This window comes from Euprymna scolopes, chromosome 14, assembly GCF_053919585.1.
Source record: "Euprymna scolopes isolate OS-2025 chromosome 14, ASM5391958v1, whole genome shotgun sequence".
NCBI lineage: Eukaryota > Metazoa > Mollusca > Cephalopoda > Sepiida > Sepiolidae > Euprymna > Euprymna scolopes.
The window spans coordinates 69,376,631-69,448,719 of record NC_136495.1 but is presented as its reverse complement, the minus strand read 5'-3'; the positions used below and the strand labels follow the sequence as shown (position 1 = coordinate 69,448,719).

The 72,089-nt window shown below is 35.1% G+C and overlaps 3 protein-coding genes across 4 annotated transcripts; 1 reads left to right on the top strand and 2 right to left on the bottom strand.

Moving 5' to 3' along the window:
* The first annotated feature begins 16,018 nt into the window (after positions 1–16,018).
* Positions 16,019–18,793, top strand: LOC145292746 (uncharacterized). The gene has a single exon (XM_080138782.1). The coding sequence runs from the start codon at positions 16,019–16,021 to the stop codon at positions 18,791–18,793; it is 2,775 nt and encodes a 924-aa protein (XP_079994908.1).
* Positions 18,794–25,814: 7,021 nt separating this feature from the next.
* LOC145293064 (uncharacterized) lies at positions 25,815–36,301 on the bottom strand. Of its 2 annotated transcripts, none has more exons than XM_080139416.1 (2): positions 36,013–36,132; positions 25,815–27,958 (listed from the first exon to the last, which is right to left on the bottom strand). In XM_080139416.1, exon 2 carries the CDS (start codon positions 27,734–27,736, stop codon positions 26,591–26,593), a length of 1,146 nt encoding a protein of 381 aa, XP_079995542.1. In that variant the 5' UTR covers positions 27,737–27,958; positions 36,013–36,132; the 3' UTR covers positions 25,815–26,590. The 2 variants fall into 2 exon arrangements, with proteins under 2 accessions (XP_079995542.1, XP_079995543.1); XM_080139417.1 differs by having other exon boundaries at positions 26,084–27,952; positions 36,013–36,301.
* A 16,139-nt stretch (positions 36,302–52,440) lies between these two features.
* LOC145293063 (uncharacterized) lies at positions 52,441–70,450 on the bottom strand. Its single transcript, XM_080139415.1, has 2 exons — positions 70,364–70,450; positions 52,441–58,683 (listed from the first exon to the last, which is right to left on the bottom strand). The coding sequence occupies exon 2, from the start codon at positions 57,991–57,993 to the stop codon at positions 56,191–56,193; it is 1,803 nt and encodes a 600-aa protein (XP_079995541.1). The 5' UTR covers positions 57,994–58,683; positions 70,364–70,450; the 3' UTR covers positions 52,441–56,190.
* Between the last annotated feature and the right edge of the window lie 1,639 nt (positions 70,451–72,089).

Genomic DNA, 72,089 nt, shown 5'->3' with positions numbered 1-72,089 from the left:
TGCAACGAGTTGCTTGGACAATGAAGTGAATTATTCGTTTGGAAGGAAAATTTTTGTTTTGTGTTGACTTCATGTGTCAAGTTGACAGTGTCTTTGCAAATGAGTCCGCGGTAGTGTGTGTACATTGTCTGTACGGGCGTTTGTTGTGCATTCGTTCATGTTGAACGAGTTTCCAGTTGCCGGTGTCAACAAAACTTCTAGTTGTGAGTTTATCCGTGTGCGTGGTGCATCTCAACTCATTGTTAATTCAGCTTCTTCCTATGTGTTGATAGGGATTCCTGTAATTGTTTTTTTGTTGTTGTGTCTGCTGGGCGAGAGAGAATTGCATAGGCCTATGTGATTTAGCTCCTCGCGTTTGTTGCAGGGTAATGTCAGGAAACCGTGAAAAATGTTTGTTGAGAGCAAATTTTTTTTTTAAAATTCGGTATGAAGTCGACAGCTCCGTGTTTATTTTTCTGCCGAGTCTGACGAGGGTTTTCGTCATTCAAGTTCGCTGAGGTTCTTGTCGGTAGTAGGTCACTTGTTTTTTTGTTTTTTTTTTGTTGAAAAGTTCGTTTTTTTCTTTATCAAATAAAACGTGTGTCTCGCTCAAAACAATTAATTTCAAAAAGGTAAGGTCACCATGCTTGTTCGTTTCACATCGGTCGGTTGCCGGTTTGTTCCGGATTTGTGGTTATAGAAGGAAAAGGAAATGTGTGTTCATCTCACGTTCAGGTCACTATCGTTTGTTCGTGTGTGGGAAAAGAAATGAGTGATGTAGTGGAACGAGAAATGATAGTCCAGTGTGTAGACAAAGACATGTTAGCAGTCAGCTATGCAAAGGTATTCTCAGGGACAAGTTGTATATATATAGAGAGAGGAAGAGTGAGAATGTCAATCCAGTTCATGGAGAGAGAAAGTGTATAAAGTATACGTACTGTTTGTTAGCTTTTTGCCCCACATGGAAGCGAGTGGTGTGAAGCACGGGCGCGCGCCTCCCTTTCGGAAGGTGGCTGATTCGCTGAATCTCTCAGCTCGAGAGCTGATCCGAAAAAGAAAGATGCTGCTTATTGCTCTTGCTTTTATAGTTGTTTCCGGTGGTCTTTTGCGCATGTGTGGATTTCCTTTGAAAGGGGAAGTGACATTGTCCATGTGTGCATACGTGTGCACGTGTGTGCGTACATGTGTGTATGTTAGCGTATGTGTGTATACACGTGAATGTGAGTGTATATACACAAACGTGAATATATGTACGTGTGTGGATGTGTGCGCGTATGTATATGACAAGTGATATAGCTTGAGACATGAATGCGTGTTTTTGTGTGAGACTAGAAAAGGCTCCCACACTATTCTCTTTTTCTGATTATCGGATTTAACCACGACTACTTGTGCCCTCCAGGCGGGGGTTGAGATTTAGATGATCCCCTCCTTTAAAAAGCACTTAACTTCTCAGTTAATGAACTTGCTATCACGAGCTAAAACGTCTAGACTTGGTGGCAACCGGTTTGCAGTTCTTATTTATATTAATAAAAAGTTCAGGCGGTTCCACCAAAGCCACAGCGAGTCCACAAATCTCAATAGGAGTTGAACTCCCACCATACTTGGAGGTAACGCTTTCATGTTTACTTTGAAAATCCAGTCCGAGAATCACATCACAACAAAAGTTATTTAAAACTGACAGTTTCTGGTTGGGATACATACGTTTGTTAAAAAGTACGTTAGGAAAACAAGCACCTGCCACTTTGAATGAGAGGTCAGACGATGCCATCGAAACTCTCAAATCCGAATCTGTTATTTTTAAATCCAGATCCTCGGCTACTTTGGTATGAATAAAGCTGTCAGAGCTACCACTGTCCATTAGTGCTCTTAATGGCCGACCCAAAATGTTGATTTCTACGGTGGATCTCTGTAGAGATGATGGAACTGCCGAACTCGAAATTATAGAGGCTAAGGTTGGATAATGGACCGAGTCAGAAGTTGATTGAGTAGTATTATTTGATTTGCAGCATTTTGCAAAATGCCCGATCCGTTTACATCGATGACAAACACTCGATTTCGCTGGACATCGTGATTTTGTGTGCTTATAATTTCCACAGTTCCAACATTTAATTTCTGATTTAGCAGCATTTAGGTTTATTTGATTAAAATCCAAGTCTGATGTCTCTTCCTTTCCAAGGGCTACAGCGCTTGGTTCCCGGTATGCTGGTGAATACGATTCCATATTCCTCGTTGCATTGTCCAGCGCTCGTGCCTGATCAAACATAGTGTCCAGGTCGAGCGTTTTATTTTCCAACAAACGCTGGAAAATGGTATGGGGCTGAATTCCGGCAATAAAGGCATCCCGAATCGATTCATTAGCGTATATTGCCGCGCTGACGTCACTAAAATTGCAGTCCTTGCTAAGGACTCGTAATGCCCGAAGATACTCGTCCAGACTTTCTCCCGGTTGCTGACGCCTCGTGGCGAGTAGTGTAGAGGACTAGGATATATATATATCCCAATCCCATTACAAAAGAAAATAATGAAACGAATGGAATGAAGGAAACAAAAACTCAATTGCTGGATAAAATAAACGTGTCGTTTATTTACTGTTGAAAAATGAATGTTTTAGGTATAACACGTGTTTATGTCCGCGTTCGGGTGTAACCATCGTTTGTTGTGGGACTGGTGGTGTAGAAAGAAAAGGAAATGTGTGTTCATTTCACGTTCGGGTCACTATCGTTTGTTCGCGCATGGGAAGAGAAGTGAGTAATGTAGTGGAAATGAGAATGATAGTCCAGCGTGTAGACAAAGACAAAGATAGAGGGTTGACATCAGTAAAGCTGTGCGCCATGTTAGCAGTCAGCTATGCGAAAGTATTCTCAGGCACGAGTTGTATATATAGAGAGAAAGGGTGAGACTGTCAATCTAGTTCATGGAGAGAGAAAGCGTATAAGGTGTATGTACTGTCTGTTAGCTTTTTGTCCCACATACAGTAGAAGGGGACGTGACGTGCGCGGGCACACGCCTCCCGAAAGAGAGGCGGCTGGTTCGTCGAACCTCTCAGCTCGAGAGCTGGTCCAAAAAGGAGGAAGCAGCTTATTACTCTTGCTTTTATAGTTGTTTCCAGTGGTCTTTTGCACATGTGTGGATTTCCTTTGAAAGGGGAAGTGACGTTGTCCATGTGTGCGTATGTGTGCGCGTATGTGTGCGTACATGTGTGTACGTTCACGTGTGTGTATATACATGTGAATGTATGTACGCAAGCGTGAATATATGTACGTGTGTGGACATGGCGCATATGTTTGTGTGCGCGTATGTATATGACAAGTAATATAGCTTGAGATGTGAATGCGTGTTTTTGTGTGAGACTAGAAAAGGCTCGCGTGGTCGGTGCTGTGCGTATATCTCGTTTTTTTGGTTTGATAAAGAGTTCCTCCAGTTTGAGACAGGCTTCTTTATAATTTCCACAATCGCTGAAATATTCGAAAATATCCGGTGAAATAAAATTTATCAGGACCAACAACTTATTGAGATTTTCCTGGGGTAGTGCCGCTAAAAAATATTTTAACGTAGCAAACCAGTGCTTAAACTCTCGCTCGGCATTAGATGAATTAGGGTTTACGTCCAATCGAGAAGGTCTCAGGGCACGATCCATTTTTAAAATCTTTTACTTTTTTTTTTTAACCTTTTGTGCTAATAAAATTGTCGTAAGTAAAACAAATACTGTATACCCTTTAAATAAGGTTTTTATTAGCACAAAAGAACGATACGTCAGGTCCGACGTCAGCACTATAAAGTAACATGGCAGACACTACTGGAGTAGTATACAGAGCTAGCGCTTTCGTCAGGGAGAGTTCTATAGGGAAGTTTCGTATCCATACGAAACACAATACAACACTTTTCTTAGCCTTAGCCCGTATTTGCATTTGGTTATTTGATTCCTTCGAAGATACACGTAATATTAGTGACGTGTACCCACATCCGACGTAGTTGTATATTCAAACTCTGTTTCCACTCTTTTTCTAGGTTGCATTTCAGAAAGAATATTACTATAGTTTTAAACGTTATTCTTCTTTTTCCAGTCAATTAACTTCCATATGAAAGTTTGAATTAATTTTAAATCCACTTAATTTTGAGTTTGAGTCATAGTGACCCTTTTAATTTGTAACTGAGGATTGTATCCTTTGATATTTTCACTGCTCAATGTACTGCATTGGTCTTGTTTTGTTTGTGCTATGAACAAGAAATGTTATGCATATATCTTTATGGCCTTTGTGTGTGCATTTGTTGTGTATAATATTTGAGCGCCTGTTTTTTTTTGTATTTGTTTGGAGTAAGTCCACATTTTTGATAAACAAACGCTACACGATGTTGGTCGGTCGTTCTTCCGGATTCCTTGTAAGGAAACGAAAGTTTTATTTAGAGAAGATTATTGTCGTTTTAGATTTATTGCGGTCGCAGAGGGAATTACTAAAACCTTACTTTATGACATTGAAGGGCGATGTTAATGAATGGTTATCATCTGTAGATAACATAACTGAGTTGTTGGGTGATCTATCCTTGCGTGAGGACGTGGACTGTTCAGTTGTAGAAGCGGATGCTGTTAATGTTGTAGTGTTCTCGTCCCAGGTTCGATTGATTTTCTCGAGATTGGCAGATGGTATCGAGTGTGATTCCTTGTGCAACCCTGTGATATTCGAACCCCCTAAGGAGATGCTTGGCGAGTTACCAACTCCTAAGCCCAAATGTTCAGACTCTGAAGACTGCTTGCAAGTTTAGCTTGGGAAATACTGCATCACAGTCTGAAAACAGTGTTGCAAATGTCACTTCAGAGGATCTGCGTCAAGCGCTGAAGTTTGATTTTTCTGGCGGGCAGTTTGCCAGTGATATTTTAAAGAACAATGTATTGGGAGTGAGATTCCCAGGTATCATGAATGATACCACTCGTGTCCACAACTTGTTAAGCATGGGTATGAATATTGTGAAATTCATGGAGCGATTTCCATGGAATGTTGAGATTGTTTTGCCCTCTAACAATGTGAGTTCGAAAACTCGCATATGTGGTTATTTACAGCAATTTTATCAGAATACTGAGAAACTTAATCATGATGGTGAAATATTACTCAGGTTATATAGTTCTGACAATAGCCAGTAGTTTAAGGCCAGGAGTCAATCCTGTGTGCACTTCTTTAAATGCTAATGTTAGTACTGGGAGAGAGATTTTCCATCAGGGGTATAGGGCAGAAAGTCCTATATCCATCTGTCAACTTGTAAAAACCAAGAGAATGGTTTTGGAAGAGTTACGTGAACTCAAGTTAGACTGGGTCATCCAGATTCATGTTGAGTGTAACTCGATAAAGAATCCCATGATGGATCCTGTCGAATTTGCTGACTACATGGTGTGTAGTTCAGCTTCTCCGAGTTCCTACGAGAGTGTAGGTTATATTGTGCAGAAATCACTTGCAGGACTTTCATTGTATGACGTTGCTCCTTCAAGTAGAACGCTTCCTGTTTTGAAGTCACATGCAGGTGTTACCATGCTTAAATGTTTTCTGAAGATCTGCCTGGATATAGCTTCCTGCAGTATTGCAAGAGCCATCGAAGTCGAGATCGATTTGTCCAGGGATGTTTCTGAGACGCTCAAGACCATCTTATATTTGGTTAGAGGTAGGTTTTCTGATGTTGAGATGTTTGAGTCAATGCTGATCATCAGGAGATTGGATCTCTCCTTGATAGGGGTTTTCCATAAGTATCACATCTCCAGATATCTGGGTGTTTCTGACACCTATACTCAACTTTGCTTGTTTGGCTTTATGTATATAGCTATGCAAACGTATAAAACTGTGATTGCCTTGCATAATTTGTGTAAGATTTGAGTTTTAGTTTTATTTAATTCCACCAAGCTGAAGAACTTATCAAAGCCTAGGGTTGATTGGATTCGTCCATCTTGTAGCACCGGTGTTAATCTTATTGGGTTCTTGTGGTTATGAGGGAGCTAAGATATTTGGATGTTTGCCAGAGATTCTATAAGGATGAGGAGGTTGGATGGTAGGTGAACTTCTCAAGCCTTTATACTCTTTTATATGTAAGTAGTTAATTAGCTGCCGGAATATTCTCCGTCAAACTTCTGTTGTGACCTTGCATCTGATCATTAGTTTTAAATTTGAATCTGGTTAGATACTTCTCCGTTCAAACCTAAAACATGAAGGTTTTCAGGTGAATATTTATAGAATAATCTTATTTGAATTTTCTGCTTTTTTGTTCACATATGTGTTTCTTGGAGTTCTTCTGACCATACATTGTGTGGAATGCTGGAATATTTTTGTACCAATAATTATGCATCCCCCTGTATGCATTTATTATATTTTTATTCTAGTTCTTATATTTGATTTTCTGTATTTCGTATCTTTTATGATGCTTAGTTTTATATATTTTGAGTTCGTATGAAACTCCCTTTAATTTGAATGGGAAGGCGGTGCTAGCGCCCTGATGATGACGTCACGAGTCCCAGCACGAAAATCGGCCTCTTTTGGATTCCGGCGGCCTGGAAAGTGGACGTGAATTCATTGCCTGGCACAGATAAGGAATTTCCAGAGCCCTCCTTCAAAGAAGTATAACCCGGTAACAGAGCACCGGGACGCGACAAGGTGAACTTCTGAAAACTTTATTTACGTGGCTACGATTTGCATGTATTTGGAAGGAGAGAAATTTTAAAGGACTTTGAATTGAGAAAAAAAGGAAAAAGGCACATGCCTGACGGCCATCAATTTATGAGTACGTTACTAAAATGTATTGCATATGAGACAGTGATTAGGAACTACTATTTGAATCATAATATTGTATTCGTTCATTAATACGACATTTTCAATATAAGAAGTAGCATTTTTTTGCATTATATGTTGTTACTTTGGCGTTCTTTGGTTTTGTATTTAATGCCTGCAAAGGGAAAAATTTGCAACCAACTTCATTTTAAATAAAATCTCTTCTTCGTTTTAAAACAAGACCTTTATATTTTATTCTTTACCCCCTTTTTATTTCATCCTTTGAGTTTTTTTGCAGGCTGTTATTTTCGCGTCGAATTTATCTGAAAGAGGATAAATTTCGGACATTGGCTGCAATTCTTTCGGCAGCGCGGTGACACTGCTCCGCTATACCATTACTTTCAGGAAAATATGCACATCAGTAACGCATTCTGATCCGCATTCCTGTGTGAATTTCTGAAATTCTTGACATCGAAATGTAAGGGCATTGTCACGATTTCAAGTGGGGCACCACGTTCAATAAAGACAGCTCTCAAATGTCGTATAATGCTAGATGCATCCTGTCATGTCAACAGGAGCCATATCGTGAAATGTGTCGGGTCACAATCTGTTAAGGTAAAAAAATGCCTGCCATCATATAATACATTACATCCATCCCTACTTGACACCAGTTGTCCTCCACCTCAAGCTTCCCTTTTTGCCATTGGGACAGTGCCGGATCAATTCGCTGACACTCTTTGTACAGCTGCCTTGATTGATGCTCTTGTAGTTGTAGGACACACTCTTCAGACAAAATATGTGGTCTTCCGAATTCCGAGATGTCCACTCTGCTGATGTATTATACGGATCTGATCAGGTCTTAATTGATCTGTTACAGTCACACATATCAGTTGTGGAGGATCAGATCCCTGCCTCATTACATAAATCCAGCTATTTGGTACTCGAATCAAGCTATCAGCCAAATTTTACACTGACAAAACTAAGTAAATGTCCACCTGCAAGTTGTATTCGTCAACTAGACGCTTTATTATCGCCAGTCTCCTTCGTACTAACATCTCACTTGCGGCTTTAGTCTAAACTCAAGCCGTTCCAGTCAGGTGTCGGTCAACCAGTAGTAAACACACAATGAGTCAGTGTGGAGATGTATAACCTTGGCCTGCCATTGCAATGCAAGATTAAGACCTTTTAGCGTGGCATCATTTTGCAGATGGAGCCAACATGCATCTTCCGCAACAGTACCCAATTGTCCCAACACAACACCTGTAACCAGTGAACTTGCGCCAATCCATGCATTCACTTCGTTTCCAGATACATGCCATTCACTCCAGGCAGAGTCGTTCCTATATACTCTAGTTAACGTTTCGGGCATCATTTGCTGAAGAGAATCATCATCCACCATGTTGTTCCATCTTTTGGTTACTGTAGTTACTCGTCTTTTTAATACTCCTGTTGCCGATCAGAGCCATCCACAGACAAGTAGATGTCCTATTAATTTACTGCAAATAGAAAACAATGTGCCTTTTCAATACACTGGGTAACTTTGAAATCGGGCTCTCTCGCTTCCATCGCAAAGTATTGCTCTCCTCCCAGACCTCAAGATCTAACATGGACACACCATCCTTTAGGCTCTTTGGGTATTTGCTTATAAAACCAAAAGATTCCAGTTCATTCGAACCGCATCTGCAGACTTTATGTCCTCATTAACGTAGATGTCGTCAATGTAAGCTGAAGCAGCTTTTGCTGTGATTTCATCCTGCATCAAAACAGTTTAATAATAGCTGTCATTATTAAGGCCAAAACCTAAACGTGTCAAGCAATATCGTTTTTCCTTGATTATCACCGTCTGAAATGGTCATACTGACTCATGAACACGTATCCGCAGGTAGGCTCTCTTCAAATCCAGCAGTGCTACATTACTCCTTTTCTGACGCCACTGTCTTAGTTTAGCAGCGCACACATCAGCGTTTCCGGTGAAAGCATCAACATGTTGATTCAATTCTCGGTAATCCATTACGGGTCGAATTTTATCTTTAGTAGGTTATTCAACAGCCATGAGCGGAATTACTCCTTTAGGTGGTCCCATACATTCCTGTGGGTATGGTATTAACCAACCGTTATCACTCTTCGTCTGAAGTTCTTCTTCATATGCGGCCCTATTCTTGGTAGAAACTGCATACTCTGGAATGATGTTGCACAGCCGATCTGGTGCCTACTGCCTGGCTTATGGTCCACTTCGACTCTGCAGTCCACGCCCTTTCATTATCATCAAACGTAGTATAGAAGTCCGTTTCCTCAATAGACATAGCTTCACAGACTTCTTTCCCTCCACCAAGGGTTACATCTCCAGCCGATGACGCTTCCTCGTGCTTGTATTATATCAATTCCAATCAACATGTAGTAGCCAAGGGAGTTTTCTTCCATCACCAGAACATAAATTTCGGCTGTGTCACCTTTCTCAGTACAAATTGTGACAGTCGCTACACCACAACATGCTCAAGATAAGCCATTGGTGGTCATAATGCTGACTGGTTGTTTCCGTCACATCTGACAGAAATGTGCACTAACTATAGACGAGGAACACTCGTGTCTACAAGTGCTGAACACTGTACATCGTCAATTTTAACGCCAATGACAGGCAATTCTTTGTTTATTGGTTGGCAGGGGGCAAAGGTGACGATAGTACCTTGTCCTCAACTTTGTTTCCCGAACAGTTACGAGATATGTGCCCAAACTTATTGCAGCAATAGCATTGTATTGTACTGTTCTCTGTGCTCGTGGATACACACCGCTCATATCACTTTGATCCGGCACTCTTTAGCAAAATGATTGGCCTCCTCACATTTACAGCACACGGGACTCTCTTACTTATTGCTACCTGATAGGGAATCCACATTGCTTCCATGTGGTTTAAATGCTGCATATCAAATACTAGCTGCTGCTGCAATTGGTTCCTGTTTCTTACAGATGTTTCGAGCTGAGGCCAATAACTCGTCTGTTGTCAATTCATCAATTCGTGACGATGCCCGCAACAGTTTACAGATCTCCTCAGGTAAGCCTAGTAAAAAGGCACAGCTTAATATTTTGTCGTTGACCCCCCCCCTCCAAACGATACAGATAACTTCCATAAATCGGTTAGGTACACGTCAACCATTTCCTTGGGGTGAAGTCGCCAGCTTGTGAACTGTTGCCATGCAACAAACGGACCCGTATCAAACGCTGTATACAGGATCTGCTTAATTTCACCCCCAGTCTAGTTCATCCCCGAGTTGCTGGTAGACTGCATATGCCCCTCCGGTTAACCTCAACGGGATGACTGTGGCCGGTTCTTTAATTTTGCACAGTTTACAGATTTTCTCAGCCTTCTAAACCCATTCAACAAAGACGGCCCAGTAGTAGATCCATCAAACTCGGGTATAAAGCTTCCATATTTTTCTTTTGCCGTTTTTTAGTCACCGCTTATCAAGGGCCGAAATTGCTTATAATTAAATAACTCAAGTGTAATTTATTCTTTACTTCAAATCACCAATTTCTCGGTTAAATTCGATACTGTTGTCACAACTTCCGATTTCCAAACACAACGATCTTTTCAGCTAACTTCCACATGTCAGCGTGACACGCCTTCTCTCAACTCGCCTCATGCTCACTTCACATCTGCTTTTATAGACCAGTCCCGTTAGCATAAACATTCACAGTCGCATGATTATTCACCAGAAAATGTCTCGCCATGTTAGTTTTTTCCTTTCTTTCTCTTCCATTTCATTCCACGACCGACTCTTTGAATCATATACATGTGCTAGTCAAGTAAGTGTATTGGAATTAATTTGTGAACAGCTCCTGCTGATTATTTGCTTTAACCCCTGTCAGCCCGTGGATTAGGGAAGCCATCCCCACTCCTCTGGGAGTCACGTGAGGGGCTTGATAAAACCCCTGCTCGCGCCCTTCGGGGCCTCTTTTTCACCGCTTTTTCATCTCATCCGGATCTGCGGATCACACCCTCGACGGTAGCTCTGCCAGTTTTCCAATTGCTTTTCAATCAGCGTGAGTGGCAGTCAACCCAGGACGGAATCTGCTAGCCCTGTTTGAATTGCAACCGAGATATCGCCAACGAAAAGGAGCCAGAACGAACGAAGCGAGGAAGCGCAGCGCAGAGCATGACAATAATGTTACACGACTCATCTTCAGATAAGTCTAGCGGAATATGTTTTCGCAACAATTAATTACCTTCTCTTCTTCCATCCACTTAATTTTGGTCGTTCTGTAATATTCCATCTTGTATATATGTGCATATTTTCTTTCTCATTAAACTGTTAAATTGTTAATAACTGTGTTGTGTTCCTTCGCACATTGCCTCGTCTTATTTCGGATTAAGGACTTATCGAAATGTGTCCTCATACTCATGTGTGAGAGTCGAACTTTATTTCCAGGGATATTCTAATCCCAACATTTTGCGAAAACATAGGAAATAGCGAGGTGTGTGAAGTGAAAATAAACAAAAAAAGAGAAAGAAAAAAAAAGAATATATGCATTGTTACATTTATATAAAGCGATCCCAAATTTAAATTCCGGGTATCGTGGGTTTTAGTAAAAACAAAAAAGAGAGAAAGTCACCGAAAAAACGTATAAAAAATAAATTAAAAAAAAAAAAAATAGAAAAAAAAACTCTGAATTGTTAACAAACAAGGACACCGTTCATTTTTGCCTCTTAAAAAAGAAAAGAAAAGAACGAACTGTACTTCTAATTCAACAAATTGAACTTTATCACTTGGAACTCTCATTGATAATAACGTTGAAATACGTTTCCATATTTTCTTCTTTTCAGATTGGAAGGAACAATCTTTGTTATGTACTTGTTTTGGGGAATTTATTGTAAATGTTTCAATTGTTTTTTAAATGCGATTGTTTAAAAGATTTTTGTTAGGCACATGGTGACTTCTAAAATTACCCTCTCTTTCAGTCTCTCATATACCCTATTAGTTCAAACGAATTAGTTCAAATAGTTTTCGATGTTTTTTTTAAAAAGAAAATTAATCGGAAATTAAAACACATTTAAGGGTTGAATTTTAAATGAAAAGATAATAAAACTGTTCTCCAAATAATTATATTGAACAAAAAAATATATATTTCCGTATCGAAGTAAAAACACATTTAAAAAAAAAGGGGGGAGTGAGAAAGAAATAACCGAAAGTTATCTGTTGACAACTGCATAAGCACGCGCCGACCAAAAATACAGATATATATATATCCGTGCTGGAAGAAATTATTGAAATAAATAAAATTTACTTCGTTTATTGCAAACACTGAAATAACCTTTAAAACGAAACGGTAGAATACGCCAACTGTGGTGCTGGTGCTCCCTCGTTCTGGGATTTATATAAGAACTTAATTGCCCTCGTGGGGAGACAAGCAATATCAAATCTTTCTGCTCTTCAAGAATCTCGTTCGTCTCAACTGAGAGCGTATAGACAGGGGGAATAACTCCGTATATCGCCATATATTACGTGAAATAATAATACGTGAAATTTAAAATAAATAAATAAATAAAACCACAATCATGGAGTTTTCAAAAGTTAAAGGTGTCAGTAATTTGCTTGTTTCTCGGAGCTACTTTAAGAGAAAAATCAACCTTGACTTGAACGATTTAAAATCCTTAGAGGACCTTACGGAGGTCCGTTTTCAGAGAGACGAAAAGAGTATTGGGGCAAATTTAGCAGAAATTGCAAATTTAAACCAAAAAATCTACGAAGGATGCTATAAGGCAGAATTGAACCTTGAAACGAGCGGTTTTCTAGAAGATGAAACGCAAGAACGAGCATATTACAACGATGTGAATAATCAGCTAGATTCCATGAGAATGCAGATATCTTCATCAAGCACTGCAGTTAATAAAGATGCAGCCGGATCTCTAAACGTTAACAACCAGACGCTCGCGTCGCTGCCTCGGTTAACTTGTGCCAAATTCAGCGGTAACAAACCGGACAAGTTCGAATTTAAAAACTTTCTTTCCCAATTCTACAACTGTGTTAACTCTGTCTCCTCAGAGAAGACGAAGTTGTCTCTATTAAAAAGCTACCTAACGGGATATGCTGGTCAGCTAATTTCGCATCTTACTTTGGAGGACAGTAACTATGGAGTCGCGATAGACTTGCTTACTGAAGAATTTCTGGATGTACCTTATATCGTGGACGAAATTTTTAAGCAACTACTGGACGCATCTCCCAAGTATGACCCAAATTTTACAAATGTGAAGCAGTTTTTATCCGAAATGAGGGCTGACTTGTCGGAACTCTGATCATCGTACAACCTGAATTTTTTCGAAGAAAATACACCAGGATTTAAACTTGTGAGCCACATAATTTTTTCAAAGTTACCAGGCGTTCTTCAGAGGGAGTTAGTCCACAAAGTGGGCACTAATTACCCGACACTTATCGATATATACGATAATTATAATGAAGCCATCATACATTGATAAAGACGGGAATGAAAAAAACTTATAGTCATTTCCCTTCAAATAGGGATAGTTCTAAGCCAGGTTCCTGGCATACAACAAAAAAAGACTCCCACAAGGAAGAAAAAAATACTTCCGCATTAGAAAACTTTGCCACATCGGCAAACAGACTTCACACATTTTGTAAACTGTGTTCTACGGAGGGTCACAACATTAGTCGTTGCAGGGAATATCCAGATGTCCAGACGAAGAAAGATAGATGCAGAGAACTAAACCTGTGTATCACATGTACTGGGTCCAGTCATAAAAGCAAGGATTGCCCAGGAAAACGTAACAAACTACCCTTTAGATGTGCGCTATGCAATTCTAGAGGGCACGTCAGTCCTCTTTGCCAGGAGGCAGGGAGTAAAGAGAAGCCATCTTCATCCACGAACATATGTGCCAGCAGACACTCACTGAATCAACCCTTCATATTGCCCATAATATCTATTTCCGTGTCCAGAGGGAAAAGAAAACATAAATTCAACTGTTTGTTTGATACGGGTAGCCAGAGATCATACATTTCAAAACAAATAGTTGAAAAATTAAAATATTCACAAGATTCTTTGCCACCTGTGGAATATGTAGTCAATACATTCTTGGGCACGAAAAGAAAGAAATTGGATGAAGTTGTTATGTTACGAAGCGTATGGTGACAAGCAAAAAGAATAGACAACACAGGATTAAGATTTGAACGAACTCAACAATTTATTTTCTAATAAATAACACAGAATAATAACGAGCTGTCCTTGGGGTGAAGATGGCAGATTGTTGTTAGTTGTTGTTATTGTGGTTATAAGGCACGACGAAACCTTCGTTTGTAATAGTAGTAGCAGCAGTGCTGGTCTGGTTTGGTTATAATCGTGTGTCAATAGCGATAGTTGTTGTTGTTAGAAGGCGCGACGAAGCCTTCGTTGGTAATGGTAGTAGCAGCAGTGCTGGTTATAATCGTGTGTCAATAGCGATAGTTGTTGTTGATAGAAGGCGCGACGAAGCCTTCGTTGGTAATGGTAGTAGCAGCAGTGCTGGTTATAATCGTGTGTCAATAGCGATAGTTGTTGTTGTTAGAAGGCGCGACGAAGCCTTCGTTGGTAATGGTAGTAGCAGCAGTGCTGGTTATAATCGTGTGTCAATAGCGATAGTTGTTGTTGTTAGAAGGCGCGCCGAAGCCTTCGTTGTAGTAGTAGTAGCATTGGTCGCGACAGCCGTAGCGTTGTGGTGATGGCGAGGCTGGTGGTCCTTCTCTGTCTTTTCCTTGGCTTCGCTAAATATAGCAAGCACGCGGACGTAGTTGTAGACAAACGGTTAGTGATGAAGAAATTGCCTCCATGTCGAGAAAACTGTGTTTCTTTTGGGTTGTTGTTTTCGCTACGGTGTGTAAGGCATCTAAGCGTTTTGCCCGTAATTTTGTGGAGGTAACCATGATCATGTGCCTCGACTTTGGTGCCATGGTAGCGATCGTAGCGTGAATCCCTACGTAGTCAGTTTCTCCCCAAAGCGGTCAGGAATCATGAAACTTGAGTGGTGGTCGTCACGGTGACACGTGGCAGACAGTATGACGGCGTCCCCAAGTCAAAACGAGATCTAAATCATAACATCATAACAAAGTCATGGTGGGAGTCCATCTGGACAAGGATCGCATTCTGCCCTTACCAGTTCTTGTGGACGACGACTTCAACATAAACGTAAAAATCGAGAATTTTAAAAAGGTAAAAGATAACCTGAAAGCCTTAAAATACAAATTAGCCTTCCTGGACGATGGTGACGACAACGTGCGTGTGCAGGGGCTTATAGGAGTGGATATTATCCAGTTCATGAAGGAGGCCCAACTGATTGAATGCATGCGGGGTAGAGCATGGTCCTTTGCTACAGGAATATCACCTTTGGGTAACACCCGACATTTCCTCAACCAAGAACAAATAACCTCAGAGAGAACAAAAAGAAAAGTCGCAGAGAACAATTACTTCTCAGTGGTAACTGCTTATTCGTCATGTCCTGAAGCTCGTGTAGATTTTGTCTTGAACCCCCCCCAAAAGTTACCCCGATCCATTGACATATATGTTTGATGAAAGCTCGGTCGAACGTAACATTGAAAAAATGTTTGATGTGGATTCATTAGGCTCCTTTGTCGAATGAAAATGAATTTGTCAGTGATTATGACAAAAACCAAATTTAAAAATTTAGGAAATCCATAGTCTTCAAAAACGGAGCATATTATGTAAATCTTCCCTGGCATGAGGACAAGATCAAGACTGTTCCTTCAAATTATCAAGTCGCACTTAAGGTGCTTGATAGAACAGTAAAACAATTGCAATCGTCAAATTTAAATGATGATTACAACAATGCCTTTTATCAACAGGAAAAGGAAGGAATAATAGAAAGAATTTCAGTATCACCTGATAAATTCTCAAATTACATATGGATTCCTCACAGGCCAATAATAAAAATGAATGAACAGTCTACGACTAAAATAAGGCCAGTTTTCAACTGTTCCCTGAAAACACAGGGTGGATGTTCTCTCAATGAAGCGGCTTATCCGGGAGTTAATTTGATGAACGATTTAATGCAGCTTTTGTTGCTGTTCAAAACAAATAAATATGTTTTACTAGCAGACATCAGGAAGGCCTTTCTGATGATCAGACTCAATTCTGAAGAAGATAGGAACAGATTCTGTTTTTTTCTGAAGGAGGGAGACAAGCTCCTTTGCTTCAGGTACACTACACTGATCTTCGGCTTTAACGCTAGCCCCTTCATACTCCTATATGTTCTGCGATACCATGCTGAGCAATTTGAAAATGATGCGTGCACACAGATGTTAATGAACAATTTTTACATGGACAATCTATGTAAAACTAGCAACTCCCCGGAAGAACTACGTGATCTTTATAGGGAAGCAGTATGCCGCCTACAAAAAGGAGGATTTGACTTAAGATCATGTAATTCCAACTGCAGACTACTCAAAGCACAGATGGAGAAAGATAACAGAATAGTTCAACATAACAGTGATTTGGAAAAGGTGCTAAGTTACGAATATAACCCCAAACTAGACACTCTGCAGATCTCTAACTCAAAAGTTGACAAGAGTGTAAATAGCAAAAGAGGTATGTTGTCCCAAACAGCTAAAGTTTTTGATCCTTTGTCTCTGTGCATCCCTGTGACGGTCAGAGCAAAGGTCCTCCTGCGGGAGTTATGGTCCTTAAAACTGGGTTGGGATGATGTTGTACCCACTCCTCTACGGGAACGTTGGTCCTCCCTGGCCGAAGATTTGGCAAGCCTGAGTGATTTAAAGTTTCCAAGACGAGCCTTTGACCAGGACAGTCCAATGACGCTGTGCATTTTTTGTGATGCATCACCGAATGCCTATGGATTTGTGGTGTATGGAGTACAAAACATGAAGTCAAATCTGGTGTTTGCCAAGTCTAAGGTGGCACCTATGAAATCAAGAACGCTTCCTAACCTGGAATTATTGGCAGCCTACCTAGCTGTAAAATTACTGCCTAATCTACTAAAAACTTACAATCATGTAAGAATAAGTAACATCTTTATTGCGGTGGATGCCCAAGTGGTCTTATCCTGGCTGCTGTCTGAGAACATTAAAACAAAAAGCCAGTACACCAGAAACAGACTTAAGGATGTGCACCAAATAAGGAGAGAAATCAGTAAAAAATATTCTTTAGACATTAAATTCAAGTACGTACCCTCAGCAGAAAATCCGGCAGATCTTTTGTCCCGGGGTCTCTCCCTTGACAAATTTCGACGAATGATGCAGTACTGGGTTTCAGGGCCGAAATGGATTGCGGAAAACCCGATCAATTGGCCTAGTAGCAGTCTGGACTGTTTGAGTTCCCAAAATAAGGATATAGTTCAATCGGTGGTGCTACACACCACTGTTTCAGATTCAATGGTGAAACCTGTTATACCTTATGAGCGTTTCTCAAAGTTATCAAAGCTAATAAAGGCTACAGCATTTGTCTTTAAATTCAGAGACTTACTGAAACATAATGTTCCAACATCAGATCCAGATCACTGTGCAAGGATACATCTCTTTCATACGATGCAGCAGCAAATCTTCCAGAAGGAATTTGCTTACCTCAACGACCCCAAGGACAACCCTCCAGAGCTTGTTAAGGATCTCAACCTGTTCTTGGATGCAGAAGGAATAATAAGATCGGATGGGAGGATAGCCCAAACATCAGTTTATGAGTATGAATTGATTCATCCGATTTTGTTAGGCAAACATCACCCCTTAACTGAACTAGTGATTAGTGATTGCCATGAGAAATGCAAGCATTTGGGCATAGGGGCGACTTTAACAAAATTAAGGCTGTCTGGATTTTGGGTGCCCCAAGCTAGGCAGGCAGTGAAAAAGGTGCTGTCAAAATGTTTCACATGTAAAAAATTCAACAACCTGGCGTTCAAATACCCTAAACTTACTAATCTGCCAAATCACAGGGTTAATTTCATAAAGCCGTTTCAACAAACGGGCATAGATTACACTGGTCATTTGTGGGTCAAACAAGATGAGAAGTGCAAAAAAATGTACATATTGATCTTCACTTGCCTAAATGTAAGAGCGATTCACATAGAGCTGGTGGAAGACATGTCTACGGCCGCATTCGTTCAAGCTTTGATCAGGTTTACCAACATACATGGCGTACCAGCCTACATCTATAGTGACAATGCCAGATCATTTAATGCTGCACTTGGAGGGGATGTGGTGGAACATCATGTACAATCTTCGGCGTTCGGGAAAGAATTCAGCAGATACAAGATCAAGCACATTAAGATACCACTGTACTCACCCTGGGTAGGAAGCACATGGGAGCGTTTGATACGTGTGGTGAAGGCATGTCTATACAAAACCATTGGTCGAGCCCAAATCAAATACTTTGATCTTCTGACATCCCTATCGGATATACAAAATGCTGTAAACTCAAGACCCCTTACTTACAGATGCTCATCGGACAATGATCTCCAGATAATAACACCCAATTGTTTCCTTCGTCCAAATGTCAGCAATGGACTTGTTGTAAGAGCTAAGGCTCCAGAAATAGTAGGAACTGATCCACCAGCAAGGACTGATCTCCTAAATGCCTTGGAAGAGCGTGAAACAATTTTAGAAAAATTCCGAGAACTATGGTACGAAGAGTACTTACTCGGCCTCCGAGAAAGCTGTAAAGATCTACATGAAATAAATTTCTTAAATAAGATCAAATTAAACAATGTGATCCTTATAAAGAATCCAGCAAAACCGAGACCTTATTGGCAACTTGGAAGGGTAATAGAACTTTTCCCAGGAGATGATAATAAGATTCGATCAGTTCGGGTGAAGAGAGGAGATGGATTGATACAAAATCATTCGATAAAACATCTGTATCCATTGGAATTATCGCTCACTCATGACTACCATCCTGATCTGCCTGAAAAGGAGAAAATAAATATTTCCAGCTCAACTACGGAAGAGTCGGTCATGGACGATAGCCCCAATGCGACAATAAAATGCAAGCAGACGACACTGCGACCAAAAGGAACAACTACACGAAAAAATAGATTAAATAACCCTGATGACCCATACATATACTATTAGTATAAGGTCGGTTTAATTGCAGTTAATTTTTAAATATATTTTCAAAAAAAAAAATAAAAATAGATAAATAAAAAAGGTAACTGGAGATCAGTTGGAAATGTTATCATACATTTTTACCTCCCTTGAATTACATATTTATTATGTACACTACATAAATGTAACACAGGCATCAGACTGTAAACCTTAACATTTTGGACATTACCTTTAAGCTGTCTGTAAATTAATTCACTGATTGTCTGGACATTTTTCGAGTGTTCCGGATTGTATATTGGACATTTTACATGCATGTTTTTTCTTACATGATTGAACATATCAAATCACATATTCCTTTGTAAACATTTTTTTTAAGATGTGCTAAAGTCACTTATCAATTTGTATTGGAACTTTACAGAAATATTGTTGATTTTAATTTTCAGCTTTTCTAATTGTACGTTAATTTCCATTTTCTGTATTCATGATGTTAGCTAAAATTATAAATGTTAATACGATTGTTCTTATTAAATCAAGTGGATCAAATTCAAAACTTAAACAAAAAAACTAAAAGAACTGACATTCAATTATTTGAACTTTCAAGCACCTTAATATAATGCTATGACAATTTCATAGCATTATTCTCCTAAGTCGGGAATGTATTGGAATTAATTTGTGAACAGCTCCTGCTGATTATTTGCTTTAACCCCTGTCAGCCCGTGGATTAGGGAAGCCATCCCCACTCCTCTGGGAGTCACGTGAGGGGCTTGATAAAACCCCTGCTCGCGCCCTTCGGGGCCTCTTTTTCACCGCTTTTTCATCTCATCCGGATCTGCGGATCACACCCTCGACGGTAGCTCTGCCAGTTTTCCAATTGCTTTTCAATCAGCGTGAGTGGCAGTCAACCCAGGACGGAATCTGCTAGCCCTGTTTGAATTGCAACCGAGATATCGCCAACGAAAAGGAGCCAGAACGAACGAAGCGAGGAAGCGCAGAGCATGACAATAATGTTACACGACTCATCTTCAGATAAGTCTAGCGGAATATGTTTTCGCAACAATTAATTATCTTCTCTTCTTCCATCCACTTAATTTTGGTCGTTCTGTAATATTCCATCTTGTATATATGTGCATATTTTCTTTCTCATTAAACTGTTAAATTGTTAATAACTGTGTTGTGTTCCTTCGCACATTGCCTCGTCTTATTTCGGATTAAGGACTTATCGAAATGTGTCCTCATACTCATGTGTGAGAGTCGAACTTTATTTCCAGGGATATTCTAATCCCAACACTGTTGCCATGCAACAAACGGATCCGTATCAAACGCTGTATACAGGATCTGCTTAATTTCACCCCAGTCTAGTTCATCCCCGAGTTGCTGGTAGACTGCATATGCCCCTCCGGTTAACCTCAACGGGATGACTGTGGCCGGTTCTTTAATTTTGCACAGTTTACAGATTTTCTCAGCCTTCTAAACCCATTCAACAAAGACGGCCCAGTAGTAGATCCATCAAACTCGGGTATAAAGCTTCCATATTTTTCTTTTGCCGTTTTTGAGTCACCGCTTATCAAGGGCCGAAATTGCTTATAATTAAATAACTCAAGTGTAATTTATTCTTTACTTCAAATCACCAATTTCTCGGTTAAATTCGATACTGTTGTCACAACTTCCGATTTCCAAACACAACGATCTTTTTAGCTAACTTCCACATGTCAGCGTGACACGCCTTCTCTCAACTCGCCTCATGCTCACTTCACATCTGCTTTTATAGACCAGTCCCGTTAGCATAAACATTCACAGTCGCATGATTATTCACCAGAAAATGTCTCGCCATGTTAGTTTTTTCCTTTCTTTCTCTTCCATTTCATTCCACGACCGACTCTTTGAATCATATACATGTGCTAGTCAAGTAAGTTACGCGCTTCCCTACAAAACAAAACTATTTTCAATTTTATATTGGAAAAAATAACATCTCAAATTTTCTTGTTCATTTCATTTTTTCAGTTTTCCAGATCAGGATTTAATCTTATAAGTAAAAAGAAAATTACCAATAGTTCAGAAAGAGTGAAATATGTAAGAATATTTGTTTCTGTATTAAACAGCAATATTGAAAATATATATGAAAATCCACCGTTCATTCAAGGAATCGCAACTGTAAAATAAAATAAATCAAATAAATATAAATTTTCGATTGATAATTTTTGCAATTTCAATGCTTTTGAGTAACCTAATTTTGTAGATAAACACTCACTGTTATTCCTCTCTCCACCTCTATGATTTTCCAAGTAATTGTTTTAGACGAATACTTGTGAATAAATTTGGCAGAAAGAAAAAATATTTTAGAATTTTAGTATAGGGTTAGTTTCATGTACAAATGTAACGTAAAATGATCTCATTTTCAAACCATTATAACTATTTAAGAAAACTAATAATCTTTTTACCAGTAACCCCAGGTGAGAGTGGCAAAGGCATAAAATGATATGTAATAGCCTAAAATTTTCTGTAAAAAATTGTTTTTTCCTGAAATCTGTACACAGCTTCATGTCTTTACCTTGTAAATTAAGAATAAATGCTTCCTACTTACACACGGACCACTTCCAGTGACTGTATTATCATTGTTCAAAAACAGTTCGCTACTACTCATTGTAAATATGCTCACACATGGCAGCCCACACACTTTAATAAATATGTTTGTAAATTGTACCCACTGTTGTGTACATACATAATTATGTATGTGATTTATATAAGCAAAGTTTATCTATTTGTGAGTGTCGTGCAGATATTATTTAATATCATTATGAGTGAGTAGAGATCAGGATGTCCTTTGGAAGAGATATGAGGAAAGAGATTGACTCGGAGTAGTTTAAAACACCTTTTATTTCCAGAACGCCATCTTACCGGCAGTCCTAGCTACTGGAAGTGTCCTCAACTGTCAACCCACAGTAAATGTCTTTCATATATATATGCATATATATATATATATATACATATATAACACCCACATATTCTTAGTAGTTTTTAATACTTCATGTATTTTTTATATAACTGATTTCAAAACCTAGATGATGCCTTTTTCTCTTCTCTGCAACCTCTTTCCCACAGAAGACTTACTTTTTACTTTACGAGTCTGTCTCTACTATCGCTATGTTTATGGCAAGTGCATGACAGAACTCAAAACTTTCACAAAAAACACTCGACTAGTTACAACCACTATATATGATTTTCCCCACTTTACCTGTGCCTAAATGTAAACGCAGATTCCATGAACAAAGCTTCTTTCCCAGAACTGTCAGCCTCTGGAACACTGTTCCGCTGGTATGCTTCCCGGATGAATACAACACGGTGGCCTTCAAATCTAATGTAAAGCAGTTCCTGTTAAGCCGTCCTCCTAAGTAATCAAATTCCACCCAATTTACATAAGTGATTACTACACCACTACCTTACATTGTGGTCTTCAAACCTTGATAATGGTGACTCCCAAGTAATAAAATAACATCAATAGCTAATAAACCATGCTTTGTTGATTCATACTCAACACTTGCAGAAACATGTGGACGATCCAAGGGCCCACTGTTTCTAAGCTTACACCAAGGTGTAATGAAAACACGATACCATTTTTTGGGGATTACTCTACTTATCCTTGATCCTAATTTCATAACGCTGAGTATTCAGCAGGGGACATTAAGTAATATATTCTATGTCTTTGGTATAATGCTAACTCGACCTATTACTGAACACTTTAACCATTTTATGTGTAAACAGTATGTTTGAATTCTTATATGATACTAAACATTGAAAACATTGTATCATTTGTAGTAAGAAATTCATGAAAACTGATCTAAATCAATCACGTATATAATCAAATGAATATTAACAAACAAAAAGAAATAATCACAATTGACTCTCCAATTGGATTGTGTACATGAACTCATATGCCGTATCAAATTAATAAAGCATTATAGAAAGTGACATAAAACTTTTGAGTACATAAGATTTTTGTCTTAGGATTGATTTTTAATTCAAACAATTATTGAAGTTTAGGTATTCTAAACTATTGATATAGGCTTTTAGTATTGAATAAATACAAAGAAAATGTTATTTTCGATATTGCATTTTAAAAGACAACAAATGAAAAAAATCTGGAATGTTATTTTATTCAGAAACCAATATTTTGTTTGATTTTAAAGGAAGTAAGCAATTTTTGGATAACAAAAGTAAATGAAAATATTTCATCACTGCAATTTGATTACCAAATATAAAACAAGTTTATTTTCAAAGAGATGCATTTTTAATCCACAATGAAAATTAATCATTACTTCACAAATTTGCACGATTTAAAACTGTATTTGAAAAAAAAAACACTATAAAAATGTGTTAAGGACGATAAAATACCATTGTATCATTTAGAAGACAAGCATCTATTAGATTTGGTCAGTTTATTGTAAGAGAAGATGGCCGAATAAATAAACTCATACTATGTTATTTATGCACAAAATAAAAAGTTCATGCATTTATAAAATACTGATGTATGAATTCCATCGGAAAAGACTTCAGAAACTGGCTATTAATTGAAAGAAATATTCAAATTATTTGAATTCTTTGGACTACTATTCTCATCTAGAGGATTATTTTCACAATATTTCGGTCTATGTAAGCTCCAACCTTCTTGCACAATTCAGGAATTTTTCTCAAACTCGGGAATCTGTACTGAATTTTGAACAGAGCCCATTATTTAGTCCACATAGATAGCATGTTCTCATTTAGTCAGAAGACTTGGTAGAAGTCCTAAATAATTTGCAATTATATTTTGGATATCACCCTCACTGAAGATTGAACCATCAACCTGCTGAAAGGTGCAACTTTTACAACTGCAAGGATCTGTGGTGCAGTGGGTACTTGGTAAAATTCAGTTGTAAAAGTTACACTAAGATGAGAACCGTAATCTGAAGAATCGAAATAATATGAATAGTCAATCGTAATCTAAAAACTTCAGAAAGATAATACTGAAAGATGGTTAGATAAAGAGGACCTTATATTAATATGTTATATAGGCACTATATAGAAAGTCTATTATTTAGAAAATACTCATACTTAACAAATATTTTTGCCTATAGTGTTTCCATGTAAACAGGAAAAGGCTGCTAATTGAAAGAAATAATTCAGATAATACCAGTCAAAAAGAAAAAGGTCAGTGCATATAATGGCTAAATATAGAGATAGACAGAAAGTTATATTTCAAAACATAATCCTCACAAATGTGTGAAAAAAATTTATAAGCTCAACATTTTATGTAAGATTCAGATAGTGTAGATATATATATATATATATATATATATATATATATATCCACGTCTTGAACCTTAAGTAATTGTCAATAGTTATCTCATTTTTTTTCATATATTTCTCACTATCGCATATATCATATTTTACCCCTACTTCCATCTTACCAAATTAATGAGATGCTAATTTTTTTGCAATTACACATAAAAAGCTAATAAAAATGGAATTTTAAAAAAATTTAGATTTTAGAGAAAAAGGTCACTTTCCTATAAAAAATATAACGTAAAAGGAGCACCTACTTCTGGGTCAGTTTGCAGTAAAAGGAGATCTGTAACCAACTTAACATTTCAATTTTGAGGAGAAAAAGTAAGAATTTGTGCAAGATGGAAGAAAGTCTGCGTAAACTAAACTTATATATTTATATATGGAAACAATATTAGCGATTGTGTAGTATAGTTAACACAAACAAAAGGGGAAACAGTAACTGTTGCTAATCACAAAATTTACTTTTTGGTCTATCTATATAATTTTTACATCTGTTTATTAATCATGAGATTTATTATCTATACATTTGTTAACATCGCTTTTACTTTGCCAAGCCGTTAGACTTTTCCAGACAAACAACAATTTTGCCAAGACTTGGTCACATATTTCAAACTCAGAGCAGGGGGTAGTGGAATTGCAAGTCTAAAGATGGAACCAGTACATTTTTTATTACTATCTTTTAAACTTGAAAATTGTCACTAAGTCCCCTCAAAATTGTCATCTATCATGAAAAGCAAGAGAGCTTAGCTGAGTAAAAATTATGTAAACAAATGCATAATTACACAAACATTAAACACATGTGAACATTATATAGATCAGTAGAAAGGTGTATATTTGGTAATTATTATAACTGTCAGGCTAGATAATTCAGTATCACCAAAGTTACTTTAAAATAACCACACAATGTAACATCAATAAGTTGTCTGCTATTCAGATGAAAAATGTCCCCTATTTTACAGAAAACAAGTTACTATTCCCCCGGTCATTTTTTGCAGTATGTTTTTTTTTTAATTTCAATTTAATAAACAATAATGTTTTATGTTTCTGAATTTTTAGATAAGGATTAATAATTTGCCTCATTCGAACTATTGTTCATATCTTGACTTATTTTTCACAAGGTTTTGATCGAATAAAGTCTCCAACCTTTTCCAAGTGTATCTTATTTAACTCTGAAATCTTTATGTTATACTTTAATTTCAAATAGAACATTTTCTTTAATCCACAGGATGAGCAACTTAGGATCCATGAGCCATGACTGGGTAGAAGTTTAAAGTAATTTAATCTTTGTATCACACTCAAAATTCATACCAGAATTGTCTATAAAGAACCATGGACATTACAGATAAAATATAAACTAAAATTTAGTTCTAAGTAATACTTTCTTGGAGATAGAAAGCCTTAATATGGATGATACTAAGATTATAATTGTGGCTGACAGAATGAGAGAATGCTACCCTTATGGATTAAATAAAAGGTTCTGCTCAAAATTCCATGCAGATTCCAGAGTTCATCAAAAAGATTCTTGAGTTTAGACATAGACCGAAATTTTGTGCAAATAAGACTCAAGATGATAACAGAGTGATTTTCTGTATGTTTGTAAATTATTTACTCCTGATATTATTTGGATAAACCTCTGTAGACAGAGACCAAAAAGCACTCCAGTGTGGTGTCAACTAGGTATTTAAACTCTCTTTATTTTTTATTATTTCTGTTTATTAGCATAGGCTGGGAGTATTTTTCAAAACAGTCGTCTATAATTTAGAGGTTTCAACCATTTCTTAAGATTCTGACCGTCCCCTTAAGTGCAATTGTTTTAATTTCTTTGTGCTTAGTTCTCCAGGAATAGTTTCCATTTTTTTTTCAAAATTATCTTTCATCAGATTTTTAACTTCTAACATAATTAAAATGATGCCTAGTGTGTTTGCAAGTGTGCCTTTAAAGCAGATTTGTTTGTATATGATGCATCACATACATCACAAGAATAAGGTTTTTCACTTTTTTTGTTTTATTTTACTTCAGTCGAAGTTCTCAGAAATCAAGGAGCCCACGACCTGGGGCTAACACTTGAACTCTATATGAGATACATAGATATTCGAATGTTGCATTAAACTTCTTTATCTCTCAAATACTGAGTTAGTAAAGAAATTTAGAACATAATTTTCCTCTCCACAATTAACCATTTTCATACGTTACAGTATATCTTTCATTTTGGTCTTTTGGTCTTACTGGATTCCAGGACAGGAATTTATCTAGTCTGGTGGAGTATCTAGCTTTGTGCTATTACTTGAGGTAATATAACTTGGAGAAGGTGCACCATTCCTTCAAAAAGCTAATGTGGGTTAGCCATAGTGAGGAGATCTTATTTGGGAAGCGAATACTATGTGATTTTGAATATTTGGTCAGGGTTTACTTCTATGGAAAAAGTATCCTCATGCCAGATTGTTCTGACAAACCCCTGTAAAGAGAGACCTTAGACACTCGAGGATAGTGTCTAATATGCATTCAAGTTCTTCCACCAGTGTGTCTGCGCATGTGTTTGTTTAAAGCAGAGTTTGCTGTAAACTTTGAAAAACAGACTTCACAAGAATAAGGTTTCTCTCCAGTATGTGTTCGCAAGTGCATTTTTAAACCAGAATAAGTTGCAAATGCTGAACCACAGACTTCACAAGAATATGGTTTTTCACCAGTGTGTGTTCGCAAGTGTGCATTTAAACCAGAGTTGGTTGAAAAAGCAGAATCACAGACTGTACAAAGATAAGGTTTCTCACCAGTGTGTATTCGTATGTGTGTATTTAGATCAGAATTTCTTACAAATGCTGAACCACAAACTTCACAAGAATAAGGTTTCTCTGCTTTCATTTCTGTTCCATTCTCTCCAGTATGTGTTTTCATGTGTCTTTTTAAATAATGATTTCTTGCGAATGCTGCTCCACAAACCTCACAAGAATAAGGCTTCTCACCAGTATGCATACGCATGTGTGTTTCGAGAGCCGAATAAAATAAAAATACTGAACCACAGAGTGCACAAGAATGAGGTTTCTCTCCAGTGTGTATCAGCATGTGTTTCTTGAAATAAGAACTGCTTGCAAATGCTGAGCCACACACTTTACAAGAATAGGGTTTTTCTCCAGTGTGCTTTCGCATGTGTTTCTTACGATCAGAACTGGTTGAAAATGCTGAGCCACACACTTCACAAGGATAAGGTTTCTCACCAGTATGTGTTCGCATGTGTGTTGTTAAAGTAGAACCATGTGTAAATGTTGAGCCACATACTTCACAAGAATAAGGTTTCTCACCAGTGTGTGTTCGCAAGTGGGTTTTCAAAGCAGAAGTATATGAGAATGTTGAACCGCAGACTTCACAAGCAAAAGGTTTTATTCCTGTGTGTTTTTGTATGTGTACAGTTAAATCCGAATTAGTTGTAAAGGACAAAGAGCAAATTTGACAAGAATAGGGTTTCTCTCCAGTATGTGTTTGCATGTGCCTTTTTAAATGACAATCTTGTGCAAAACCTGTTCCACAAACTTCACAAATATGAGGTTTGTATCCAATGTGTGTCCGGATGTGTTTCTTTAAGGCAGAATGAATTAAAAATGTTGATCCACATATTTCACAAGAATAATGTTTATTGTCAGTGTGCATCTGCATTTTACTTAAAAGTGTTCATCTATTCTATGTTCTGATTGCCGCTATTTACAAAAACTTGTTTTTTCCCTCAAGTATGTGCTGTTATATATAAAGATTATTCTTCCTGTTTGCATATAAATATGTATTCTTTAATTATAAATTTGTGATCCATTTGTTTCAAAAGAATAAAATATATTTCATGTTATGTTGTCTTGACTTCTACACTGTAGCTGGTATCTGTGTCTGTAAAAAAATATAAAACAAATAATGTTACAAAAATAACTTCAAATTCCATATCAAATATATGTTAACAAATGATGCATTACTGAGGGACATGAGTAGGTAATGGACAAAAAAAATCTGAAATCACAATTTCCCAACCACTGCATCCTACAAACTTTCCAACTACCCCTTCTTCCTGATCATGTGAAATTTAACATAAAATTATTTCCCATTTCCAACAAGGTTTTATTAAAAATCTAACTAATGACTTCTTTTATTAAGCCAATTTCAAGGTTTTGACATCAATCTTTATATGTTTTAGATGAGATGAGTTGAATCACTCCATAAATCTTCCAATACTGGAAAAATGTTTTTTGAATTCCTCATTCTAAAATTAGTCAACAGATTTAAGTTTGTATATTTAATTGGTAACTTTTCAGAAAAGCTTTGTTAAAGTGTAACATTGACCTATTTTTCATCCAGACTGCCAAATTCGGATTTAGACTGTTTTTTTTATTTAAAAAAAAAACTTAGTTAAATCTATATGATGTCATGAATCATAAAAATAAGTTTCAATATGTTAGCTGTTAAAATAAAACTTATATGAACAAAGTTGCTGTTCTACATTATCTTGACACAATTTTTGTGACTGTATGTGATTTTCATCTATGTTTAAGACTATGTATACCTAATAATTATTAATTCCATCTATATTATCTTTCTTTTAATGAATTGGCGCATTTAAAATAATTTTTCATTGATCTGAAGCTTTTATCTTCAATTATACACTCTTTAAATAAGCAATAAGCATTGTATTAAGTATCACACAAAAAGAAACGTCTGACAAATTTTGATTGGCATTAAGTCAGGAACTAATCGAAATACAAAGAAAAATTGGATATTTAAAAAATATTTTGCAGCACTGTATATATATATATATATATATATATATATATATATATATATATATATATATATAAAGCTGAATGTGTGTGTGTCTGGTCAGGAATAGGCTCCTATATGGTTGACTATTTTAAAAAATTGATTATGTATAATGATAGAAGATGTATCGAGACACAGGAATGGGTATGTTTGATCTGGCAGAACAGTGGTTCATTAAAATTGTGGGATCTGTGTTCGCATCTGGTTCACAAAGTATAGAAATAAAAAATTTAAAAATTAAAAAAAACGTTTACAAGTGTTTTTGATATAGATGTATATAAAAATACTTTGATAAGTATGTTTTAACTTAAATAAGGATGGTATAATAAAATTGTGACGTCTGCATTCGTGCCTGGCCTCCATAGAATGGAAATAGGCACAAACTTTAATAAAGACTTTTCATATCTATCTGCGTAAGTATACTTTTATAATTATGTTTCAGTTTGAAGAAATATGGTATAATAATAAAATTATAGGGTGTTCGTTCACACCTGACCTCCATAGAATGGAAATATGTCACAAAGTTTAACAAGGTTTTTTAATATAGATCCACAGAATATTGTGATAAGTGTTTCAGTGTAAACAGGTATGGTATAATAAATTATGGGGTTTATCTATTTATTTTTACTTTCATCATATTTTGCTTTGGTTTTGATACCCCCAAATTCAACCCAAATTTACAACCCTTCCTTTTGATAACCTATCATACTTTCATAAATCAGAATCTATTTTCTGTAGGCTGTTTTTGAACCCAGTCAACGACGGGTACTTTTGCTAGTATATATATATATATATATATATATATATATATATATATATATATATATATATATATATAAAATAAGAATTACAATTCAGTTTACCAAGATAATCCAAGATGACAAATGTTAGATATATTATGAATATTAAAGACTTAATATTTATAAAGTAATCTCAACTAGATGTAAAAGCTGGATAAAATCAAATAGGAAATAGAGCTTATAATAAGAACAAGTAGTTAATAAAACATGTTAAAAAACACTCTGAAAAAGACTTAGAAACATATTTAATTTTAAAAAGGAAGCACAAAATAAGTGGATAATCTGTAATCCGCGGAGGTTCAAAGAACTACTTTCCTTCTCATCAGAGGGTAGGGATTAGCAAATGCGGGATCGGATTTTGTTTCCAAAAGTATTTGATGAAACTATAAGTAAGTCATTGATCTTACTTGGTAAAAAATAGTAAAGCAGAAGGAATAGGGGGAAGAAAAGGGTGATTTCACGTCAATGGATGGTCTGGTGAAGAGTAAAATATCCAATAACGGTAAAATCAAGAAAAGTTGATTAAATTATCATTTCCACAAGTAAAACCCAAAGAAATAGCATTCAGCATAGAATGTTTAAAGAAATAAAGTTATAAAGTTCTGTAATCTATATTTTAATATTATTTGATGGAAATACGAGCTTTCAAAACAAAACTACTTTCCTGGGTTATCACAAAGTATCCACTTTCCATTTACAAATTCAAATTTGTTCATTGACAGAAAATGTGTTTTTATGATGTATATACTGTAACTTTCAACCAGTGACAAAAAGCTGAAATAATATTAATAAAAACCAATTTTTATATGAAAATTATTTTTTTACAATTCTTTGTGAATAGAATTAGTCACAAAATGAACTTAAAAAAACAAACATGTGGGAACATACTGCTATTTTACAGGGTTGAACCAAAAGATGTTATACATTTTAACAAAATAATTTGATGTTGTTATTGAAAATGTATTTTTAATTTTTTTTATCCCAAAGTTTTACATTAAATGTGTAGTAGCTCATGAGTACAATCAACCTTGTTCATGTAATTTAACACAATATGGGATCCATTAATTATAAATAATTAGTAAAAATAAATAATATATTTATATATGTGTATATATATAAAACTGTAGTAATAAAAAATGACATGTAGTGATAAGTAGTAAAAATGTATACCTAAAAATAAAAATAGATTTAAGGTTTCTAAAATTCAGAGAATTGTCTGCAAGGAACCATGGCATAGTGGATAAAGTACTTGATTAAATTTAGTTGTAAATTACACTCTTCTGAAGATAGAACATTCAATCCTTATTGGGCGACACTAAAATACAATAACTTAGGACTTCTACCCAGTGATAGCTAATGGAACAAGAGTATGCTGCTTCCATGGATTAAAATAAAGATTCTGTTCGAAATTCTGTGCAGATAGGAATTATGATCTTAATCGATTGAAGCCCAACTTTGTGACATTCATAGTAAAATTTCATTAGTAAAAATAGATAATATATATATATATGTATATATCTCTCTCTATATATAAAATGAACTCATTTTTTCCAAGTGATTTTGACCTTAATAGGATTCAAAATCAAGACATTTCATGCAATTTATAAAACAAACGGCAGCACAATATCTGAGGTGTGTTATAGGCCTATTACCTCTCCACTTCCTTGATAATCTTAAATCCCTATATTTTTTCTGCTGAAAGTTCACGGCCAAAATCGGTTAAAATCAATGGAAGTGGTAAAATCTTTTCTCTCTAATATATTCCTCCTTCCCCCGCGACCACTGAACACCATTGCACGATCGTTCACAAGGAACAGTTACGAAGGACCACAGGTTTGAGTTTTCTTTACTTAGTAGTTGCTTAAAAAAACTGGAATTAACTGAATCAAAGCATTACTTTGTAGTTGCTTAAAAACCTGGAATTAAACGAATCGAAGGGTTACTTCATAGTTGCTTAAAAAACTGGAATTAAACGAATCGAAGGGTTACTTATGCCATTTCTTTTTTCGTTATTCGCTGTGTTTTTTGGTTTCATTCTTCCATGATTTTGCTTTTTGTTTTTCTGATTTTTTTTTTAAAGAAGTTTTACATTAGTTCGCTGTTTTCTTTTTGTTTTGGTTTTGCCGATTTTTTTTAAAGAAGTTTAACATCGTTTTTCTTTTTTATATATATTTATACAGGGCTATTACTTCGCTTAAACACACAACTCCAAACAACAAGGCAACGCTGGGTACCCCCGCTAGTATATATATATATATATAAATCTGTGGTAAGAAAGAATGACACGATGACAAGCAGTAAGTGGCTGTCATTTGAGGGTAAAGATAGATACATTTAAAATACTCAACATATTTATTTTTTAAAAACTGTTCAACCATACATTCATTTAGTGTATTCTTATAATCATATTTTTTCTTTACAATAGCTTTCTAATAATATTTCAGTGTTTGAATCATTACTTGTAAAAAGTATTCATTTTTTAATTTTAATATTACCGTCTAACAAGTTTGAATAAAGTCAACAACTATCATCTAATAAAATGCATATGTTTTCAATGTCCAAAATTGTCTCTTCAATACATAATTATTTGACTTTGTCTAACAGTAATCTCCATTGCATTTAACATCCTGTCAACATAAGCACCAAACTCTGACAGTCATTAGCCAAAACAAAAATATTTCCTTTGAATCAATTTCGGTTATGTTATTCAATTAGTAAATTTTAACTGATGGATTATGAAAAAAAATGCGTATTTTTCACAACAGCCAACAAGAAAAACGGGATGAAAAAATGAATATACAATAAATAATAAATGTTACCAAAAACGAGATAAGTTACTCTTCTACCTACCTGGAGACTTGTTTTGTATTTTAATTTATTTTAAAGCTTTGATTTACTTTAAAAGAAAAATAGTATCAGTCTGTTGAGTTAGAACAAAAAACTGCAGTTTTATTACCTCCATATCAACCCTCTATAAGCTCTCAAAAATTGAAAATTAAAAAATACAGACGAAAATTCATCCGCTAACTGTTACAAGTCTTGCGAAAATGTGATGTTCTACAAGTATTTTGTTTATTTTTTTATTTTTGAACAATTACCGATGCTAATATGGATGTATGAGACCGATATTATTTTGTTCTTAATAGACTTACATTATTTTTTTCAAAGTAAATAAACACATTAAAATAAGTGGATATATTGTACAATAGTTAACAGAATGAAAACGTACTCAAAATCAAATATACAAATATATAACAAATAAAAGTTATCGAAGGCAAGTTACTCTTCTACCTACGTCGATAAGTTTTTGTGCATTAACTTATTTTAAAGTGTTTATTAAGATTCAAACGCTAGTAACACTTAGCATTAAAGTTGGAAAAAAAAACAATGACGACATGAGGTTGCCACATTTGGAGCCCTGAAAATCGCTCAAAACTCGAAAATAAAAAGTAATAATAATAGAAATCCACTTGTATCACAGTGATATTTATTTGATGGATTACTACTGGAGAGTTAAAAAAAAATATTTTCGAGTTCTGAGCGATTTCGGGGACTCAAAGATCCACCCAGCAGAGTCTGGTAAAAACAAGTATTGACAAGAAGTAACGAATATGTTTACTGGAATAAAGATCCTATGGTCTGGTTGCTAAAATAACAAAAAACATGTGAGAAAAATAAGTTACTCACTTGACTTGAGGAGGTTGGGAGATTGGAGGAGGGTCGAGCTCATTTTGGACTGAGTAAACCTGGTGACATTTGATTCTTGCTTATATCTACTGCTGCTGCAGCTGCTTCTGATGAAAGTGATTGCATATGTATGACTGTTACTGGCTATTTAAAGGATTGCTTTCATTAGGGCAGCATGTTCAGACGACGGATACTAAATGAACATCATTTACAAAATACACACCAAAACTTATTCAGGTAAGCAGAAGAGTAACTTTATCTTGCATTTGTTAGCATTTATTTGTCATATCTTTTTTGTTTTGTTGACTATTGTAAAATGTGCTTAAAAAAACTTATTGAACAAGAATTATTTTATAATAAGAAAATTAAAGTGAAGCATGCCTGGTCCCCCGTGAGTGCACAGTGAATGAGGCATAAAAAAATAACTATGTTCAGCATTCCCCACCCCCATTTAACCCCAAAAGTCCCCAGAGGAGTCAAATCCTGGTGAAAATGAACAAACGATGCAGTTTTAGGTCTTAACATATGTAAATTTGAGTTGTGCACCATGTAAAAAGAGAAATGATTAAGTCCACCATTCCCCCCCTCCATTTATCCCCAAAAGTCTTCAAAGACTTAACATATTTGAGTTAAGCACCATGCAAAATTGCTAAATAGACATAAACAGAAAATTTTGGAAAAATTTGGTAAAATAATCCCCAAAATGGAGTGTTTTTATTAGCCCTAAAAGAGCCACTGGATCACACCCAAGAGTTATCGCGAAATACAGACAAACAAAATTATATAGAAATTAGTTAGTTACAACTTTTCAGAAAGTTTTATAAAAATCCAAGGCATCAATTTTTTTAATTAGCATAAAAGTATCAATTTTAGCCATTTTAACGTGAAAAGCACCCCTTGGGGATCACGCAAATGGAGTTTTCCCGGAAAAATTGTTCTGTTACTTTTAGGTACGGGCAAAAATTAGGCAGATAAAGATAGAGAGACCTAGTTTTGAAAGCCGGTTTATCATAATGTTTTGTAGGCTTCCGATTGCTTTTTGATTGTATTTGAAAGCTTAGAGACTAAAGTTAATTTCCTAAAGGAAAAAAATATTTGTACCCGTGAAACAAAAAGTTATGCAAAATGTTTTTATGACGAGCTGACCAATTTAGCTAAATTTTGAAGTTAAATAAATTCATTGTAAAAATCCTTTAAAAGATAAATATTAGTTTTCTGGGTCTTTTTCAAAGGTAATTAGTAAAGTCCTAAGATATTGAATTAAATTAAAAAAAAAACATCTTGTTTGTACAAAAAATAGCTTAATTAACCCTCAAAGAGCAAGTAATTCTGTTGTTCACCAAAACGAAACCAATAAAAGTTTGTAAACACGATTATACGGAAACTCAAAACATTGTTTCAAAATAAAGTCATAATAGTAAAAGGAGGTAGGGGTGTCAGATTTCTCCCCCCCCCCTCCCCGAGGTTCATCCGTACATTCCTATTCTGAACGTTTGTATCAACTTTTATCATTTTTTAATCTAATTATTTTATGTTCTTGTTTTTAAATTAATTTTCTTTTTAATTATTGTTCGAGATTATATAAAAATTATGTTACGCCAAAAATTTCACATTCATGCAAGCAATGAAATTATTAAAATCTTGCATATAAAAACTATGCGAAATCTGTAATTTATAAAAAAAATGTAAAAATATTTTTGCAATGATAATTTTTTTGTGTGAAAATATTAAATAAACAATGCTTAATTCAATGATAATATTGGTAGTTCGAGAAATTCATTTTTCTTCGAGTTATATCGAATTCATTAATACGGACTTTAGGGGGTTTTTTTTTGTAATGTTCCTGTAAAAATTAAATAATTTTTTAAAAATTGTTATAATTCACGATGCTTTATTTTCATAACAAAAAGTACAAATAAATTCTTTCACTTATTTTTACTACGGAAAACCATAACTTTAGTAAAGGTATTTTTTGTTTAAACAAAATAATACATTTCCTAGTGGAAATGTATTATTATTTAAATAAAAATCATGGATTCATTATATTCTGCGATCATTATTTTATAAATACAGAAAATTTCATTAAAATTAGTTAATTTCCTGATTTTTGGTGAATTTTTAAGTAAAAGAAAGGTCAAAATGTTTATACATTTTGAGCATCTAGTACCTAGTTACTTTCACTCATATCATGTTTAATGTTTGAGCAAAATTAAAAAAAAATCCAAGACGTAATTATTGAGAAAAGTGCGAACGAACGAACAGACAAGGGTGAATTTACACGTCCACCCTCCTTTTGACGGGGAGTCAAAAAAGAAACCTTTTTCTTTTCTTTGTACGGAACCATTTCAACTTTTTGTATTCACTTGTTTGAAATTAAAAACACGGAAACACCGTAATACTGTTATCTACAAAATTCACCTAAAATTAAACCTTTAGATAGATTAAATTCCTTTTTACTTGCAGTTAAAAATGTGTTGTTTTTTTTTAATCTAAACATTATACAAATGGATCCCTAAAATAATTTACCGGCATTTTCCCCTAAGAATTGTTTTTATCTAGATATTATTATTATTATTTTTTTTTTTTTTTGAAAGTTGATAAAAATGCATTCAGAAAAAACATAAAATCATTTCACATAATACTTACTTTTATCCAATCTTCTTTCGTTTGGCTTGCTTTGTGTTTTTTTTCTTTGTTTGGTTTTAAGAACACGCGTGAAGGATTTGCGAACTTCGTGTTAATTCAAAACTCTGGCCATGAAAAGCAGGTTCGCAGAAAATGTAAGAAGTGAGAGAGAGAGAGAAAAAAAAAACATTTCCCAACGTATTGACGATTTCTTTGAGACTAAAAAGGCCAAAGTATTTTTATTTTACTTATTTTAACATTTTATGTTAATTTTACAATTCCTTTACGCTATATGGCAACCGAATATGACGTCACCATTTTGACACCGGTGCGGTGCGGCGGTGCGCCGATGAAAGCTCAAGCGGTGCTTGTGCAAAGACAGGCGACAGATCGACTTTTTAAATATTTTCTTTTACGCAAAAACAATATTAGTTACTTAATTGACATGTCAAAAATAGTCATATATCTCCAAATTACGAAAATTCATAGAGTAGAAAGTTATTCAGGGTAAAATTTTACTTTAAGGCCCGTCTCAAGTTTATATAGAAAAAAAAAATTTTTTTTTTTTTTGTAGATTTCGGCGTGCTTGAAAAGAATATGATAAGCGTTTCTGTCGCAAATTTACTGTTTGCATGGTATTGAACCCTGGGACTATTTTCGCCATTTCACTGCCTTCGTTTACGGTAGGAACAAGTGGTTTCTTACAGAAATGTAGGTTCCCGAGTGCGCATGCGCGTAGTCACGTGACATTTCACAAGGTTACATGGCAGACATTTTAACTCACAAGAAGCACTTTTCATAAAATAAAATAATATATAGTTTCCACCTCATTTAATAGTAAGAATAATAATGTCAGTCACGAGCGATTTACAAAAACATTCTTTTATATTTTTGGTTTTTCTTCGGGGATGGGGGAGTATAGCTTAACAGTTACTTCTGCAGTTTAATTAACCGTTTTTCCATAAGTAACACGCCGAAATTTATCGAGCATAAGTACCGTTTAATATTTCACAAAATTTCTGTGTTTACATTGGAAGTGATTGGAGGCGACGGCGGTTTTGTTGTGTCGCCCCTGCTCCCAACCGGCCCCCAATTAAGTGCCGTTTATCGTTTTCTAAAAAATTATTGTTTGTTAAAAGTTTCTTAGTTAAATTCTAAATTTGTAATATATTTCGAACGCATTTATAAAATACACTTATTTTATTTTCATAATAATGAAAATGTTATTTTTGTAATAATTTCAAAAGATCCTATATGTTCTATTTTATAATATGTTCCAATTTTGAATTCACAAAGAATACAATTAAAGTTAAATTCTAAGAATAATTAAATGAATAAAATAATGCATTCGTGTAAGGCCCCGTAATATTGTGGTCGCATAAGGTTGGTTGAGGTTAAGCTAATTATCGGCCGTCATTTTTGCACTTCCTTTTCTTTTCTTTTCCTTAGATATACACGTGCTGATGTCTTAGGTATGGAGGATGGTGAACAAGGTATGTTTGTCAGAAGTATCCGTATACCAACCAATGGCCAATCTCGTAGCCAAAAACAACATCAAATAGCCCAAGCATTGGAGGCTACTGTTGATGCAGAAATACAACGCATGGCTGCCGGATGCATCATTGAACCATGTGACGACCCAAAAGACTTCAACAGCCCAGTATTTGCCGTGCGAAAGAAGAATGGGGCAGTGCGAGTGGTTGCCAACTTCAAGAGAACGCGCAATAAGGTGTTAGTTGACCTCGACCCATACCCAATATTAAAAATAGACCAAATCTTCCACAAAATTCGGGAAGGAAATAACTACTTTGCTACACTGGACTTGCGCAGCGGATATTGGCAAATTGCCATCGACACACGCGACCGCCACAAAAAGCCTTCACTTGGAGAGGTCAATGTTATCAGTATACATGCCTTGCATTCGGTCTCACATCAGAAGGTCAAATATTTACCCGCTGCATTGCAGAGGCTCTAGCAACTGTCTCATCTCGTGAAAATATATCATATATATATTGATGAAAATATATCATATATATATTGATGATAATCTCGTGAAAATATATCATATATATATTGATGATAACTTGGTCCACGCTAAAACTTATAAAGGATATATAGACTCACTGCAACAGCTATTTGCTGCTCTCAGGAAATTCGGCCTAAAATTAAATCCTGAGAAGTGCTCCTTTCTTGCAACCAAAGCAAGGTTCCTGGGTTGACTGAAGGATTCAGGGCAGACCCTGAATATGTGCGTGCAGTATTAGATATGAAGCTTCCAACATCCAAAAAGGAACTCCAGAGTTTCATTGGTCGTCTGGTATGGATATGTAAGTTTTTAGAAACGCGACTATTTGAACCCATCAGGCCACACTCCTTCGCCAACATAATGGCACCCATCCACGAACTTAATAGGGACAACAAACTTAATAGGGAGAACAAACTTAATAGGGACAACAAACCCTTTAATTGGACCAACCAAGCCAACAAAGCTTTTGAGAAAATCAAAAAACGGTTATCATCACCACGGATTATATCATTTCCTGATTTTAAGCGACTATTCACGCTCATAACAGACGCTAACAACGTAGCATGTGGAGCAATCTTAATGTAAGAAGCTGGAAACGGACGAAGAAAGATAATTGCAGTTGCTTCCCATACATTCAGCCCGACTGAACAAAATTGGTCAACCACAGAGCGCGAGGCATATGCTATAAAGTGGGCAATACAAAAATTTGACTATTTCTTGAACAATCGATCCTTTGTCATTTTTACAGACCATAAGGCACTGACATACCTAGATCAACGCATTTTTAACAATGCAAAAATCCGATGATGGCAGGACGAAATAGCTTGCTATAAGTTTGTCCTTGAATATATTGAAGGCGAATCCAATGTCTGGGCTAATATGCTGAGCAGAAGCCAGGGCCAACGAGAAAATAAACCAACAGCTGCTGCAAGACCTGCGGGAAAAGTGCTAGGATTCTCAGACTCAGATCTCCGAATATACATCCCATCTTGGTGCGCTGATGAAATAGACAACCTTCAACTACTCCCCAAAGACCTGGACTAAACAAGAAAATGATAGATGCATTTCTTGCACATCACTCCACATCGTCTATTCCAGTCGAAAAATTTAGTGATCACGTAAATATAGCCGCCGAACAGACAACCGACAAACTACTAGAAAGAATCATTAAAGCTCTCCAAACAGATACACTTGACAAGGAATTCGGCCTAGATCCCATGGACCACTGTACCCCTACCTTCACAAAAGTACTGCCCCAATTCTACCTGGAACCAGGCACATCAGTTCTCATGATAAAAGACAAAAATCAGTTACCCCAGTTGGTGGTACCCTATACGCTTGGACCAAAATACCTACATCAAGCACACACCTGCATGCAACAGCACTTATCAAGTTATTGGTGGGAGTGTAAGACCAATGACATAAAGTCAAATGTAAACTCATGCATAACATGTGCAAGGAGAAAAGGGAATTATGGAAAGCACCAAAACTAGCAAAATGGCCACTGTAAACGAGGAGATAGGCCATTTGACATCGTTTACATTGATTTTGTCACAATGCCAATATCAAAAGGAAAGCGGTATATTCTATTCATTCTAGACAGCTTCAGCAGGCATCTCTCGGCAATACCATGCGCAAGAGACCGTGCCATTGATGCAGCCCGAGGTCTATACAGTTTTTTTCTGCAGCACGGGGAGATACCACGCATTGTATCCTCAGACCACAGCACGCATTTCACTGGTGAGGTGTACACAGAGTTCTGTGAAATGACATCGATTAAATGGAAACTACATTGCCCCTGGAGGCCACAGAGCTCTGGAAATATCGAGAGGCAGCACCGTACCTTAAAAAATGCCTCCTACATGATTTGTGAGGACAAGAACTGCACATGGACGGACGTTCTAGAATCCGTGGTTTCATCAATGAATGCGACGATTAACGGTGCAACAGGATCATCTCCACATTATGTCATCACTGGACGACACTGAAACATAGGTTTACTAAGAATTCTAAGTCAGAATATCGTGAACCCCAGATCTACAGCATATGGAATGCAAATCAACGCATTGCTCAGATACGTACATCAATGAGTCACCCTCACAAATAACGAAGCAGACCACAAGGCAGACAAAAAACTGAACAAAATCATTTATAAAGATGAAATCAAAATAGGGGATCAGGTATTACTACACCGCCTTCAATCAAGTATTGCCCACGCCTGTCACCTACCTTGGATTGATAACTTTGAGGTCCTCAAGACCAATGACATGGTGGTCCTAGTAAGAAATGAAAATGGCAAAACTGACTGGATTCATCGTGCACATATACGTCGCTTCATACCGAGACCAAAACACATCGTAAATGACACAGCAATTCCTGACATAACTGAAGTATCCCATCTTCTAGCAAACACATCTCTCTCACATATAAAGTTGCCTCCACAAGTCCAAAAAGTGCTTCCAAGAAGATCTACCCGAGGACAGATCCCTTCGCGCTTCAAGGACTTCACACTAAATTATGCCTCCATACATTCGTAAAATATCCAAATAGGATCTGAGTGGGCTGTAATAATTTCAAAAGATCCTATATGTTCTATTTTATAATATTTTCCAATTTTGAATTCACAAAGAATACAATTAAAGTTAAATTCTAAGAATAATTAAATGAATAAAATAATGCATTCGTGTAAGGCCCCGTAATATTGTGGTCGCATAAGGTTGATTGAGGTTAAGCTAATTATCGGCCGTCATTTTTGCACTTTCTATTCTTTTCTTTTCCTCACATATACACGTGCGTTTCACTCCGGAGATGGCCTTCGGGACAAGATCAAAGTGTAGTATCTGTTCTTCAGTTGCTGCACTTCCATTTCTTGTTCTCTTTCAGTGGAGGAGAAATCCTTCACGACTGAGACAATTTTTATTTTTGTACCTTTTCTCCACGTTAAAAAACGACCCTGGTGTCTAACTCTGTCCCGTGGGGAGGCATAGTAAATAGGTACACGTGCGTTTCAAGGCTGCGGAAGGACTTAAAACCAGCCACAACAGAGCAGAATGCCGCGGTAATTCCTCACGTCATTACTTGAATAAATCCACCCTAAACAATTCTCCGTGTTTCCTCCAATTCTTGCTACCAGACGCATAATATAACATTTTTTTATTGCAAAAATTAGTTTTTACTAAGTTACCCCCCCCCCCCAAAAAAAAAACGACCAAACTAATCAAGGGTACATTTTTGGGTGATCACTAGCATCAACGCGTTGACGTCACATTTAGTCGCTGTATACCTGAACAAAACTTAGAAATCGTCCATGTTTTAAAATTTTAATTGAGTTTTTCTGGTTATAAAATATAAAGGTATCAATTTACATATTAAGGAAATGGCTGCATTAAGAAAGACAAATCGGAGAAGACAGTGAGTCGAGGTTTTGGTAGCTGAAAGAATACATTGAAGTTAAGAGTTGGTGCGAATTACTGTGTCAGTGAAAAGGAGTACTGTCAGTTTTTATTTAGATTATAAGCTACAACGTCGTACAACATCGGAGCTGATTATTAAAAATAATAAACAATGCTTACATAAAAATTCAGAATAGTTAATATTCGAGAAACTGTTAAAAGAAAACCAAATAATTACAAACAAAATACCAAATGCAGCAGAATAAATTATCTATACAACTGTATGCGTTTTTAAAGTGTGCAAAGATTTTTTTTTAATCTCAATTTTTATTTACATTAAGCTGATCTCTCGACAGGATTAACTTCATGCTAAAAAGATAGTAAAAAAAAAAAAAAAGAAAAGGTGCTTATCTATAATTGGGCCGAAAAAAATATTTTTACAAGAAAAATTTGACAAAAATCTTTATAATGTACGTATTTGTCACTGCATGAAGATGTCATATTCCAAAAACCAAGTAAATCGATCAAGTTTTTTTTATTTAAGAAAATTAAATATTATCATTCACGCCAAATATTATCATTCACGCCATCTTTTTTTAGATTGATACGCTATTAATGACACCTATCGGAAATATAGGATCAACAATTATAGACAAGCACAAAAAATTACTTACTCTATCACTAACCTTAAGTCTGAGTGACAAGCTCTCCCTCTCCAAACAAAAACCTTCGTAAAACCACACTTAATCACTTAAGTTGAGACATCACTTTGATAATTTTGATCGCCATTTTTTTGTTTGTTGATAAGTCAGCTGGATCAAATCAAGATGAAAATTAAAAAGAAAAGAAAATCTTAGTCCCACATTTAAAACATATGTGGATCAGTTAGGAATTTAATTTTAGGACTTTTTCTGTAAATTTGTTTTTATTTTTTGTTTACAAGTTCTCAACTATTAACTATTCTGGGTGTTCTCCTACATATTTTTTTCTTTTCGTCTTTTTTCAATTTTTTCATATTATTATCGATTAAACACAAATAAAGCAGGAGACACGCATAATAAATACTTTGCCAAGTCATTTAGGCTTAAAATTAACATCTGAAGGAGACGAAGGGTAGAGGCACCTAAATGCCTCATATACATAGAGAGTTGAGTTCCATCCTTCTTTCTTGCTCGACTGCATGTCCAGAATTGAAAAAAAGAAGCATTCAACTTCAAGCACATTGCTCGGCGGTTAAACAGCGACCAATTTGAATTGATTTAAAGAAAGACAGTGGCTGGCCAAAACAGCCAATGAAGAGCTTGCTTATAATTGTAGAATTTCTCACACCCTGTTCACACATTCTTTTAAAAAAAAAATACAAAGTATATTTCTTTTTCCACAAATTTTTCATACATTTCTTACAAGTTCTGATGATGCAGAAAAATAAATGAATCAAAGTCTGCAGCAAGCAATGTCAGATAAAAAAAATCACATACTTAATTGTTGTTTGCATAAAATAAATTGCTATTGTTTCATCGTTTTAACATTGTTTTTAGCGGTATTAAATGGGCAGAGTGCACTGGAGAGCCAACTAAAGACTTGCCTTTTAAAATTTTGATTTTTACGGCTATTTGGGACTGTTTTGAACGAATTTAGAATCGTTGCAGAAAAATGGTTTTATAAGACATTATCCAATGTATTCTCTGTTGTTTTCACTGGTCGCCATGTTTGAAATGTCTTAATATCATAAAAACTATTTGTCAGCGACAATTTTTAAATGTGATATTTGTTCCAAACTGACCTGAATACCTTAAAAATCAACACATTATAATGAACTTAGAGAACTGGTTTTTCTTTTTTACATCACTAGAACTTATAAGAGGGACGGGGTCGTCAGAGCTAAGTTAAACAATTCTTATCCATAACTGTTAATCTAAGGAGTAACGAGGAGATCGACCTTAATATCCGACTTGACTTTGTCCAATTTTTTACTAAAAAGTAACACAGATAAAGCTAGCAACGAAAGCCGACCCTATGCTCTATGAACTTAAGGAAACCATCCTGCACGGCTGGCCCAATACATCCAGGGAAATAAGCAAAAACTTGCAGCCATATTGGTCGTATCTGGATGAGATGGCCATCGAAAATGGAATTTTGATGAAGAGTAATCGGATAATTATACCCAAAGTGATGCAGCAGGAAATCCTACAAAAAATCCATTATGGTCATCAGGGTATGGGAAAATGCAAACTGTGGGCAAAAAGTTGTGTCTTTTGGCGCAACATTAATAAAGATATAGACAGCATCACACAACAATGTACCATATGTCAACAGCACCAAAAAGCCCAGAGTGCAGAACCTCTGATGCCACATGAGATTCCTGTAAGGCCCTGGCAAGTAGTGGCCACTGGCCTATTCCACAGTGAAGGGCACAATTACCTGCTGATGGTGGAATATTACTCAAAGTTTCCCTTTGTGAGGAAATTAAAGGAATTTTCCAGTTAGGAAGTAGTCAAACTAATAAAGCAGATATTAGGTGAACAAGGGATTCCAGAAAGAGTCATCAGCGACAATGGTCCTCACTATAGCTCCAGTCTTTTCAAACAATTTGCAAGCAAATGGGGATTTGAACACGTCACATCATCCCCTAGATACCCCCAATCAAACGGTCTGGCCGAGCACTGTATACAAGCCATAAAATCAGCGATGCAAAAGGCTGCCTCAAGTAGTCGTGATGTAGACATGATATTGCTGTGTTTACGGTCAACCCCAATCGACCATGCAATTCCGTCACCGGGTGAATTGCTATGGAACCGAAAGCTGGTGGGAAACTTACCAGTGAAGTGCCCCAACAATTCGACCAAAAAAGAAAAAACAGCAACTCGCCTCTATCAAAGGCAATTCTACCAAAAGTCTCACTATGACCAACACACCCGAGAGTTACCATAGATACAGGAAGGACAACACGTCCGCGTATATGATCCAGACTCCAGCAAATGGTCTCCAGCAGTTGTCACACAGAGATGTGTCGAACCAAGATCATATGCGGTGCAGACTCCATCGGGGAAGTCACTTTGCAGGAACCGCAGACATCTGAGAACAGATAAGTCGGCAACAAGGCTGAACTCCAAAACGTATGCAGCCACACCCATGATGACACCAGAATCAAACGATTCGTCAACGGATTGTATACCCATGGAGCATACCAGCCCCAACACAACCAATGACAGTCCCGGTACAAATACACCCCACAAAATCCTGGAACTCAGAAAGTATCCAGATCCGGTCGTATAATAAGACCACTAAAAAAATTTTCTTATGATGAGAACACCCCTTAGTTGGACACTCACACTACTGTACTAGTGTCAAGATTCCTTCCTTATGTAATTTTTATTGTTTTTGTGTTTTCTTTGGAAAAGAGGGATGTCATATGAGTTATGTCCCCTTCGGTCAACTCTTTAATATACAACAATACAAGAGTTGCGTCCCTTGTGGTCAGAAAAAATTAATACATGGACTTGCTCCATGGCTTATCACGCTTAAATGTATCTTGTCTCCTGGTGTCTTTTTTAATAAGGTTCATCCCGTATCATATAATGAAACAAACATAATCGGACAAAAACTAGACGCTTGTAGTGGAATACGCCTACATGTGTGGCAAATATCGTTATATACCTGCTTGGTTCTCCAAGTTCTACTTGGTGATGTGTATTGGATAGGTCTAGCTTGCTGAACACTGTAGAACCGTTTAGATCTGCTATTAGATCATCCACGGTCGGCACTGAATGATTTATTCTTTGGATGGCTTTATTTATCTTCCTCGTGTTAATGCAAATGCGTACACCACCATTTGGGGGGGGGACTATCACAACTGGAGTAATAAGGAATGAAGACGAAGCCTGACTGATGGTCCCGCATGTATAAGTGCGCTCGCAGCATATGATGTTTCATATTACAACATCCCCCCTGTTTAGTTATGTATTTGTGTGTGTAAGACTCAGTTCTAAGTTAATTAAAGTTCTACTGAGAGGGTGTGAAGTGGTTAGTCTGTTATGTTGGCCAGTTATGTGTGTGTTTAGTGTGCAAGTTGTTTATATTTAGTCCTTGAATCTTGTTGGGGTTTTTATGCCTCGTCCAGATCGAGTACGAGTTGGGCTTTCGTGGACTTGGTCGTCTTCTAGTGTGTTTTTTGCATTGTTGTGGGCTGGGGTAGTTTGTTTTTGGCCGTTATGTAGATAGGGTTGTTCCACGTTCTGTGCTGTTGTTGATGCTGGGTTGGCAAAGTGGACTTTCCTCTTTGTGGTCGGTATTGGTACAGCATGGAGGTGGGCTCTGTTGCGGCGGAGTCTTGCCCCATTTGGAGTTTGTACAATGTAGCTCCTTGGGTTGTCATCATCCTTCTGGACTATGATCCCAGAGTAAGTACCACACCCTGTTGGCTTTGTTTTTATGGTCGCATGTTGTCCTGGATATAGTGGTGGTAGGTCTACATATTGCATACTACTGTCATTGTTTCTCTTCATTTCTTTTGACCTTTCCTCTAATTGTTGTCGGTGTTTTTCTTTTCTTGGCTCTACTCGGCTGGGTAGTGTCGTGAATATGGCTCGGCCGAATAGTAGTTCAGCGGGTGATGGTAACTTGCTGTCTATCAGGGTTGCTCTGATCTGCACTAGTGCTAACTGTATGTCACCTTTGCCTTTAAGGCATTTTTTAATTATCGATTTGACATGTCGTACATGTCTCTCAATAAATCCCTTGCTTCAAGCAAAGTGTGGTGAGCTGATGGTATGTTTAATACCCAATAATGTGGTAAAGTTTTGGAAAGCTTGTCCGGTGAATTGTGGGCCGTGTCTGTCATGATCTGGTCTGGTCGCCCGAATAGGGATGAGTAGCTTTTGATTTTGTCAGCTACCGTTCTGCTCGTTACAGGCGTAGGAATTTCATCAATCACTGGGTATTTCGAGTATCTGCCGGCAGTAAGGAAGTACTACCGTCCAGTTATTTCGAACAGGTCTGATGCAATGTGTTGCCACGGTTGTGATGAAATGTGTGGGTCGAGTAATTCACGTTTGTTTGCATCCTGGTGTTCCTGGCAGAGCAAACACGATTGGCACATTTTTTCGATATCTTTGTTGATGTTTGGCCAATAGATACTATCTCTTGCAATGCGGCGGGTTTTCTCAATGCCTTGATGGGCTTCATGGAGTTGACGGAGAATGTCATCTCATATAGTTTCTGGAATCAGAACTTGTCGTCTTTTGAAAAGTATTCCTGCCTCGACAACCAGTTCGTCGCGGAATGATCAGTATACTCGGATGTCGGTTGGTAGATCTCGAACAGTTTCTGGTCGTCTTTTAAATACAATTTCTTTCAGAAGATTCAGTGTTCTGTCTCTTGTTGCTTCTTTGCATAGCAAAGTTATTTTCTCCATTGAGAAATTGATGGTTGCGATGGTAATGTAATCTAATGTAATGTAATGTCAAGCAATCTACGAAAGATAAATGCAAGCAACAGTAAACGTAGTCACTAGTTTTGTCTTCTCTGCACCAGCCTCTCGAACCAAAGGTTCTCAGGTCCTTCGCCACCCTCACTCAATATGATGTCGATTATCAACTTGTGTCTATGCCATCGATTCTTTTATCCAATTCAACGACATTGTTGTTTTCTGGGTTGTGCAATCGGCTAAGTGTGTCTGCAAGGATCATATCTTTGCCCGGGCGGTAGACTACCCGGAAGTTGTAGCCTTGTATCTTTAAAAGCATACGTTGCAAACGTGGTGGTGCCGAGTGTAGTGGCTTTGCACATATAGTGACGAGCGGTTTGTGGTCGGTCACTACTGTGAATATGCTTGCGTATAGGTACATATGGCAACGCTGGATACCGTGCACTATTGCTAGCATTTCGCGCTCAATGTTACTGTATCTAGATTGGCATTTGGTAAGCGTTTCGGAACCAAACGCAATTGGTTTGCCTTCCTGTGTCAGGGCTACCTCCCCCCCCCAACCCTTCTGCAATGTATCTACTTCCAGTGATAATGGTTTTGTGTTGTCGTAGTATGATAAGAGGGCGTCGGCAGTGATCATTTTTTTAGGTCGTTATAGCATCGTTGGTAGTCTAGATCCCATATAGAAGGTATTTGTGATCTTAGGAGGCTGCGCAATGGGTGAGCTTTTTCAGCAAAGTTTGGTATGTATTGGGAAAGATAGTTTAACATCCTTAAGAAGCGCTGTAATTCGTCTTTGTTTTGCGGTTGTGGCATCTGTTGAATGCCACATACTTTGGCAAGGTCTGGCTTGATGCCGGTAAGTGTGTATATATTGCTGAAAATGTAATACTACGTTTTCTGATGGAACATTTTTTACTGTTAAAAACAAGACCAGTTTTAACTGCTCGGTTCATTAAGTTTTACAAGTTTCTGTCGTGTTCTTCTTCATCCTCTCCGTATACTGCCACATCGTCATCTATGCTAGCAACACCATCTAGACCTTCAAGGATCCGATCCATTTTTGCCTGGAATATCTCTTGCGAGACAAGCTGAATGGCAATCGTTTCCAGCAAACCCTTCCAAAGGGTGTTCTACAGGTTGTCAGTATCTGGGATTGTTTATCCAGGTGAATTGACCAATATCCCGCTTTCGCCTCAAGCTTACTGAATACTTTTACCTTTGCAAACTTCGGGTTCAATTCTTCTATTGTGGGTATTTTGTAGGGACATCTCTTCAAACTGGAGTTTAGTTTCTGAGAGATCCATCTAAACTGGAGTTTAGTTTCTTGAGAGATCCATCCCTTTTTGTGCTGAAAGCCAAACTGGAGCACCAGTCTGTGTCCTCTTCTACCTTCCTTAGCACATCCTCTTGTATTAATCTTTATGACTTATTTTGGCGTTGACATGCGCTGTGGCATTCATTCCCAGTGAGGGGGAGGGAAGATCATTTTGATTGTCCACCAAGAAACAGACGTATTGTTTAAAACAACATCAAACTATCATCATCATCATTAGAGTCCAGTTGTGCGAATTCTCCTGAATTCGTGTCAATGGGCCACCTAGAATACAAGCTGTTCTTTAATCAACTAGCAAGGTCTCCCGGTCCCCATCGGGTTACACACTGTGCATTAGACGAAATAAAAAGTTATGCTTGGTTTGACACACAAATTTTTCTCTTTGTTTTACTCACAAGAAGCGTTCAGTCGGGAAGGACAATATGGCTGACGTTGTCGTAGTTTTTCTGTGTCGGTTTGTTCTTGTTTCTTTTCCATACGGAGGATAGTCCAGGCTTTGGAATGTGTAAGGAGTCCTCCTTTGTTTGTGTTTCTGTTTTAGCGCTTGCCACCATGAAGTAATATCTGTAATAAGGAATGAAGACGAAGCCTGATTCAGGAAGGGCCGGAGCAGCGTGTTTATTTTCTCAGGGACAGAAACCGGAACTTCTGGTAGTCCCGCACGTATAAGTGTGCCCGCAGCATATGATGTTTTATATTACAACAACAGGGCTAACCCAAGGGGTAGGTCCTGTAACTTCTTCAATCATGTCAATTTCTCAGATATGCTTTAATTTTGTCTCCAAATCTTTCTGCACATGGAAAGGTATTCTGCGGTGTCGCTGTTCTACTGGGGAAATCGAGGAGTCAATGAGGAGATTGATCGTGACTCCAGAAATGTTTCCAATTTTTCCATCAAACAGCTTAGGAAATTCGTCTAGAATAGGGATCGTCATGTTAAACATACAATTAAATGTTATCATGCTAGTGCTTCAGCAGAGTGGGCACAAATTAAATTCTGCAGTCTAAGTAAGGGATTTTCACTGTCGACCATGAATATCTTGGCTCTGTGGGACTTGTCTCCAAATATTATATCGGCATTGATAAATCGTCGGATAAGAATTGCATGTTTCGACCTGTATGCAAATATCCGAGTTGTAGTCTTGTATACAGATAATTTGTGTTTAAGACCATTGTATACACATCCGGCGATTATATTGACACTAGTACCAGTGTTTAAAATGTAAATTACTGGGGAATTATTCACAAAGGCGGTAACTTTCGGTGTCTTAGGTGACTTTGTAAATTTAATTGAGTATACAAACCTATCACGAGATATAGAAGGGGATGCGGAAGGATCAGTGAAACGAATTTCTCTTACCGTTTTAGCGTTGCATATTCTTGCAAAGTGATTCTCTTTTTGTGGAAGTTTTTACACTTTTTCTTCAGGCTGGACAAGTCAAGTGCGTTGGAGAGTACCCGCAATAGTAGCAGGTCTGTTGTCCGCCACATGGTGGGTTATTCGAGTGTAAAGGCGACTATTTTGCTGCCAAGATCTAAAACGAGTGTCTTTTCCACTGTTGGTGTTATTGTTGTTACTGTTCCTGTGCGTACGATGCGTGTCATTCTCACTGCTATGAAGCGCGTGTAGGTCACTGTTCCATGTCTGTAGCACGTGTATGAACCACTTCAATCGCTCTAGCTTTGTCCAGAACTACTTGTCTCTTAAAGCCCTTTTTTCTAACTTTAGACGATATACATCCCTGTAGAATTGGAGCTATGATCTCCCAGTCGGTATTTTCAAATTCACATGTGGAACCCTAGGTCCGTAGTCATGAATGGTAGGAGTCTGGATTTGACATAGCCCATCAAAACTTGAAAATTTCGTACGAAGTATTTTTGAGACAGACGACTTTTTGTAGCTTCATACTCGTTTGATACTAACGAACCATCATATGAGATGGTGGTTGCACCTTCGCTGATCTGTGAAATAATGAAATATATCGAAAACTTCATTTCCTGCATAATGAAGGTTATTTGCCTTTTTTATCATTGTCAATGTCCAAAGCAATGCAGATTCTCCAGCTTGTCTATCAGTTTTTCCAATGAACGGCAGTTGTGGTCTGACCTGCATTGACACTGAAACTTGGGAAAACTGATAAACCGCCGCTGGCCTTTATTAATATTTCTGAAAATTTGTGGTGTGAATTCATGACTAAAGATTTTGATTTTACCTCTTCGCTCAATATGATATTCTGGATGTCCCGGTTCGGAAGAGTCAAGTTGAGAAAAAAAGATAAGACACAGACGTGTTGACTACAGCTTGGTCGCCATTAATCTGACTAGCAAGCCTTATTCATTTCCTGCACATGACTATAAGTCTTTAATCACAGACAAAAGTTCTAGCATTATGACTTGGTAATGTAATATTATAGGGAAACATAATTCCATGCTCAGTTAACGAAGCAAGTAGCTTATTAGGTTCTGGGCAAGGAGTTAGAATTGAACATTTAGAAAGGAACGCATTTAAATTCTTGTAAATTATAATTCAATAACTTGAGCGTTATTTCTTCCGCCCGTCACACCAATAATTTCCTGGATAAGGTTAACACTTTTGTCCAAACTTCCAACTTCCATATATGTAATGCACCTTCTCTGAACTCCCAACGAACTTCTGCTTATTTCTTCGAAATCTAACTTCAAAATGAACGTCCCTCTAAAAAATCAACCCTCTTTTATCTCCAACCAGGAGCATATCATTTGCATAGCAGGTGGTCACATTGCAGGCATATAAAGAGATGGCAGCCATTTTTGTTTCTTTCTTCTTCATTCATTTCATTCCCCGACCGACCCGTTGAATTATGCACACGTGCTAATTAGGTAAGTCGCACGTTTCCCTACATAAATTGTATTCAAGCTATTCAAAGATCGACCCTCGTCTGCGAATACTAAATACCTCTAGTTTTTATTTTATGGTTACTAAAGTTAAAAATCACTACGCCTAATTCTTAGCAAGCACTATGCTGAGTGACTTATAAATAATCGTTTTTTCTAATCGTAGGTTTTTAAATTGTGTCTAGTGTTTTCATTTTTTTCGGTACTTTCTTACTTGGATTCTTATAAATCTAATAGCGAACACAGAAATAGTTATGTTTAAAGTCATCTTTAATTTTAAAAAAGTCACGTAAGACAGGACGTTAACAGAATATTATTCATTGATCCTAAAACTAGAGATCTTTATTTAAAAAAAAGATGCAGTGGTTACATTGCCACTATAGTAGTAAGATAAGTGTCCACTAAGCATTTAAGATACTTACAATCCTATGGAGGATATATATTATGAAGAATTTGTCTATAAATAGTCTGAGAGTTGCTGACAGAATTCAGATAATGGATCAAATTTCCCAGATGTGGAATGTAATTTAGCCATGTTATAGTCCTGTTGAAAATGTACAAAGAAAAACAATGCCAAACTAAAGTAACAACACGTATTGCAAAGCATACAATAGGTGAGTTGTTAACTGATGAACAACCTAGGTGGGTCCACTGGATATTGACTGAATCCTTACGACTTAGTCTTCTGATATTTATTGAGATTGAAATAGTCTGTTAGTAGGTAACATAGGTTAGTTCCGCCAAACCGGTTTATGAACAAATGTAGTCTAGAAAATAGCAGAAAGTAGAAGTAATTAGTAAGTAAACAGTGTGTTGAATGGCTGCCAAAGATAAATAAAAGTTAACCCTAGTCCAACATGATAGTACTGGAATGTGATAAAAATGAAAATGCATTGTCTTGTAATATGTTGATATATGATTAAGTCGGGGGAACAGATAATGTCTCTGGCTCTTTGAATCAGGTGTCAACCATAATTATCATGCAAAACAGGGCTGAACAGTTAAGAAAAAATATGGGCTGTAATTATCTCGAGTAATCTCGTCCAAAGTGGTTGGACAGTTAAGAGACAAAAAGGGTTGTAGATTAACACAAAAGATTAAATTAACTAGTGTTGTCTTTAATAACGCTATATGGAGCTGAGCGATTTAGAAACATAAGTCAGAGGACTAGGCAAGTGTTTAGTCCAAAAATTTTGTAGAGGAAGGTTTTAAATAAAACACTATTTGAGCAGTTGGCGTGGGAATCTATCGAACATAAATAGAGAAATATTAATATGACGAACATGATAAGAAGATAAATTGTGAATATTGTCTGAGAAAATGAGAAAAGAATGCATAAGAAAAAAATCGTACTACTAAAAAGTAACAAACAAATATATAATAAACAAATCTGTCATGAAGACTGTCTCTGAGCAATAAAGTGACTTTATTGCTAAAATAAAAAGATTGTGTGTCAGCTTGGTGAATTTACAGACAGTACAAAACAAAAATTCAAACTCTATCCAATGGCACTTGGATTTATTCCTGTCCGAAGTTAATTGGTTTATAATATATTGTTAACATTTAAAACTTTAATTTTGGACAACAAAGCTGAAATATTTTGACACTTCCAGGCAATTTCTGAAAAAAAAACTACATTCTCACTTTTGAAGCATTTAACTGAGTTACCCCCTTTCACTGTATTAAAATACTGTCTTTAAATACTTAGAGAAATATGTTGGAATTCCCCGTTTTAGAAAATAAATAAAGGAAGGGATTTCTAACAGGGAAAAGAAAAAAATGATAAAATGAAACGATTGAACTAACTCAACACTGACATTTTATTTGAATTTATGCGGTCATGTTTTTGTGTACTTGTTACTAATTTGCTTTGGAGCAGGTTTTAATGTATGGCAGCTGTATGCAAAGTGACAACTTGGTAAGGAAGAAAGACTATAAAAAAAAAATGCATGCACAGACCGACGTGGACATTAAAGAAGACGATCATGTTAGAGACATGGGTGACGTCACAGCCAAAATGAGAAGTCACGCATAGCAGAAGAATGAGAAATAAAGTCTTTTCTAAAAACCTGAAATAGGAATTAAAGTTCTTTCCTATTCTTTGTCTCCTTTGCGATTGAGTCTAAAACATGTTGGGCCCTGAGTGTCTATATCTTAAAACAAACGTGTTATTATATTAACATGTGTGATGTTACACATAGATTAAATGGATAAAAAAACATTTAAAGAAATAAAGCTATGATATAACCCAGTACATAGCCATACTCTGAAGAATATTTGTTCATGGTTGACTTTCCCAGAGAAGGTTCTTGGATGTCAAATTCATATACAGAGATTTTTAGGGAAGACTAAAACTGCTGCTATGGTTTCAAATGATCTGAAATAACAGCAAGGGGAGACTTGATTCCAAATATTTCGCATATATTATATCTCCCCTCTTTTGGAAATAGGGTAATGTTGTGGAGACGCCCACTAATTAACATAGGCGGGTGAGAGAGATATATAAAGATATCAATCACCAATACCAGGGGAGTTCAGCAACCGACGGCCAAGTAGGCAAGACGCCTATATTGCCTCCAGTAAGATATGCAACACGCCACCTGCCGGAATATCTCCAACTGAAGTATATCTGAAGACATGTAAATATGTATATAACTTTTCTTCCTAATATATTATTGTATACCTTTACTTTCCATGTTCTTGTTAATTATTTGTGCAGACACAACAATATCTCCAGTATCAAATAATCTTTATACACTGTGAAATTTACTTCATGTATGAAAACCAAAGAGGAATGATATAGCAAATAAGAAATATATGGAATGAAGTCTCTGCTTGCTGTTAATTCAGATCATTTGAAATCAGAGCCGCAAGTTTTAGTCTCCCCTCCATCAAAACCATAGGTTTTGGGGAAATGTCAGATATTGTGTAATTCATATGCAACACAAAGAAAACAAATGACTATGAGCTAAACATTGGTAAAGGTGCAGTATCTTTTCACCCTCAAAAATCATTTAAAATTACCACTATTATAGGTTTTCAAGAGTGCTGAAACGAAAATAACATTTAACATTCCAAGAAATGAGTAGTTTCCAAGATAAGAAGAAATTATAGTTTTAAAAAAATGAGTGTCACCTTTATTTCTATATTAATTTAACGTAAAATGAACGCCCACTTTATAGCCACCTTTTTGGTGGGTGGGGCTGTTATTTTTTTAGGGGTGGTGTTTATTTGGTAGTTGTGGCCTGGTAGACCAACACAAAACCTACCTTTAAACGCTGTTCTTTATAGGCATTAGGGTATGCTGAAAACGAATATTGCATTTAGATTTTATGCAAATAAGTATTTTTCCGAGTATAAAGTAATGTAATTTTTTATATGTGGTTGCCATTGTTGTATGCGCATATTTTTTCCTTGATACTTGGAAAAATACTAATTTGCAGAAATTTTAAATGCAATATTTATTTTCAGGACACCAGAAAACCTATCGAAATATATAGTTATATAGTGTTTTAAGGTTTTGTGTTGATCTACCAAGCCATAATAAACACCACCCTTCAAAAAAAAAAATAACAGACCCCACAAAAGGTGGCCATAAAGTGGGATCTCACAAAAGATGGCCATAAAGCGGGCTTGTTAAATTAATATACAAAAGTGATCCTTCACTTTTTTTAACTATAATTTCTTCATATCTTAGAAACTATTCGTTTTCTAAAATTTTAAATGTTATTTTCGTTTTCAGCACCCTCGGAAACCTGTAATTCTAAAGGATTTCTGGAGTTGGAAGAGAGTGTGACTTTATAGAAATATTTTATGGCTGTAAAAAGAGCCAAAAATGGCTCGGATGATGGATGACCTCCTTAATGTGCGACCTTAAAGGCAAATATCATATAGCCCACAACACAATTCAGGTAAATTCCTTTTCAACGAACCTTCATTTGTTAAATTCTGATCAATAGTTCCTGAAATTTGGAACTTATAAAACTGCCAAAAAGGTGAAATATGTATATATAGAGAAATATATCTATACTCGTAGCCAAATTGAATATTGAAATGCTTATATCTTTGGTTCTATCTGACGAAACTACAAGAAAATTTGCAGGCTTTTTAAAGATTATAATACTAATCTATGCTTACAATTTATGGCAATTGGTAAAAAAGAACCTATATTTTCAAAGAAATAAAATATGCCCAAATTTGCCTACATTTGTATATACAGTGTCCTAGCAAGCAAGCTTCAGTTTTGCTGCTTTGGGATGAATTTTGCATAGGGTTTTTTTGCTGGGTTATCTCCTCTGTGGTCTTACCAGGCTACTAATATACTTGTCATTTAATCTTGTGTTTAATAGGCTTGTCAGTTTTTACTTTGTGCATCAAATAACTTTTGAAAAGTGATCTTATAGAAAAAAAATGACTTACATAATCTCTGCATAATTATAATAAATTATATTTCCGTTTTAAACGTAAACTTTAACAACAGACAAAAAGATTGAGGCTGGTCTTAAGTGTGGGTTCTTTAAAGTTTTATAAAGAAAGAACTATCTGAAAATGCTAAGTAATACACTTTGCAAGAAAATTGTTTTATATAAAATTTGTTTGCATGTCCTTTAAATATGATTAAAAATACTGGCATTAATCAATTGTATATTTTTCAAGTATTTCGGAATTTTAAAAATTAAAGTTCTCTGAAAACGATAACCTTCAAAGAATAAGATTTCCCTATTTTCTATTTTAAATCAGTTTTAAGCAAAGAAGAGGCTCATTTGGAGGGTAATACTTTATTTCCTCATGAGTTTGGTTTTTTTGTTAGAAGTCTCTTTTAAATTATTTTTAGCTTAGTTGCTTTAGTGGAGTATCCACCTTTTTATCATTTGTCATACTATCGCAAGAAACGCTTAATTATTTTCAGCCATACAGAAAAGACTTTTTACTCTAAGAAACTTTCTCCTAGTTTTTATCATTTAAATATTTGGTCAGGGTTTTCTATTGAGAAATATCTTCACATTAGCATTGCTGAAAATATTTTAGGGGCATGACTGTTTCAATATATTGTAGTTCATTTACAATTAAAAGATCAAAGGGCCTCGTAGAACTATATTCCTTTACACATTACAAAAATATCCGAGTGATCTCATGAGAATCATCACTAAACCTTGAGTAAGGTAAGAAATGAAGAATAATATTCTCCAGTGTGTGATCGTATGTGTCTTTTTAATTGAGAATTGGTTGAATAAGCTAAGCCACAGACTTCACAGGAATAAGGTTTCTCTCCGGTGTGTGTTCGCAAATGTTTTTTTAAGTCAGAATTTTGTGCAAATGCTGCAGAGCAGATATCACAAGAATGGGGTTTCTCACCAGTGTGTGTTCGCATATGTCGTTTTAACAGAGAACTGGTCGCAAATGGTGAACTGCAGATTTCACAAGAATAAGGTTTCTCTCCAGTATGTGCTGGCATGTGTTTTTTCAATTCTAAATCAGTTGAAAATGCTGAACTGCAGACATGACATGAATAAGCTTTCTCTTCAGTATGTGATCTGCTGTGGTTTTTTAATTCCCAGTTGTTTAAAAATGTTGAGCCACACACTTCACAAGTGTGTTTGCGCAAATGTCTTTTCAAGTCAGAATTGTTTGAGAATGCATAACCACAAACTTTACAAGAGAAAGGTTTCTCTCCAGTGTGTGTGCGTGCATGTCTTTTTAATTCAGAATTTGTTGAAAATGCGGAACCACATACTTCACAAGCAAAGGGCTTTTCCCCTGTGTGTGTGCGTATATGAATTTTTAACTTAGTATTTGTTGAAAATGTCGACTTGCAGACTTCACACAAATATGGTTTCTCTCCATGGCTTTTCTGTAAATGGCATTTCAATTCAGAATTTGTTGCATGTTCTGAACCGCAGATTTCACAAGAATATTTCTGACTAGCGTGAGTTTGCATGTGTGTTTTTAATTTTGTATTTGTTGCAAATACTGAACTGCAAACTGCACAAGAATAAGATTTTTCTCCAGAGTGTAACATCATGTGTTTTTTTAATCCCCAATTGGTTGAAAACTTCGAGCTGCAAATTTCACATGTATATGGTTTTTCACCAGTGTGTGAAAGTGTGTGTTTTTTTAATTCCCAATTGGTTGAAAAAGCTGAACTGCAGATTTCACATTGATAGGGTTTCTCGCCTGTGTGCCTCCGCATGTGTCGTTTCAAGTCAGAGTTGGTTGTAAATGATGAACCACACACTTCACAAGAATAAGGTTTCTCACCAGTGTGTGTTCTCATGTGAACATTTAAGTTACTATTCGTTGAAAATTCTGAGCCACACACCTCGCAAGTACATGGTTTTTCTCCACTGTGTGTCTGCATGTGTGTTTTAAAATCAGATTGAATAGAAAATGCTGAACCACACACTTCACAGGAATAAGGTTTCTCTCCTGTATGTGTTCGCAAGTAATGAATTTTTAAATGAGAATTCGTTGAAAATGCAGAACCACACACGTCACAAAAATAAGGTTTCTCTCCAGTATGTGTTCTAAAGTGTGTTTTTAAATGAGAACTAGTTGTAAAACATGATCCACACACTAAACAAGAATATGGTTTCTCACCAGTGTGTGTAAGCATATGTCTTTTGAAGTTGGAATTTAATGAAAACGTTGAATTGCAGACTTTACAGGAATAAGGTTTCTCACCAGTGTGTGTTCGAATATGTCTTTTTAACTGATAACTTGTTGAAAATGCTGATTCACAAACTTCACAAGAATATGGTTTCTCTCCAGTGTGTATTCGTGTGTGTATTTTTAAATCAGAATTTTTAGAAAATGCTGTCCCACACACTTCACATGAATAAGGTTTTTCTCCAGTGTGTGTTTGAATATGCCTTTTTAACTGGTAACTTGTTGAAAAAGCTGACCCACAGATTTCACAAAAGTAAGGTTTCTCTGCAGTTTGTTCTTGCATGTTTGTTATTGAATTAGAACTCTTTGTGGATTTTTATTGACAGTTTTTTACAATAAATTTTATATTAATTAGATGCCTACTTATTAACATGCTTATTTACATATATCACATACTTTTGCATATATATTATTCAATGAAAATTTTTAACTTGCTAATCCATGCCTCAAAATAGTAAAAACATTTCATATTTTCCCTTGATTCGATTATTCTTGACTGTACTGGTTCTGTACCGGTTTCGCTGCAATTTGTTCTTGCATGTTTCTTATGGAATTTATTTTGAAACTACTAATCCATGCTTCAGAAAAGTAAAAGCATCTCATTTTTTTTCACCCTTGCACCCGAATGTTGACTGAGAGGACACAAACTGAAGCTATTTCATCAGAGATTCTGGTTAAGCTGACAAAAAGCCACATCTGCCATCTGCATATTGGTTCCCTGGAATAAACTGCTGCTTGAGGTTGTCACCAGACCAACAACGGATCAGTTCAAAATGAAGTTAGACAGGTGCTGGTCAACTGTATTTTGAACTGTCTTAATTCACAACGCCCCCTCCTTTCTTCTTTGTTTGCATTCCTTCTTTTGCTTTTCTTCCCCGCACTTTTCTTAATGGTAATGAAACATGTAATGTATAAACCTATGTTGATTAAATTAAATTGAATTGATTCCATTAGTTTTCACTGTACCAGTAATCTGTAAATGAAGAGAAATTTATATTAAACAAATATTACAGTAAAATAAACGAGTACAATTTTTTTCATATTGAGTACAAATAAAAATAACATATATAAAACTCGACATTTTATTTTGTAGACATACATTATAGAAGTCCACTGAGGCTGAATCAGAAGTGGGAAATTATTATGGCAGATGATGAGTATAAATATCATATATGGAGAGATTACAGAGAAAGAAATAGATCTAAATATTTGTAATTATTTTTAATTTTTAATATCATGTGGTTCATAAATGCATTAAAAATAAAATCTGATCCATGCTAGTTTACTTTTAACTTGTATTTAACTCAAAGTACTGAGGGTCAGAAAGAAAAAATTGATAAATTTAATATTCTTTCATATAAAAAGAGGTAACTTGTTATGAAAAAAAACTTTCTAAACTAATTAAATAATTTGGTTTTGTAGAAACTATGATATTTGTTTAAATAGCAATCAAGAAAAAAATATTATTATATTATACATACAGCCGAGGGTTTTTAGGTGGAATAAGTTTATTGCTGGCTGCCTAAGGCACCCTACTAAAGGAGTCCTGATGGGGATGTTCGGGAAGTTTTTAATATGTCAGTGTGCTCCTCCTTTAAGGTGCTAGCTTGACTCCTCACCTTCAATCTTGCATCACACCTTCCTGTAGTGTAATGGAATTTCTGAATTTTTTTAGATGAGGGCTGATTATTTATATTACTTGTCTTGATCAGACATTTGTACTCATCTTGAGTGTAATTTGTGCAACGTTTCAACCAAATCGATCAATACATTGCACAAATAACACTCAAGATGAGACAAATAGCCTAATCAATCAGTGGCGTAGCAAGGGCGGGGCAGGGGAGGCAGTCCGCCTGGGTAGCATTTTGAGAGGATAAAAAAAAATGAAATCTTACAAAACATCTGAAATTTTATGCCGAAAAGATTATAAATAAAAGCTAACAAAAAATCGGAGTTTTTTATGGAAAAGGTTGTACAAAATCGGAACTTTTGGATGTATCAGAAGAATGTGTCCCTATTTTGCGAGTGCCCCATGTCAGGGGGCGGTATTTTAAGGGGTTAAAAAATAGAAAATAGAAAAAATAAAGATAAATAAAAGCTAATAAAAAATTTGAAATTTTTTACCGAAAAGGTTGTAAAAATTAGGAACTTTTGGAGGTATCAGAATCAGAAAAATGTGTCCCTATTTTACGAGTGGCCCATATCAGGGTGGTGGCATTTTGAGGAGGTTAAAATAGAAATAGAAAAAATAAATAAAAGCTAACAAAGTACCTTAAATTTTATACGCAAACGTTTTAAAAAATTGGAACTTTTGGAGACATTGGAATCAGAAAAATGTGTCCCTATTGTACAAGCGGCACATGTCAGGGGGGTATTTTCAGAGGTTAAAAATAGAAAATAGAAAAAATAAATAAATAAAAGCTAAAAACATTTGAAATTTTATATCAAAATGCTTTTAAAAAATCAGAACTTTTGGAGGTAACGGAATCAGAAAAATGTATTCATATTTTACAAGCCACATCAGGGGCGGCATTTTGGGAGGTAAAATAAATAAAAGCTAACAAAATATCTTACATTTTATACCGAAAAGTTTTGAAAAAATCCGAAATTTTGAAGGTATTGGAATCGGAAAAATGTGTTCCTATTTTATGAACAGCATATACCAGGGGGCGGCATTTTGTGAAGATAAAAATAGAAAATAAAAAAATAATAAAAACAAATAAAAGGTACCAAAAATTAGGAATTTTATACCGAAAAGATTGTAAAAAATCAGAACTTTTAGAGGTATCGGAATCGTAAAAACGTGTCCCTAATTTATAATTCCAAAACCGACTGTTCTAAATTTTTAATTTAATTTTTCATTAGTGGTACTAATGATAAATATTTATTGTTTTGAAATTATCACTAAAACTAAAATGATAATAACATCAAAATACAATGTAAAATTTATTTTATTTGTAAAACAGTTTTAAAAAAGTTGCATAAATTCTCTAGGTTTTTCAAAGAAAGTAGTTGATTTACATGTTCCAAAAAATGTTGAAAAATTAAACAACATTTTTGTCAAGAAAAATACTTACAAACATCACTAATAATTAAATGATACAACGGAAAATAAGCAAAAGAAAATTACATAATTTTGGAATTGTAGAAACATTAATCAAGTATGGAATAAAAATTAACTGTAACCAGATTTTATGATCGTCATATCAGGGGATATAATTTTAAATGGGAACTAAGCGCTACACCTCAAATACTATTTAAATGGCTTTCTATTTGGTAGTTTAAATACTGCTGAATTTCTGTCAAGTTTCGAATAATCACAGAGTAATTGATAGTTTTCAAACTATTAACAAAATTTTATAATCACAGACATATTTATGATTAAACCGAAATTTATTATGATGAATAATATTCTGGTAATAGGATTTTAATTTTTACTTTTTTTTATTAATATAATAATTGTAAAAGATAATACAAAAAAATCTCCTTAGAACGCATACCTAACTTAGAAAAATCGACTTACTTGCTTTCAAACAAGAGTAAGTATTTAAAAATATGTATATTTCTTTGAGAGGCACTTGAATCCTATTTAAAACTATACTGTCTTCAAGAATGGTTTTAAACTCTATCTTAAATTGACATTTTTTTTTATTACATTTTCACCCCAAACAAGGCACATTGCCACTTTGGTGTAGGGGGATACTATCAGGGGCAGCAACAATGGGGCACTATGTTGGGATTTGGGCAGCAAGATGCCAGTTCATGTTACACATGAACTTCTGCATGTCAATACAGTTAGGGAAGCAGGAACCTGGAATGGAATTCCAGAGTCTAGCGGTTCTGAGGAAGAAACTACTGGAGTAGAAAGATCTTTTACATCTAGGGATCTGTGTGGGGGTGGGATTTAGCTACCTGTCGGGTTTGTCGAGGATGTCTACGTCGTGGGGGCACAAGTGTCTGCAGTTCGTCAGAGCATTCACCATTAAAATACTTGTAGAACAAGCAGAGAGATGCAACGTTTCGTCGATGGGACAGAGGCTGAAGCTTAGATGCCAGTTCAGGGCCTATCAGATTGGCTACTCTCTTTTGAACCTTGTCTAGGAGCGAGAGACTAGTAGCAAATGCACCAGCCCAAATGTGACAGCAATACACCATACATGGGCGAATGGTGGCCTTATAGAGGTACAGGATACTTTCAGGTGTCAGTAGTTTTCTAGCACAGTAGAGAGAGCCTACCTTTTTCGCAGCAGCCCTGGCAATGTTTTCAATATAATTGTTCCAACTCATGTTTCCTGTGAACGTTAGGCCAAGCAGTTTGAAAGATGTACTCTCAGACAAGGAGTCACTGGCCATTGCTATTGGTGGCAGAGAAGGTTTCTTGTAATTATTGAAGGAAACCAGTTTAGTCTTGGCAGCATTGAATGTGACTATCCATTTATGTCCCCATTTCACTACAGATTAGAGGTCATCCTCTTCCGTAGATGCTTAATTTTCATACCTTGCCAAAATTAGTTCCCCGGTGTCTAATTGTCCTAAATTTAATTAAATTAAAATACAAATAAGAGTAAATGGTAGTTTGCTTGAAGCATTGCTGGTAAAAGATTATATAGAAGTTTTAAAAAGCCAAAAGCAATGCGGAAAGAGCCGGAATCATGAGAATAAAGAAAAGAAAAACAAACAAAGAAATAGACGGCTATGTTTGAGTAGAGAAATGTCTAGCTGTTTATTCATCTATCATTCCTCACCTCGTTGTATAATTATTTTGCAACCAAGTTGTTGTTATATCCGATGTAAAAAATGATTTTTAATGTTTTTGATTTATTTGGGATTTTATCGGTTTTTGCTTTAATTAGCTGGTGGGCTTTGTCTGGTGTCCTTTTGTCCAATCCCCTAGGTGTATATATATATATATATATATATATATATATATATATATGTGTGTGTGTGTGTGTGTGTGTATATATATATATGTGTATATACTAGTGATGGGATGATTTCAAATGTTTTCCTGATTCCGATTCAATTGCCGATTCTGTCTTAAATTCCTGATCTGATACGGTTTCCGATTTCGATTCTTTTTAAATTTCTAAATATTTAATTAGTGATTTGTTTTTATCTTTTGGAAGGATCTAGAGATCTGACTTGCTGAAGGAAACATAGTTGACAAAGTAGAGCAACATCTTATTGAGAAGGAAACTAAGAAATGGCGAGAAATTCTAGCTAGATTGCTGGACATCATCAGGTTTCTTGCCAAGGAGAATCTAACACTATGGGGTCACCGGGAAGACATCCATAATGACGAAAGAGATCAATAAAACAAAGGGATTTTTTAGAATTGATAAATTTATTGGCCAAGTATGCTCCATGAACATTTGGTGAATGTTAACCTGGGAAAGAAAATCGCTACTTCTTATCTGTCACCAGAAATTCAAAATTAATTTGTGAGCATTTTGGTGAAGCGGGTGAGAAAGAAAATCATAAATTAGATCAAAGAAAGCAAATATTTATATACTTTGCCAAAAAAAAGCGCAAAAAGTATGTTTGTAAATTTTCAACTGACTTGATGCCTTGCGATAGTTCTCTCACAAAAAATAAATTTATCCTTATTTTCAATTCATAAATACATTCATTTTTAAAAAAATTAAAACTATTTTTATAAAGGATTGAAACATTATTAACAACAACAAATTTCCCATATTTCGTGCTGTTGTGAGTTTAGAGCGCTAGTGCGCATGCGCACCAGATGTTTACAAATAGAACGAAATTGGTGCCTTTTCCCAACTTAGTCGTTCGTTACCGACCATGTTGTTGTACCTGCTGAATTTTATGTTGAATAAAACCTTTCTAATATCTTAAAAGGTCTTTATTTTTCATTACACGTGCTTAAACTGAATGAATATACACATGGATTTCAAAATCACGGATACAAGACATTTTTTTCTCTTCGGGAGGCTTGACCTCTTAATAAAAACATTCTGAAGAAAAAGAAAAGAAAACTACATCAGACTGTCCTCTACTTGATACAGCCATGTTTTTTGTGAAAATTCGGTAATAACAACAATAAAAAAGTAAATAAAAATTATTTTATCATTTCTTAACCTTTTCATGCCTTCAAATGTTCTCATTTCAATTTATAAATTCAAATTTCAAATATTCTCGTTTAAATTTATAAAAAAAATGTTTTCTAAAATATGTGACTTTCCATTTCTTGAATTTTGCGCTTAAACCAAGCGATTACACACAAAGATTTCAAAAAGCGCTGATACAAGGCGATTTTATTTTCTGTTCGAGAGGCTGACCTCTTAATAATAACACTATGAAGAAAAAGAAAAGAAAACTACATCGGACTATCCTCTCTTTGATACAGCCATGTTTTTTAGTGAAAATTCGGACTTTAACAACAACAAAAAAGTAAATAAAAACGATTTTATCATTTCATAACATTTTCAGGTGCCCAAATATTCTCATTTTAATTTATTATATTTGTTTGTGTAGCCAATTAATTTAATTGAACATATTTTTTATAATTTGAATTATACGTTAATATATATTATATATTAATATATATATTAATGTTTACGTTTTTATTCAAATTATTGAAAAGAAATTGTTAAATTAAGATAAAATTAAAAAAGGGGGAATTGTGTAAACATTAGTTCAATGAAAATAAATATTTTGAGGGCTTTTGGGAATTTTAAAGGTTTTAACAGGTTGTCATATGCCAACAGTAGGCGGGGGTGGCAAAACAGGTAATAATATGCCAGCAGAGAGGGACATGTAATTATATGCCAGCAGGAAAGGGCAGGTAATTTTACGCCAGCAGAGAAGGTAAGGGCGGCAAATTTTCCAACCGCCCCGGGCAGCAAAAGCTGCAATCAATACAATATAAATAATACATATAGTAAATTTCAAGCCATTGGAAACGTTTGAATTTTCTAGTTTTATTATTATTTATATTATTTTCCAATTGAAATTAGTCTAAATAATTTTCATCCAAAATATTTAAAATATATTTAATAATGTAGTAAAATAATATTTAAGAATCATGATTGCAGGCATCTTGAGCTAAACTGAAGAAATACTTTACTATGAACTTATTTTAGAAAACCATGAAGCACAAGTTTCAATAATTATAAATTACATTTATTTTATAAATATTTGGGGGCATAATTCTTGCACACATAATAAAGAGGCATAAACTTGGTTCATTTCCTGAAAAAAAATGAACAGAATAAAATAAATGTAAGCACAAAAATTTATATTTATTGATATGTTTATTTTATAATGTTCCTAGCAGTAACATAAAATAAAATATGCTTTTAAGGTTTAATTTCGTATTTTTGACAGAAAAATACATTTAATGCGTTTGTTTTGCTACCAGAAAATAAAGTTGATAAAGGAATAATAAAAATAGAATAATGCAGATATTGTTAATAATAATAAAATAGAGATCAAATCCCAAATTATTGTATATGATCTATGCTAAACAGCTTATAGAATATGTTTCCAGCACATAACAAGATATCTTTTTTAAAAACTATGATCAATATATTTAAATACTCAAGAGCCATCGCTGCCATTGTCATGCAACTAGCTTTATGGTGCTAAGAAAACCTTAAATCAAATTCTGTGCTAGTCTGATGTAGACTTTGTAACCATTCTGCCACAGATTCTTATTTTTGACTGTGATTTAACTTTAGTAGTTATTTCTTTGTATTTCTTATGTGTTGGAATGATTTAATTTTAGAAGTTATTTCTTTGTATTTCTTATGTGTTGGAATAATTTAATTTTAGTAGTTATTTCTTTGTATTTCTTATGTGTGTGAATGATTTAATTTTAGAAGTTATTTCTTTGTATTTCTTATGTGTTATAATGATTTAATTTTAGTGGTTATTTCTTTTTATTTATTATTTGTTTGCATGATTTAATTTTAGTAGTTATTTCTTTGTATTTCTTATGTGTTGGAATAGTTTAACTTTAGTAGTTATTTCTTTGTATTTCTTATGTGTTGGAATAATCTAATTTTAGAAGTTATTTCTTTGTATTTCTTATGTGTTGGAATGATTTGATTTTAGTAGTTATTTCTTTGTATGTCTTATGTGTTGGAATAATTTAATTTTAGAAGTTATTTCTTTGTATTTCTTATGTGTTGGGAAAATTTAATTTTAGAAGTTATTTCTTTGTATTTCTTATGTGTTGGAATAATTTAATTTTAGAAGTTATTTCTTTGTATTTCTTATGTGTTGGAATGATTTAATTTTAGTAGTTATTTCTTTGTATTTCTTATGTGTGTGAATGATTTAATTTTAGAAGTTATTTCTTTGTATTTCTTATGTGTTATAATGATTTAATTTTAGTGGTTATTTCTTTTTATTTATTATTTGTTTGCATGATTTAATTTTAGTAGGTATTTCTTTGTATTTCTTATGTGTTGGAATAGTTTACCTTTAGTAGTTATTTCTTTGTATTTCTTATGTGTTGGAATAATCTAATTTTAGAAGTTATTTCTTTGTATTTCTTATGTGTTGGAATGATTTAATTTTAGTAGTTATTTCTTTGTATGTCTTATGTGTTGGAATAATTTAATTTTAGAAGTTATTTCTTTGTATTTCTTATGTGTTGGGATGATTTAATTTTAGAAGTTATTTCTTTGTATTTCTTGTGTGTTATAATGATTTAATTTTAGTGGTTATTTCTTTGTATTTATTATGTGTTGGAATGATTTAATTTTAGTAGTTATTGCTTTGTATTTCTTATGTGTTGAAATGATTTAATTTTAAAGTTTTTTCTTTGTATTTCTTATGTGTTGGAATGATTTAATTTTAGTAGTTATTTCTTTGTATTTCTTCTGTGGTTGAATAATTTAATTTTAGAAGTTATTTCTTTGTATTTCTTATGTGTTGGAATAATCTAATTTTAGAAGTTATTTCTTTGTATTTCTTATGTGTTGGGATAATTTAATTTTAGAAGTTATTTCTTTGTATTTCTTATGTGTTGGAATGATTTAATTTTAGTAGTTATTTCTTTGTATTTCTTATGTGTTGGAATAATCTAATTTTAGAAGTTATTTCTTTGTATTTCTTATGTGTTGGGATAATTTAATTTTAGTAGTTATTTCTTTGTATTTCTTATGTGTTGGAATAATCTAATTTTAGAAGTTATTTCTTTGTATTTCTTATGTGTTGGAATAATTTAATTTTAGTAGTTATTTCTTTGTATTTCATATGTGTGTGAATGATTTAATTTTAGTGGTTATTTCTTTGTATTTATTATTTGTTTGCATGATTTAATTTTAGTAGTTATTGCTTTGTATTTCTTATGTGTTGAAATGATTTAATTTTACAAATTTTTTCTTTGTATTTCTTATGTGTGTGAATGATTTAATTTTAGTAGTTATATCTTTGTATGTATTATGTGTTGGAATGATTTAATTTTAGTAGGTATTTCTTTGTATTTCTTATGTGTTGGAATAATCTAATTTTAGAAGTTATTTCTTTGTATTTCTTATGTGTTGGAATAATTTAATTTTAGAAGTTATTTCTTTGTATTTCTTATGTGTTGGAATGATTTAATTTTAGTAGTTATTTCTTTGTATTTCTTATGTGTTGGAATAATCTAATTTTAGAAGTTATTTCTTTGTATTTCTTATGTGTTGGGATAATTTAATTTTAGTAGTTATTTCTTTGTATTTCTTATGTGTTGGAATAATCTAATTTTAGAAGTTATTTCTTTGTATTTCTTATGTGTTGGAATAATTTAATTTTAGTAGTTATTTCTTTGTATTTCATATGTGTGTGAATGATTTAATTTTAGTGGTTATTTCTTTGTATTTATTATTTGTTTGCATGATTTAATTTTAGTAGTTATTGCTTTGTATTTCTTATGTGTTGAAATGATTTAATTTTACAAATTTTTTCTTTGTATTTCTTATGTGTGTGAATGATTTAATTTTAGTAGTTATATCTTTGTATGTATTATGTGTTGGAATGATTTAATTTTAGTAGGTATTTCTTTGTATTTCTTATGTGTTGGAATGATTTAATTTTAGAAGTTTTTTCTTTGTATTTATTATGTGTTAGAATGATTTAATTTTAGTAGTTATATCTTTGTATGTATTATGTGTTGGAATGATTTAATTTTAGTAGGTATTTCTTTGTATTTCTTATGTGTGGGAATGATTTAATTTTAGTAGTTATTTCTTTGTATTTCTTATGTGTTGGAATAGTTTAACTTTAGTAGTTATTTCTTTGTATTTCTTATGTGTTGGAATGATTTAATTTTAGTAGTTGGAATGATTTAATTTTAGTAGTTGGAACACATAGTAAAGTATCGACTAAATTGTAAGTTAATCTTTTTGTCTCTATATTTAAATTGAAAAGAAAAACTGCGCTAAACGCATTTTTGTAAGGTTTAAAAATTAAGTTGGTTGCTTATTAAAAGAAAAAAGAGAGAAAAAAAAGAAAAATGTTGACCCAAATTTCACCACGAGAACAACTCTATTGTAACTGTCTATGGTTTATTCTTATGCAAATTTGAACATTTTTCAAACGAAGTGAAAATTTTTTTGGCTTTATTTTTTTTTGCTGTGAATGTTATGCAATATTTAATGAGAGAGAAATGTTTCTTTTTTCCCTTTTCGTTTTACTTGGACTAAAATTAAGGCTTTTTTTCATTGAGTGGAATTTTATGAAATATTCTATTTTTAACTGTCAGCCTAAAGTGAAAAACTTTTTTTCTGCCGCGTGGGGACAACTCCCCCCCCCCATACACACACATAAAAAAGCCATTTTGGTTAATTTCCAGACAATTCCACAATTATTTTTATTCTTTTGCAAATGTGGTTTATCGCAGTACATTTTTTTTGTTTTTGTTTCGCAAGTAAAATTTTTTTTTGTCCACCCTCATATTGGGTTATCTCTAAGGATTTTACCAAAAAGCAAGGGATACATTGCTCCCTCCTCATTATGCACACACTCAAAGAAAGAACATTTTATTTCTTTTTATTATTTTATCTCTCTTCTCCAGTCAAAAACGGAAATAATTTTTTTTTGTGCATTTGGAAAAGCCATTAAAAGATGGAAGACGTTGAGGCAGTATTAATACAGCTAATCAAAGCTCAGATGAACCAGCAGCAGAAAGCAGAGGAAAATGTAAAAGAACGTGATTAACAGCTCCAGTTACAATTTCAAGAGAGGCAACAAGCGTTGGAGGAGAGAATGCTACTTCAACAAAAGAGACAAGAAGAGCTATTGTTAAAAATATTTGATAGAATGGAACACAGGGACAAGTTTTGCTTTTTCCCAGTATGGAACACTATAGAAACGTTCAACTACCAACCGCAGTTGGAAGGGACATTTGACGCTTTCTATCAGATATATGAGGACCTATTCACTCAGGAATACTTATCTTCAAAACAAAGTTGCCATGCAGATAGCGTATCTAGGCTAATACCATTGAAAAGGAATCTGTTTGAAGATTTTATCATTGCCACTCTATGGACAAACAGAGATTGATGGGCAACACAATCAGAGTACTCCTGGTGTCTCTACCGGAGATTAAAAGGGAAGCAGACAAGGATGACTTCATTGGTAACATAAAAACTAAGATTGCTACAAAGGGCAATGTTCCAGAAGTATTTTCGCTTTGCGATGAGGTTTTACTATATGGCGAAAGAGTAGTGATTCCCAAATGTCTCCAAAAACGAATTCTATGGGATTTTCACACAGGACATCCTGGAAAAAATCGTATGAAGAGTTTGATGAGAAGCTATGTCTACTGGCCTAATATGGATAAGGACATCAATGAGAGGATAGAAGCACTTCAACAATTTCTACACGTGTATTGGATTACACCCAACCCGAAAACACCAACGATGTTTGCATGGAAAGTGAGATCCGTTTTTGACAAGCTCTTACCCAAACAGTCAAGGTCACTAGTGACCACTTATGTACCCAGTAAACGTTTCATACCAGGTGAAAGAGTGTTTTTCAAAAGTTATAAAAACAACACATCATTCTGGGAGTGGGTACAATTACTAAGAGTCAATTTATTCAGCTCGAAAAACATACAGTGTTTACCGATGTATTCGAAAATTCAAGATGGCGTCTCACACCCTCTTTAACACCGTAAGTATGGAAAAAGGTGTTATAAATAAAAAAAACTATACAAAATACTATTAAAAACCCGCCGAATATATGTCAACCTATGTCACAGTAACATATATTGAGCGAGTTTTTAACAGTATTTTATCCGGTTTTTTATTTATAACATCTTTTCCCACACTTACCGTGTTAAAGAGAGAATAAGACGCCATCTTGAATGTTCCAATACATCGGTAAACATTGTATGTTTTTTGAGCTGAATAAACATGTTACATTGAATAAAAACACGAAAATTATATCCAGTTTGGTAGAAAAGTAATTTATCTTGCGTTTGATAACATTTATTTGTTATATATTTGTTTTTTTACAACTTTTTCGAATCTATGTGTACAGTAATACAAACCCGCGGTTCTTTATTCACATGCAAAATTGGAACGTTGTCTCATTTTTCGATATTCATATCTAACGAAAATTAAATATAATAGTTTGTACACACCCCTGTGGTAAAATAAAAAGAATCTCTAAAGCAACTAACTTCAAATAATACTTACGTTTTTATTTGACAATCTTCTTCGAATACCTTATATGCTTTCAAGATATATACAAGGTTACAAAACGGTTGAAAATGTAAGATGGCGATCTGCAGAGTAGGTTCGCAGAAACATAAAGAGGACATTTAAATTACCTATTACTAAACAGCATCGATCTCTTTGATAAGTATTATAAGTAAAATTATTATTTTATTTATTGTTATGTTTTAACGAGGAGAAATAAAATATTGGATATTTTATTCCTTGAATGTATATTAATGTAAAACAAACGATAAATCTACACTATCTAGCCTTTGTAAATACAAAAATAAAAATAAATTAAAACAATATAAAATAAACACAAGAGGAGTAAAATATTTTAGATTATTTTAAAGATAGCTATCTTATTCTGACTTCCGCTTCTTGATGAAGAATCGCCGGTGTTAACCGTAAAAAGTCCTTTTGATTAATGTTTACGTAACGATTTAAAAAATATATAATGGTTTAATTTTTAATAAAATGATTCACTAAAATATATACACTTTGAACTGCAAGGGTCTAGCGAGGGAAATAATGAGCATAAAAATATTAATGCAAAATTATAATTTGTAGACGAACTAGAAGAATAGATGACCTAAAACAGAAGTCTTACGGAATAAAGCGGTGATATGCGAAAAATAGTCACCTGTGTAATTTCGGCCAATAAATAAAGAAAAGAAAATCTGGAAACTTTTTTCTTTGGTATTTTTTGTAACTAATTCTTTTACAAAAATATGAAAATAAACATGCGACTTGTTATTGTTTTTTGTTTTATATTGTGAAAAAAAAAAAAAAAAATTCCCCTAAAATTTCAGTGTCGAGAAATGGAAGCAATGTACACCTACCTTGTGTTGCGGAAGAATTGCCCCCTTCCGCGACGTGACAGTCAATTAACAAGTATTTTGCCAGCAAAGCTGAAGTAATCAAGAAATAGCTTCCCAACACCACGAATAACATCAATCCCATCCACAGGCCTATCAACAGATGCAGGTATGGATCCATCTTGATCCTCTCTTTTTAAGGATAATTCAAGGGGAATAGGATTTTTTTACGAGTGGATACACACTGCTCTCCACCCCCTTTTACTCTTGCTGACCTGACTACCCCATCCTTTCCATAAAACTCCAAAATGATTCCAAGAACCCAAAGCGGCCTAAGCTTATGAGGACTCCTCACTAATACCACATCTCCAACCCTTAATTTATTTTAGAAGGGCACTCTAGAACGCCCCCAGAGTTTCTCTCAGAGGCTCAATAGGTACTTATTATACCATAGAATGTGGAAATTCTCCAGGTACTGGTCCCGAACCTGCATAGTTTTGAGCAGGCTTTCTCGACTGGGTGGGAGGTGTGAGGCAAAACCTTCATCGCCAATAAACAAGTCAAGGTCCCGCACCAACCCAGGTATAGTCTTGCCTGAGGGTTCTGGCAAAATAGCAAAACATCCAGTTCCTCAGGATATACTTGGCATTGCATCGTCTGCATGAGCAAAACAGCTGCCAGTTTTTCACTGTCAACTTTGAACCGACGCAAGTGATTGATAAACTTGATGACCAAGGGAGTCACTCTCAAGAGCTTTGTAAATAAAGAGAATCTTTCCAGGGGTAGAACAGTATGTGGTTCCTCCCCATGGAGGATTGCAGCATTTCAAGAATGGCATGGCAAGTCCTGAATAACCCACAGAGTGGTGCCGCTACTTAACCAACCTA

What these genes read in the sequence shown, in the direction of transcription:
- LOC145292746 (XM_080138782.1), top strand. Translation starts at nt 16,019, where the DNA reads ATGTTAATGAACAATTTTTACATGGACAATCTATGTAAAACTAGCAAC.
- LOC145293064 (XM_080139417.1), bottom strand. Translation starts at nt 27,736, where the DNA reads ATGCAGATGCACACTGACAATAAACATTATTCTTGTGAAATATGTGGA.
- LOC145293063 (XM_080139415.1), bottom strand. Translation starts at nt 57,993, where the DNA reads ATGCAAGAACAAACTGCAGAGAAACCTTACTTTTGTGAAATCTGTGGG.